This window comes from Desmodus rotundus, chromosome X (assembly GCF_022682495.2).
Source record: "Desmodus rotundus isolate HL8 chromosome X, HLdesRot8A.1, whole genome shotgun sequence".
NCBI lineage: Eukaryota > Metazoa > Chordata > Mammalia > Chiroptera > Phyllostomidae > Desmodus > Desmodus rotundus.
The window spans coordinates 30,812,221-30,873,168 of NC_071400.1; the positions used below are offsets into that span (position 1 = coordinate 30,812,221).

General features: G+C 39.9%; 1 protein-coding gene and 1 pseudogene across 1 annotated transcript; one reads left to right on the forward strand and one right to left on the reverse strand.

Moving 5' to 3' along the window:
* The first annotated feature begins 16,478 nt into the window (after positions 1-16,478).
* Positions 16,479-16,673, forward strand: LOC112310582 (translation machinery-associated protein 7-like). Its single transcript, XM_045200656.2, has one exon. The coding sequence runs from the start codon at positions 16,479-16,481 to the stop codon at positions 16,671-16,673; it is 195 nt and encodes a 64-aa protein (XP_045056591.2).
* Positions 16,674-29,792: 13,119 nt separating this feature from the next.
* On the reverse strand, positions 29,793-55,898 carry LOC112310810 (ubiquitin-ribosomal protein eL40 fusion protein-like; annotated as a pseudogene).
* Positions 55,899-60,948: the final 5,050 nt, after the last annotated feature.

The window sequence follows — 60,948 nt, forward strand, 5'->3', positions numbered from 1 at the left end:
AGTCTCATTCCTGTCTTCTTTTCAGAATAAGATATATGACTTTATTGCTACATACTTTCCTTTCTAATTATGATTTGTAAAGGTTATTAGTGGGCATTCCTGGGGCATGTAGCCAACTAGATATTAAGGGTTATGGATCCAGAGCCATACAATGGTAAGGAAAGCTAGACCCAAAGTAAACAATGATCAGAGGTGGAGTCAACACTCACTTGCATTGTGAATGTTGGCATTTCTCCTAGGTTCTGTCCTTGGTCCTCTTTTTTTTTTATTAAGAGTAACTCTGTGGTTAGGGTTGGTCTGTGTGGCAAATACAAGACTAACTCTGAATTGTAAGACTGCAACTGTAGTTCTTAAGATTTTCTGCCTATCTCAGAGGATAATGAGTTCCTTCTCCAGTTCAATACCAATTTTTTCACCTCCCCATCTCCTAACAATTCTTTGCTTTTCCTTTATACTCTACCACATTTGTAACCACAACCAAATTTGTTTTGTTTTAATAAAAACAAACAAAAATCTTTTTACCCAGGGTTCTCCTCAGCTATTCCATTGTTAGCCAAACTTCTTGAAATAATGGTCTATACTTGATGTTCTACTTCCTTCCATTTAACTTCACCCCAATGCCAAACTCAATGGACACTCTTTTATCTTTATTTTCAGTAATCTTGCTGGCAGCATTTAACACTGTTCAACCACTTACCTGTTTGGGACTCTTTCTTCTCTGGCTTTTCTTCTTCTGATTCTCCTACTCCTCTATTCCTCAAGGAGTTTGTTTCGTAGTTGCTGTATTTTGGGTTAATGCCCAGCTCGTATCACCTTTATTGCAATACTTTCCAACCTATAATCTCCCAGGAAGGAAAGGCAAAGCCCCAGGACACAGCCAATAGGAAGACTTAGAATGGATATGTAAATGGAGGTAGATGCCAGACCTCAGGGAGTACATTGTCTCTCCCAGGGATATAGTAACACAGAGAAAGTGGACTGTAGGGGATCAGGGTGAGAGGTCACATGGACTCAGACTGAAGTTACAGTTTTGGCCAAACATGACAGTGGATGAGTGACTAGAAGACAGTGCTAAGCAGAGAAGGGGGTGGGGGAAACAAAACCAACTCTTACAAAGAAGCAAGGAAGAGATCTTGAGCCAGGGAGAGATGTGGAGTAGCAGGAGGGAGAGAGGGGAAGAGTTGTGACAGGAATAAGAGGGACAGAGGGGAGTGATGAGAGAGCACAGGAGAGGACACCTAGACAACTTTCTAGTTCCTGTGAGGTGCTGCTGTGCTTACTGCAATAAAGTTCTGCATGGTTCCCTTCTATCCTTGTAATAACCTTCTCTTTTTAATAGATTAGTGTTTCTTTTTAAAAAAGATTTTATTTATTTATTTTCTAGAGAGAGGGGAAGGGAGAGAGGAGAGAAACATGGATTGGTTGCCTCTTATACCAGGGACCGAACTCACAACCCAGGCATGTTCCCTGACCAGGAATTGAACTAGCGACCTTTCACTTTGTGGAATGATGCCCAACCAACTGAGCCACACCGATTAGGGCAGATTATTGTTTCTTTAAAGGTAACCTGTATGGAGGAGAACCAAGATGGCGGCATAGGTAGACACACTGCGCCTCCTCGCACAACCAGAACTGACAGAGAATTGAACGGCAAGGGGGTCCGACACCAAGGAAATAACAAATAAACATTCATCCAGACCGGTAGGAGGGGCGGAGACAGGCAGCCAGGGCCGAGAGGACTCGCGTTGCCATGGCAGGACCGAGACTGGCGGAGTGTGGGACGAACGGGGCAGGCAGTCTGACCACTGGCAGACCCTGCAACCCCACAATCGTGCAGATAAACCGAGAGGGCCGGACTCAGAGTGGCGGAGAATGGGGCAGGCAGAGCGGCGGGTAGCACCCCGCGGCCCCACACTCATGCACAGATAAACCGGACAAATGGCGGGGAGCAAAGCAGACCACACAACCCAGGGCTCCAGCGCGGGGAAATAAACCCTCAAACCTCTGATCAAAAACACCCATGGGGGTTGAGGCGGCAGCAGGAGAGACTCCCAGCCTCACAGGAGAGGTCGTTGGAGAGACCCACAGGGGCCTGGGGTGTGCGCAGGCCCACCCACTCGGGAACTAGCACCAGAGGGGCCCTGTTTGATTGTGGGTAGCAGAGGGAGTGACTGAAATCCGGTGGAGAGTGGAGCGAGCGCCATTGCTCCCTCTCGGCCCCTCCCCCACATACAGCATCACAGCACAGGGACCAGCGTTACCCCACCCTGGGGAACACCTAAGGCTCCGCCCCTTAAAGTAACAGACGCGCCAAGACAAAAAAAAAAAAAAAAAAGGCCCAAATGACAGAACACTTCAAAGCTCCAGAAAAAATACAACTAAGCGAGGAAGAGATAGCCAACCTATCAGATGCACAGTTCAAAAACACTGGTTACCAAGACGCTCACAGAATTGGTTGAATCTGTTTGAAAACCAGATGAAAAAATGAAGCCTATGCTAAGAGAAACAAAGGAAAATGTACAGGGAACCAATAGTGATGTGAAGGAAACTGGGACTCAAATCAATGGTGTGGACCAGAAGGAAGAAAGAAACATCCAACCAGAAAAAATGAAGAAATAAAAATTCAGAAAAATGAGGAGAGGCTTAGGAACCTCCAGGACATCTTGAAACGTTCCAACATCCGAATTATAGGGGTGCCAGAAGGAGAAGAAGAAGAACAAAAAATTGAAAACTTATTTGAACAAATAATGAAGGAGAACTTCCCTCATCTGGCAAAGGAAGTAGACTTCCAGGAAGTCCAGGAAGCTCAGAGAGTCCCAAGGAAGCTGGACACAAGGAGGAACACACCAAGGCACATCATAATTACATTACCTAAGATTACACAGAAGGAGAGAATCTTAGAAGCAGCGAGAGAAAAGGAGACAGTTACCTACAAAGGACTTCCCATAAGACTGTCAGCTGATTTCTCAAAAGAGACCTTACAGGCAAGAAGGGGCTGGCAAGAAGTATTCCAAGTCATGAAAGGCAAGGACCTACATCCAAGATTACTGTATGCAGCAAAGCCATCATTTAGAATGGAAGGGAAGATAAAGTGCTTCTCAGATAAGGTCAAGTTAAAGAAGTTCATCATCACCAAGCCCTTATTATATGAAATGTTAAAGGGACTTACCTAAGAAAAAGAAGATAAAAAATAGGAACAGTAAAAATGACAGCGAACTCACAGTTATTAATGACCACACCTAAAACAAAAACAAGAGCAAACTAGGCAAACAACTAGAACAGGAACAGAACCATAGAGATGGAGATCACATGGAGGGTTGTCAATAGGGGAGTGGGAGGGGGAGAGGGGGGAAAGGTACAGAGAATAAGTAGCATAGATGATAGGTGGAAAATAGACAGGGGGGAGGGTAAAAATAGTGTAGGAAATGTAGAAGCCAAAGAACTTGTAAGTATGACCCATGGACATGAACTATAGGGGGGGAATGTGGGAGGGAGGGGGTGGGCAGGATGGAGTGGAGTGAGGAGGGGGGGAATGGGACAACTGTAATAGCATAATCCATAAATATATTTTAAAAAAATAAAGGTAACCTGTATGCTAAATCACTTCTTCTATCAACTCATCAAACTCTACCTGAGTGATCTCATCCACTTTTTTCTTAGTTTAACATGTTTTTATTTCTATCAATGTTATGCACGTATATAGTTGTTTTAAAAGACTACCAAAGGCTTTAATGATAAGCAGAAGTCCCTATACCCACTTGTTTCCTTCTTCCCGGAAGTAATCACTCTTTGAAGTGTTCCTTATGGTGTTTACCTCAGTCATTTAAAAGAATGTGATAATCCTGCTATTCATTTTATTATTGTGGCAATATACATAGCACAAATTTACCATTTCAACCATTTTCAAGTGTACTGTTCGGTGGCATTAAGCACATCCACGTATCACCACTATACAACTATGTCACCACTATACATTTCCTGAATTTTTTCATTATCTCAAACTGAAATTCTATGCCTATTAATCAATAACTTTCCATTCCCTTCCCCTCCAGCCCTGGGGACTGTTCCAGTTGCTATGAATTTGACTATTATAGGTAAGTAATATAAATGGAATAATACAATATTTGTTCTTTGATGTCTGCCTTATTTCACTTAGCACAATGTCTTCAAGTGTTGTGTATATTATAACATATATGAGAATTTGATTCCTTTTTAAGGCTGAATAATATTACATGGATATATAATATAACATATATACACACTATATTTTATTTATCATTCATTCATTGATAGACATTTGAGGTTTTTCCACCATTTGGCTATTATTAACATGCTGCTATGAACCCTACATTCACTTCTTTTAGGTATATACCTAGAAATGGAATTTCTGGATCATATGGTAACTCTATGTTGCTTTTTTGAGAAACCACCATGCTGTTCTCTATGTTCTAATATGTTTTGACAAACACTTTTTAAACATCATCTATTGACTTTATATTATGGCAGCTAAGGATTCATCCTCTCTTAAAGTATTCTGTAGCCCCTGTGTACTGATGATTTCCTATTTATGTTTCCAGTCCTGACTTCCCCTTGAGCTACAGGTTTGTATTATCCAAATGCTTGCTGGACATCTCCATGTAGATGTTAAGCTCAGCATATCCAAATATATTTGCCCTTGACCCCCCACCCCACATTTTCTCTTCCTCTGGTTATTATACTGTTCCCTATGTCAGTTCCCAATGTCTACTCAGTCACTCAAACAAGAAACCTGGAAGTTATAAGAAACTGCTTTGGGACCTTACCATTCAATTGATCACCAAGAGTTGTTGATTTTACCACTTAAATACTTCTTGACTCCATACTCTTTTTTTCTTTCTCACTGTCACTGCCCTAGTTCAGGTCTTCATCATGTACTGATCAGACCACTTGCAGCAGCAGCCTCCGGTCTTATCTCCCTGCCTCCATATTTGCCCTCCTTTAATCCTATTGCAAACTGAGCTAAGCCAGTTTAGCCTCTTACATCATCAGGTATTTTTTCAATGACTATCAGTAGCTTCCCATGACTAGAGATAACTGCAGGTTGTAGTTTTCATACCCTACAATCCCCCTAACAGGTGGTATGTTCCAATGAAAACAGGACTTCAGTCCAATTCTGCCAAGCATACACATAGTAGCAGTTTTACATAGTCATGTAACCTGTCCTCATAAGATCTATTAAGCCCCATGCAGGAAGTTTCACTTGTAACACATTTAGCAGTTCTCCAGTAGTAGCATTTTAGCCAAACTTATGGTCAGATCAAGCAACAGAATTATCCATTAAATATCAACATGCAAGACTCACTGTACTTCTAGACCTAGAATGCCACTCTGGGATCCCCAGTTTTTTAAGCCCCATTAATGCAAGGGCACATAAAAGTGCTGATCCATAAATCTACAGCACCGTTTATTTCACCAATGAAAGTTTATTTCTAACATCCCTTATATATATATTTTATTTTCAAAAACAAGATTATTAATGACACATATTTAAAGAAAAACTCTCACCCCCTGGAAACAACTAAAAAAAAACCCTAAAAAAGTCTACCTGCTACCTCCCTGTGCCCCCTTCCTCCCATTCCCTCCGAATCAAAGGGAAAAAGACAAAGGAAAAAAAAAAACCAAAATTAAAAACCAAAGATCACACTCAAAATCCCCTAAAAAGAGGTAGTGCATCTCCCCAGGAGGAAGGGGAATTTATACTGGAGCTGGGAGTGGAACAGAGGTCTTCTGCACAAACCTGCAAAGAAGCTCAAAGTAAAAACAAACAAAACAAACGAAAGAAAGAAAGAAAGAAAGAAAGAAAGAAAGAAAGAAAGAAAGAAAGAAAGAGAAAAAGAAAGAAAGAAAGAAAGAAAGAAAAAGAAAGAAAGAAAGAAAGAAAGAAAGAAAGAAAGAAAGAAAGAAAGAAAGAAAGAAAGAAAGAAAAGAAAGAAAGAAAAGAAAGAAAGAAAAAGAAACACAAAAGGAAACAAAATAGATCACCAAGCAATCTGGAGGGCCAGGGAGCCAGAAAACAGGACAGAAACAGGCAAGAGGGGACTGAGAAAGTTAGGGAGAAGATAGAGGGAAGATAAACAGGACACTGTGATGTCCTTGGGTAAAAAAAAAAAAACTTCCTACCATCCATGCCCATCTACCCTTGAGCAGCCCCAAGGGGGTGAAGTTGGACAAGAAAATGGGGAGTAGTTTCTGAAATACTATTAATAAAATGTAGATACCACTGGAACACAGACCATCTTTGGCCTTGTAAGTCTGGATAATAAATATCAGCTTGTTCAAGGACTCAAAGAAATGGGTGCTGAGTACAGAAAGGAAAAAGGATGTTGTTTTTGTTTTTTTTTTTTAACAAATAAAGAAACCAAAGCTCAAAGAACTTAAATCACTCCCCATTTATTGAGCAGGGATTCTGCCAAAGCTAAATGTAAACCACCTCACTGCTTTGCTTCAAGAATCTGGAAACCAATTTGTATGTCCTTAGAAGGCCATTCAAAATTGCCTGTATTATTGATGAAAATTTCAGGGATAATGGAAATTATATTGAGGGCATTATTTTGGAGGCTGGCAGTTGAACTAATCTCTAAGTGAGTTGATAGCCCTTTAAACTACCAGTAGGTACTGCCTGTAATCCTTTTCACTTCTAATGATGCAAAATTATAATAAAAGTAAATTTATTGTATGTAGTTTTATACAACCTTATACATTTTAATTCCAGTATACATGAACTATATGTCATTCCTTTTGAGCCTAACTTGGAAGAGGGAACTGGGAGTTGATGACACTGAAAAGGGAGATAATGTCCCTTTAAAGTAGTAAATATTCCTGTAGTAATGCCTCAGGAGAGAGTAAACAACTGAAAGGAAAGTGAGCATGGTGAAGATCTGCACTCCGGTGGGATCAGTTTGGATCAATGAGGAGAAAGGGAATTCATGTTTGTATAAGAGGGCATGTCATTGGATGCGGGGGTGGGGGAGGGAAAGCCTAGTGACTGTGTTGCAGCCCTCCAATACTTGTACTTGGTCATCAAAGTCACTTGAACCCTCTTCCTGGTCTCTTTGTCAGTTATTGCCCATCTCAGCTACCAGAGAAATTTGACCAAGAAGAAGAGAAAGATAAAGAACCATCCAAATTGCTCTCTAAGATATGTTTTCTCATCTTTCAAAACATATCGCCCCTTAGGAAGTAGACTTGTGAAATTCCTAAACACCTTCCAATATCCACATCATAGGGATGCCAGGAGGAGAAGAGGAAAAGCAAGAAATTGAAAACTTATTTGAACAAATAATGAAGAACTTCCCTGATCTGGCAAAGGAAACAGATTTCCAGTAGTCCAGGAAGCTCAGAGAGACCCAAAGAAGTTGAACCTAAGGAAGCATACACCAAGGCACATCATAATTACATTTCCCAAGATTAAAGAGAAGGAGAGAATCTTAAAAGCAGCAAGAGAAAAGGACACAGTTACCTACAAAGGAGTTCCCATAAGACTATCAGCTGATTTCTCAAAAGAAACCTTGCAGGCAAGAAGGGGCTGGCAAGAAGTATTCAAAGTCATGAAGGGCAAGGACCTCCATCCAAGATTAGTCTACCCAGCAAAGCTACCATTTAGAATGGAAGGGCAGATAAAGTGCTTCCCAGATAAGGTCAAGTTAAAGGAGTTCATCATCACCAAGCCCTTACTATATGAAGTGTTAAAGGGACTTATCTAAGAAAAAGAAGATAATCAAAACTATGAACAGTAAAATGACAACCAACTCACAACTATCAACAACTGAACCTAAAAAAACCCCAAAAACAAAAACAAACTAAGCAAACAACTGGAACAGGAACAGAATCACAGAAATGGAGATTACATGGAAGGTTATCATAAGGGAAGGGGAGGGGGGATAATAGAGGCAAAGGTACAGGGAGTAAGAAGCATAAATGGTACGTACAAAATAGACAGGGGGAGGATAAGAATAGTATAGGAAATGGAGAAGCCAAAGAACTTATATGAACGACCCATGGACATGAATTAAGGTGGGGGGGGACAGAATACTGGTGGGAGGAGTGGTGCAGGGCAGAGGGGAATAAGGGGGGGGAATGGGACATCTGTAATAGCATAATCAATAAAACATATTTTTTTAAAAAGAGTATTTTAATATGTATAAAAGAAAGGGTGTGTAACTCTTCTCAAATCGCTATTCTTACCAAAACTTCAAAGCTTCACTGAGTGGAAATTAGACTGGGGTCAGTGTACCCTGCCCACCTTCTTTCACACTGCCAGATAGGGACAATTTACCGGTGTGGACCTTAAGTTCCTCACTCCTATTCTGAAGTTTAAAAATATTTTATGCACAACCCATGGACATGGACAAAAATTTGGGAACTGGCTTGGGGAGGGTAGAGGGTGAAGCTAGGAGGAGATGGGGAAAGGGAGAAAGAGAAGGAATTATAACAGCATAAACAAAAATAAAAATTTTTAAAAACATATATAAATATTTTAAGAATGGGATTGTGAATAAAGATCAAGCTGTCCTTTCTACAAAAAGATGGTGCAACAAATCCATGAGTAAACCATATCCTTTCAGTTCTTTTCCAGATTATTCTGTATCATCTATACCCTTTCACCCTCTTGTGACCAAACAGCTTTCAGGTGGCCAGAGATAGTGGTAAAGCAGTAGCCAAGAAATCAACTTCTCCACTTATATCAGACCTGGGATTATTGTGACAGGTGTGCACAGGTAACCAGGTTCTTGGTGATGCGAACAAAGAATTGAACAAATCACACAAACAGAGTTGCACAAAGCAAGCAAGCTTTATTAAGGACAGTACACTCACCCTGGCTGGTGTGACTCAGTGGATTGAGCGCTGGCCTGTGAGCCAAAAGTCGCTGGTTTGATTCCCAGTCAGGGTACATGCCTGGGTTGTGGGCCAGTTCTCCGGTTGGAGGTATGCAAGAGGCAATCAATTGTTTCTCTTGCATATTGATGTTTCTCTCCCTCTCTTTCTCCCTCCCTTCCCCTCTTTAAAAAAAAAGGACAGTACATTCCACAGAATATGGGAGCAGGCTGATTCCCTGAACAGAGAATGGCCCCCTGTTGTATGAGGGTTTGTTTGTTTGTTTTGTAAGGATTTTTACTTCCCTATTCGTAATCTACTTTCTTGCATTAGGAGTCATACAATTTTCTGCTACTGTCATGTGATTACCCATAGTTCTCCCTGATTGCCCACCCGAGGTGGGTGGAAACCACAATGCTAATTTACTACAATCAGATCATAATGATACTAAGGTGGACTATAGGTTGTTCAGGATCAAAGTGCACAACCCTGGCTATGGTTTTAAGTATTACTACGCTATTACAAGACTATTTTCAGTATTCAGCATGTTGGTTAGTGTCAATGTCAGCTACTTACTTTGATGTCAGCCTCCCAGGACTTCCTCAATTTTATTTTATCTACTGTCCCAAAGTCTCTTGCCTCAGTCCACCTACTTGTGAGGAGTGAAGTAACTATTTCAGGAACTCAGGCTGTCTGGCCTAGGATGCCTGGCTTAGCATCTTTAGCATATTTTCCATTTGCTGCAGATGCCTTTGAAACTTCCTCATTTCTATCTACCTGCCTCACTAGGAACCTCAAATGCCTGGAACCTCACACTAAAGTAGTTTATCCAACTACTTTTACTAAATTGACCATGTCACCTGGTCCACCACCAAGCCATGTGTAGACATAGGATGAGTCCCAAAACTTCAGTACTGAATACTTGCCCTTAAGCAAAGGCTCCAGTTTCAAGAACTAATCAAGTTGTCAGTTTCTGCTTCAATTTGTGGAACTGCATCAGTCCCCTTAAACAGGGTATAGGGGACAACACAGTGACTTTCTGTTTCTTGTATCAGGGCAGGTAGAGGAAGGCCCAAAGTTTGGAAGATGGAGATTGTTCAGCTGCCAGCTTTTTCAGCAGATGGTATCACTGCCATGAGATAATTAGCATGAAGTCCCACAGGGGGGCTGAGTAAAGAGAATGAGCAACTGAAATGGAAAATTATGTGAACAAGAATGTAGGGGAGGTTGATGCCCCATTTGAAAATGTTTGTGCCTCAACATGAAAGGCTCCCAACTGCCCCAGCTTTAAAGGTGCATTTCTTTGCCATTTGCATTTAGGTCTCAAATGCCTTACTAGCTTCCTAGGTGTGTTTTGTTTCTGCTCTTTCTCAAAAATCACCTCCTTTGAGACTATTACTTTGCAAAGGTTTGGAATGTGTTAGTGCTCAGTTCTCTCACTTCCTGGACCATCCTTAACACACCTGCTTGGAGCACAGGTGCCATGGCCAGAGTCCCTCAGGAATGACACTGTGCCTACCCTCAGCACTTCAGCTGTCAATTTGTTGCTTCGCTTATTTAACCAAGTGCTGCTGTCATTACGCATTTTAAATCTGTTAAGAACCAAGGTGATAAATTGTGCTTTTGATTATTCTTTTGTTGTTTTAAACATCCCTTCAATGCACTCAGAGTCACTTATATATGAATAAAATAACCAGCTATCTGTTTTATGAACCATTAGATTGAATGTGTCAACTCAAGCATAATCTACTAATTTAGTAATTGTTGGACATTGGCTAATTGACAAAAATTAGTTGTATTACTGGATATACTCAGTCTTGCTTTCCTTAATTGTATGTGTGTGTTGGGGGAAAGCTGTGAAATAACATTGGTGAAAAAGACCAAGGTTATGATTAACCCTAGACAGAAGGGGAGCTCACTTCCTGGATGCAGACTGCTAGGACAGTGCTATTGCCCTCAGTTTCAGGATGAATCTGGCCACCTGAAACTGAATTCCTTCCCTTATAGAAACTGGTTCAATTCACCCACCACCTGAAGTCTTCAATACTTGGCAGTTTCATTCCTTTTACAGATAGCACTTCAAGAGCACTGCCTATTCTGGAAGGACTAGAGTGGGGACAGATTGAGATATCCTATTTTGATTTTGTATTGCAGGCCTCTGATATGAAGATTTTTATAGCAAATGCTTACTTTTTCATAAAAGTGATTTTCATTTAGATATGGTTACTGAGAATTTCCAGGTGAACAATACCTCTTTGGATTATTAGAAGCCCCCCAAGGTGCTACAAACTCAGGTTTGGGAAGTCATTGTTCTTTGTAACTATTCAGTCTGATAGCCAGATGGCGAATTAGTGTCAAGCCTGAATGAGCCAGATTCCTTAGTTCAAACTTCTGGCAAAATGTTGAAGGCCCCAATTGTTTGTCTTTATCTTTTTTTAATTAAATTTTTTATTTTGAGATAATTGTAGAATCACATGCAACTGTAAAAAATAATACAGGGGAATATCATGTACCCTTTACCCAGTTTCCTTGAGTGGTAACATCTTGTACAACTGTAGTATAAAATCATAACCAATATATTGATGTTGTTACAAGCCCTTGATCTTGTCCAGATTTCTCAAGCTTTATTTGTAATCATTTGTTTATATGTGTCTGTTTATTTAGTTACATGCAATTTTATCACATGTATAGGTTCATGCACACACTGACACAATGCTGAACTGTACTATCACCACAAGGATCCTTCCTGCTACACTTTGAAGCTACATTCACCTTCCATCTGCCCCATTCCATTACCCTTGGCATCCACTAACTTGTTGCCCATCTCTATATTTTTTGTCATTTCAACAGTAATATATAATCATATAGTATGCAACACATTAAGACTGACTTTTTCTCACTGAATAAAATTCCAAAGAGACTCATTCAAGTTATTGCATGAACTGATATCCATTTTTTTTATTCCTGAGGAGAGTTCCATGGCATGGATGTCCCGATATGTTGAAGAACACATGTATGAGTGATCAGTTTCTTCACATCCTTACCAGCATTTAGTGTTGTCACTATTTTTTTTATTTTAGCTATTCTGATAAGTGTGTGGTCATATTTCAGTATGATTTTGATTTGCATTTTCCTGATGGCTAATGATGCTGAACATCTTTTCATGTGTTATTTGTCATGTGTATATTCTCCTTAGTGAAATGTCTATATCTTTTGCACATTTTCTAATTGGAATGTTTGAGTTTTGAGAGTTCTTTATATATTCTAGACACAAATAATTTGTCATTTATGTGGTTTGCAAATATTTTGTCCAGTCTGTAGCTTATCTTATTTAAAGGTGTTAAATATTTTATTTATTTATTTTAGAGAGAGGGGAAGGGAGGGAGAAAGAGAGGGTGAGAAACATCAATGTATGGTTGCCTCTTGTGTGCCCCCTACCTGGGACCTGGCCTGCAACCTAGGCAGATGCCCTGACTGGGAATCGAACCAGCAACCCTTCCATTCACAAGCAGGTGCTCAATCCACTGAGCCACACCAGCCAGGGCCATTATTATCTTAATAAGATCTTTAACACAATAAAACTGTGTAATTTAAAAAATCTAATTAATATATTTTTCCTTTTATGGATCATGCTTATGGTGTCAAGCCTAAGAACTCTTTGATGAGCCCTAGATCATGAAGATTTTCTCCTGCTTTTTTTCTACAAGTTTTATAGTTTTACACCTTAAGTCTATGACCCATTTTGAGTTAATTTTTGTACAGGTGTAATGTTGGGGTGGAAGTTCACTTATTTTGCCTATGGATGTCAATTGTTCCTGCACTATTTGTTGAAAAGGCTATCCTTCTTCCATTGAATTACTTTTACACCCTTGTCAAAAATTAGTTGAACAGATTTGTGTGGGTTTATGCCTGGGTTTCTCTATTCCATTCCATTTATCTATGTTGTCTACCCACTCCCACTATCACCTACTGTCCTGATCACTGGAGCTATATAGTGAGCCTTTACATTGGGAAGAATGCTCACCCCCAGTTTATTCTTTATAGAAATCATTTTAGCTACTCTGGGTCCTCTGCCTTTCCATATAAATTTTATAATATGCCTAGCTATGTCTACAGAAATCCCTGCTGGGATTTGGATAGGCATTTTATTAAGCTATAGATCAATTGAGGAGAATTGACATCTTTACTATGTTGAGTCTTCCAATCCATGAACACAGTCTGTCAAATTATTAATGTCTTCTCTGAGTTCTTTCATCAGTGTTTCATAATTTTCAGCATACAGATCTTGCCTATGTTTTGTTAAGTTTATCCCTAAATATTTCATTTTCCTTGGAGCAATTATAAATGGTATTATTTTTTATTTAGATTTCCAGTTTTTGTATAAAATTTAATTATTTTTTGTGTGTTGATCTTGTATCATGACCTTGCTGAATTCAATTATTACTGCTAGAATTGCTTTTTGAGATTCCTTGTGATTGTTTTATGTAGACAATCAAGTGCTGTGGAAATATAATTTTACTTGGTGTTTTCAAATCTGTATGTTTTATTTATTTATTTTTCTTGCCTTGTACTTATTAGAACTTCCAGTACAATGTTGAATATAAGTGACAAGAGCAGACACATTTGCTTTGTTCCAGTCTTAAGAAGGAAAGCATTAAGTATAATGTTAGCTCTAGGTTTTCTATATATGTTCTTTATGAGAGTTGTTATCATAACTAAATGAATTTTTGTCAATATTTTTCTTGTGTTAACTAATATAGTCATATGATTTTTTTCTTCAGTTTGTTGATATACATTGATTGATTTAAAATATTGAATCAGTCTTGTATGCCTTGAATAAATCTCACTTGGTTCAGGGTATATAATTCTTTTATACATTGTTGAATTCATTTTGCTAATAGCTTACAAAATATTTTTTTTGTATCTAAGTTGATGAGAGATACTGGTCTGTAGTTTCTCTCTTTTTTTGTACTGCCTTTGTCTGGTTTTGGTATCTTTCTGGGATTTGTATAATATGAATATTGGATTTTTTGTTATTTCCCACAGGTCTCTGAAGCTCTTTTTTCAGTCTTTTTTCTCTGTTTTTCAGATTGAGTTAATTCTATTGATTTATCCTCAAGTTCACTGATTCTGTTCTCTATTATATTCACTATACTATTGAGCCTATTCAGTAAGTTTTTTAAATTTTTTCTGTTATTGTATTTTTCAGTTCTATAATTTGTTTGGTTCTTTTTTTATAACCTGTATTTCTTTGCTCAGATTTTCTTTTTTTCCCTCATTTGTTTAAAGAAACTCTGTAAATGCTTATTGAAGCATTTTTGTGATGGCTGCATTAAAATCCTTGTCAGTAATTCTAACAACTGATTCATCTCAGTGTTATGTCAGTTGATTGTCTTTTCTCATTTGAGTTGTGATTTTCTGGTTCTTGATATGTTGGGTGATTTTTTTTATTATATTCTGGACATTTTGGCTACTATGTTAGGAGACTATTGAAGTCTTTTATTTTAGCAGGCAGTCACTGTGTTTCCGTTTAGCACACAGGTCCTGGCCTACTTCTGTAGACGGTGATTGCAATGACAATTTACTTTTCAGAGCCTCTGTGGTGCTATTTTGGTCTGCTTGGTTAGTATGCTGCTGATGCCCCACAGCTCTGCTCGTGCTGCCTGAGGGAGTAGAAGGTGTTTCACCAGGCTGGGTTGCCTGATGCGTCTAGGTAAAGGAAGTGAGTCTCTAGTCTGTGAAAACAATGACTCTTCCCTGGCTTTGCTTCCTTGGTAGAACCCCCCATTGCCAGTGATGTATGCTCTCTGGTATCACTCATGGGGCGAAGGGGGTCCTCATGACCATGGGGATGAAGGCTTCCTAAACCAGATTAATTGTGCCCCTTGATGGGTTTCCCCTTGATGGTGCTCTGGTTGCACAGTATCTTTTGGTGGGGTAGCAGAGTCTCTGGCCTTGAAAAAGAGAGCATTTCTTATGACTGCTTATTGTCAGTGGGTCTCCCTGCTAGATTCTCTTTGCTGGAGTCTCCACACTCACCTGGTGTTGTCAGCAGGACTGCCATTTAATCAGGAGGAAGAAGGAACCTCCCCAAGCCATCTCATTGCTAGGCTGGGATTAGACTATGCCTTCTTTTGTTGGGTGGGGATTCATAAATCACCCTGCTAGTATGGTATTCCTCCAGTCCAGAGGTTCCTAACCATTTTGTCTTCCTCTTTATACCTTCAGAATTTTCCTTTGGTTGATTCTTGGATTATTTATTGGATTTATAGTTATACTTAGGTGAAAGGAGCAGGGAGAAATGAGTCTATGCCATCTTGTACAGTCAAGTAAAAGATCAATTTTGTATTGGTTTCTGCTGCTGCTTCTCCTAGGAATAACACAGGCTTTCCTGTCACCCTTTCCTGGACAAAAAAAAAAAAAAAAAAAAAAAGCTCTGGAAGTGTTGCTTTGGGTAATACATCGAGTCCCAGTTTCTTTTGTTTTTGATTGAGGGTATGAATGTTTTTGTTTGTTTATTTTTGAGAAGAAAGGCTGGCAGACATCAGCCCTGGAATAGCAACTGTGTCACAGTGGGACAAACACTCTGATAGGACACTGAGTTAGCTGTGGATTTGTCTTGCCTTTAAGATGCTCTCTTGTGCCATTGTACTCGTAGGATCATATTTTAAGGAATCAGAACAACCAAAATTTTGTATTTGTAGACACAATGAAGGCAGAAAAATGATTTTAAAATATTCTCTTTTTGTATAAAACCTTGGGAGACAGTGTGTGGCATACATACTCTGAGCAGCAATCCTCATGGAAAACAAGACTGCCTGTTCTGGTAGGTTGAATCATGACCCTTCAAGGATGTCCATGTTCTAATTCCTGGGATCTGTGAATATGTCACCTTACATGATACAAGGGACTTTGCAGGTATGATTAAATTAAAGATACGAGATAGGGAGATTATCCTGGATTATCTAGGTAGGGCTAATGTAATTACCGAGTCCATATAAGAAAGAAACAGGAGATTCGGAGTCAGAGAAGACAATACAACTGTGGAAGCAAAGCTCAAAGATTGAGAGAGTTTTGAAGACACTAAGTCCTGGCTTCGAAGATGGAAGAATGAGCTATGAGCTATGAGAATGAAATGCAGGTGGCCTCTAGAAACTAGGAAATGGCTGATTTTAGACTTCTCCAGAACTATAAGGTAATAAATGTGTGTTGGTTTAAGCTATGAAGTTTATAGTAATTTGTTGTAGCAGCAACAAAAAATCTAATACTCTGAGAGAGGGCAAGGGACATGATCAGGGATGGGAGGTCAGGGAGCTCTGCTGAGCATGGCTGCTGCACAAGGACATGCTAAAAACATGAGACTCCAGTCTGGAAAGGTGAAACCTGAGAGGAAACTGGCTCAATGTCTAGACAACTGCTGTCCAATAGAACTTTCTGTGATGATGGAAATATTCTATATCTGCACTTTCCAACATGGTAGTCACTAGCCACATGTGACAACTTGAACTTAGTAGCACTTGTGATTAGTGTTACTAAGAAACTAAATTTTTAATTTGATTTATTCAATTTATATTTAAATTTTAAAGGCCACAAGTAGAGGGTCTGGGAGAGGGGCAGCAGGCATCATGTCCAGCTGCAAACGTGGCAAGAGGAAGCCCCTGAAGCATCCCAAGAAGCAGGCCAAGGAGATAGACAAGGAAGATAAGGCAATTAAACAGAAGCAAAAAGAAGAGCAGAAGAAACTTAAGGCACTAAAAGTGAATGCCACAGGGAAGGGCCCCCTGGCCACAGGTGGAATTAAGAAATCTGGCAAAAAGTGAGCTGTTCCTTGTTACTGAGGCAGTGGTAATCCTTAATTCCATTCCTGTTTTAACATCTGGATCCACTGTCATAACATATCTTGCCACCTATAGCTAGAAGGAACTGTTGTCTTGGAGCCTGTTGTACATATAACAATAAACTTTTGTAAAAAAATAATAATAGTCATGCAGTACCTCATCTCTTTAGTTCTTCTCACTCTGCCATTTCAACCTTAACTATGTGGTCAGAGTAAACCCAGCCCAGAATCCTGTCAAAGTGTGTTCTTCAGTCTTTGTTCTATCCCAAATTCTGTGTCACTTGAAATTAAACCAACTGATTTTGGGGGGGAAAGCCACATGTAGCTAGTGGCTACTGTGTTATAGCAGGTCTCTACATTGAAAAATATGTGGATAAGGTGAATGCAAACTTATTTGTTAAATTCTTCAATGCTAGAAAACTAACTTGTCAAAAATAGTTTATATCAAATTAAAGAATCACCAACACTTCTCTGGAGATCAGATTTCTCATAACTTCTGCCATAATATAATCACAAAATCAGTAAAATTGCTACCAAAACACACATCAACTTCACAAGAGATGCATGGCATCAATTCTTGGTCAAACAGCTGGACATTAGAAGAAACTGCATAGAATACACTGATCTCAGACTCTGACACCCAAAAATGTAAAGCTACAAACTGAAGGAGAGAAGTTCAAAACCACAGAAATCTTGGATGCATTTAATAGACACAGACATATTCACACATGACTCAGAGGTCCATAGCAAAAGCATGTGGTCATAATGGCCAGTTTGAGTCACAAAACAAGGTTATGTTACATTCTGAATCATCTGTTTAAGAAGGCAAAGCAGTGAATGATGAAATTTCAAAATAGAAAAAAGAATCAACAGAGGAAATAGGTAAAAGCAAAACAAAACTATCTTTGTCCTCTCATGCAAAACCCCTGCTTTCAAGGCTCCAGTAGTTTTGCTATCCCATCCACTCCAGCTCCTTGGCATTATCACTTACACAGGATTGATATGCACCAGGGTTGGTAACTCACTTCAAGTACTCCTCGCCATTACCATCAACACCATTCTTCAGCCTTACTTGCCACACAATTTCCAAGTCTGGATCAATGCCATCATTCACCACTGCAGTTTCTATTTCTAGGCTACTGAGCCCTGGGGAGGAAATAACACAATTGTACAGACAGGATCATCTTGAAAAGCATGGCCTCTGTGGAATATTCCCTAGCAGTTAAATATGCAAGACATCTACATGTGTCAATATAGAAAAATATTCAAGTACCATTAAATTAAAAAGCAAGTGATATCACACCCCCTAGAATGGCTGTAATAAAAAAAGATAGGTACTAACACGTGTTACTGAAGATCTGGAGAAAATGGAACCCTCATAAGCTGCTGGAGGGAATGTAAAATGGTGTAGCAACTTTGGAAAATAGTCTGACAGTTCCTTAAAATGGCAAACAGAGTTACATATGACCCAGCAATTCCACTCTTAGGTATATACTCAAAAGACATAAAAATATATGTCTATACAAAAACTTATAATTAAGCATTCATAAAAATATTATTCATAACAATCAAAAAAATGGAAACAACTCAATGTCTACCAACTGATGAATGGATAAACAACATATGGTCTACACACACAAGGGACTACTTACTATTGAGCAATAATAAAAAGAAAAAAGTACTGATACATGCTACAACATGAATGAACGCTGAAAACCTTGTGCTAAGTTAAATAAACCAATCACAAAAGACCACATATGATATGCTTCCATTTATATGAAATATCCAGAATAGTTACATCTGTAGAGACAGAATGTAGATTAGTGGTCGCTTAGGGTTGAAGGTGGTAAATGAGGGATAAAGGGGTGAAATCTAAAGGGTACAGTTTCTTTCTTGAGGTGACAAAAATGTTCTAAAAATTTATTATGGTGGTTGCACATATGTGTAAATATGCTAAAAACCATTGAATTGTATACTGTAAATGTGTGAATTGTATGGTATGCAAATTATAGCTCAATAAAGCTGTTATTTTGTAAAGCAAGTGATAGAATAATGCATGTACTATGAGCTCATTTTATATAAAAACCACAACTATATATGCATGTAATATAAACATTTGTGAATGTATGTAAATACATAGAAGACGATTTGGAAGAATACCCACCCATCTGTTAGTATTGCTTACTTCTGGAAAGGGAAATGGGATTGCCTTCTGTAACATCACACTTTCCTGTTTCTCCTCCTACCACTCTGTTGTTTGTTCAAGTTGGTGTTTTAGGCATTCCTTCCTCTGCTTATCCCTTTAAAATTTCATTTTACTCTCTAGGCTTTCCCTGAAGTAATTCTAAGTTTACACATTTCCTATGACTTCAACAACCTCCATCCAGATCCGGACTAATTCATTCAATAAATATTCATTAATCTCCTATGCTAGATATTGTGCTAGATGCTAGAGAATCAACAGGAATGAGGCCAATAAAGTTGCCAAAATATGGCTGGGAGCATAGAAAACATGGAGAGCAGGATGGGATGAGATCAGAGATTCAGGCAAGGGCTATATCTTATTAGGCCAAAGTAAAGAGCTTAGATGTTATACAAAGTGCAATTGGAAGCCCTTGGAGGGTTTTGAAACAGGGAGAGTGATACGTGATTTACACATTTAAAAGTTGGCTGTGGCTGTTGTGTGGAGAAAGGCCTATGGAAGCAGGGAAAGTACGGAGGAGGCTACTGCATTGATCTGGGAGAGAGACAACAGCAGTGTGGATTATGGTGGATGCCAAGGACCTGGAGAGAAAAAGAGAGATAACGACAGATAGGGCCAATGGGATTTGCTGACAGATGAGGGATACGAGATGAGGGAGAGGGAGGAATCAAAGACCACCCCCAGGCTTTTGGCTTAAGCAACTAGCTGGATGGTGGGTGCCATTCACTGAGACCAGGGAGGATCAGTTCATGGTGGGGATTGTTTCAAGGACTAAGTTTTGAACATGTAAAATTTGAGATGTGAATTAGTCACCCAACTGGACATCCTAAGTGAATGGATGATTATAGAGGTTTAAACCTTACTGAGGTGGTCAGGGCTAGAGAAGAAAATTTGGAGACTGAAATTTATCAGCATAAAGACAGTATTTAAAGCCCTGGGTATTATAACTTTAGAAGGAAGTAGAGAATGAAAAGAGGGCCTGTTACGTTTTTATCTCCAGGCTTAACCACTTTCTCCCATGTTTCTGAACCACATATTAAACTGCCTTACATCAAGCCCACACCATGTCCCATAACGACTCCGTAGACTTTCTCTCCAAAATTGGTTCTCCTTCTGTATGGTCTATCACTTATTCATCAGTTGACTAGATCTCTTCTGAACATTTCCAGTACTGTTCCCTACCTTTCTGTCCCTATGGTAGTTATTTTAGTAACTCATGCCTAGATTACTACAGTAGCCCTCTCACTGGTGTCCCTTCCTTCAGTCTTCTTCCCCACTGCTGCCAATGGGGTCCTTCTAAAATGACTTGATCATGGCAGTCCCCTACTTAAAACCCTTGGATGGGTTCCCATTGTTCAAGATAAAGTATGAATTCTTAAACCTAATTTAAAAGGCCTTTCAGAATATGTTTTCTGCTGACCTTTCCAAACTTATCTTCTACCTACTCCCTCTTCCTTACATACCAATCCTAGACATACCAATTTATCAATTGCTTTTAGTTCTGTAGACTTATCCTTGTTCAACATATACCTGCAATGCTCCCCACCACAACTTGTTCTACAGCTCTATGAAAAACTTGTAGATTGCCTGCTAACCAAGCCAACTTGATCTCTTCTTTCTTAATGTCCCCTCAGTATCCTGTGCATGCTTCTATCTTTATTGTCTGTAACACCTTATTGTATTTATATGTTCATGTATCTTTCTCTCTCTACTAGTGTATAACCTTAATGAGGTCAGAGATGGTAATTACATATCTTTGTTTTTCTAGCACCTAATATAGTGGCTAGCATATATTGGCACATCAGCCAATATTTATCAAGTGTTTATCAGTGCCATGTAATTCTGCAAATTTTTTTACATATATTGACTCATTTAATCTTTACAACAACCCTATGAGGTAAGTATTACTGTTATGCCCAATTGAAAAACAAAGAAATAGAGACAGAGAGGTTAAGTAACTTACCCAAGGTCACACAGCTAATAAGTGTATACAAGCCCAGGCAGTCTATCTCCAGAGTCTGTGCTTGTAATCACTAGTCTCTCAGTAAAGATTCAGTAAATGCCTGTCCCATGAATGGAAAATCGGGAATGCATGACATGGGACTTTTTCACGTTATTATCCTGACCTTGACTACTTCATCTTTTCTTTCATTTTAAAATCTCATTTCAGTCTCAGCTCAGACACAATAAAGTTGCAAAATCAAATAACATATCCTTTGCTATGGAGCTCAAAGGAGTCAATAACGACAAATGTCATTATCCTCACACCTCTAGGTACTAGCAAGGTAGGTTGATATATTGGTGCTCAGTGACTAGGGCCAAAGCACAAGAAAATAAGATAGGACTAATCATAACATCTTAACACCAAAACATCATAATAGCAGCCATTCACTGAGAGCTCCAGAGATGCCAGGCACTTTAAAGAGTTTTGCATGGATGATCGCATTTAATCTTTCCAACAGCCCTCTGTGATGTAAGCACTGTTATAATATTCATCTTACGGATGGGAGATGGGCTCAAAGAGGGTAGGTAACATATACAAGGTTGCAAACCAGGATTTATGCCAGAGCTGCCAGCTGCAGAGTCTGCTTCAAACCACCGTTGTAGACCACCTCCACTCACCAGTGTCAACTGTGACTCTAGAGCTGCACTGCCTCCAAGGGATACACACTAGCCACATGTGGCTCGGTACATTTAAGTTAATTAAAGTTAAATAGAAATTTAAACACTGGCCTCAGTCACACTAGCCACATCTGAAGTGCTCAAAAGCCACATGTGGCTAACAACTACCATATTAGAGAACACAGATAAAGAATATCTGCCTCATCACAGAAAGTTTTATAGGACAGTGCTGCACTACAGTGTGCTCTCTAACACAGGGTAAGCTCCACAAGTGCTGTACCCCTCTCCACTCTGCCAGTCTGGCTCTTCTCACTTTAGAGTCTTGGGGAAACTTTTGAGGCATATATCAAGGTAATAATATTCATTATTGTCCCTTCCATCATTCACCTCCTCAGCAATGTCATCCTTTCTATCCAATGTCTGCAATTCATCATCATGCCCCATCCCAGTCACCCCCTACACTCTCCAGTACTGGGAATGTAGAGGTCTTGTCCATTACTCTTTTTCATTCTGCCTCCAACCTAGATGACTGGGTAGGGGAAAGACACTTCACAGCCACAAGTATGAGAGTTCCCCCAGGCCCTGGCTGGTGTGACTCAGTGGATTGAATGCTGGCCTACAAACTCAAAGGCTACTGGTTCGATTCCAAGTCAGAGCACAGGCCTAGGTTGTGAGCCAGGTCTCTGGCTAGGGGTATGCAAAAGGCAACCAAGAAGCAACCAATCCATGTGTTTTCCTCCCTCTCTTTCTCTCCCTCCTCTTCTCTCTAAAAGTAAATAAATAAAATCTAAAAGAAAGTTCTCCCAGAAGTAGAGAGCCCTGACTATTATCTGCAGCTGCACTCTCTCTCACTACCTGCTTGCTGCCTGCTCTTCTGTCCAGAGAGAGGGCCCACCCTGACCGTGGCCCAGCTGGCCTCACAGCATCTGAGGTGCGACTTCTTATGGCCACTTTGACTCCAATATGATTGTGGAGCTGGTGAAAACGACCTGGAACCTTTTTTAAATCCCATGTTATTCAATATAAATGAAATTTGATAGGATGCTGGAAGGCAAGTTAGTTCTAATCTGCTCTGCACACAGGGACAAGTGTGGGAGAAGGAAGACAAAACACCCAGGGACAGGAGAGCTAAATAAGATACACTGAATTACTCTTAGTCATGGAGACCAGACATGGCAGGGTATTAACACCAGGAGATAATCCAAAAGGCACTCTGGAATACATTTATATGACCCATGTATACCCTACCTTTGAGCCCTAGCAGATCTATCCCTGTAATTGTCTTTTCTCCAATTGACATTAAAAATGAGTGTGTTTTCCAAGCTCATTCTAGCTGATGGTTCAAGCAAGTGGGCAACAGCATGAAGACTAGGAAGGTATGGACAGCCTAAAATGATTGATTAGCCACAGAAAATCTCAATGTAGATATTTGAGAGTCACCTGTACACACTATCTAAAGAGGAATTTTGCTGTCAAGGCAATTGAAGACTTGAGTCACCTAAGACTCTTCTTGGAGGCCCACACCACAGGTGTATTAAGTCAAATCAGTGGTCTCAAGCTAGATATCTTTCAGTGCCTAATGCTGCCAGTCATATGGTGTAAGGTGGCTAAAATCAGACACACCCTGATTGATTTCCAAAAAATTCTCACGCAGAAGCAAATTCAGTCCAGCTCATGCCACTTAATAATGAGCACATATTAGGGGAAGGAAAGCTGGGAGGGCTCTGCCCTCAATCATGTGATGTGTATGGCATTCTATCTCAAAAACAGGGCTACAAAAGGGGGGCAGTAAGCAATACTCAGGGCTCTGGTTCAGTCAGGCGTGAAGTGGTTATAGCAGAGTGATAATGGATCAAGGAAAGGACTAGGGGCCAAAAGACAGAATCAATGTTCCTGAAAGCAAGAGTCCTCACTGGAGACATTTATTGGTTTCTGTCGTTCCTCTGAAGGGGAGAAAGTAGGTCAATACACTCAAAGAACTGTGACCAGCAACAGTGGGTCTGAGAGGGAGTCATTCACTGAGCCTTGCCAAGATGAAGCAGTATAAGACACGCCTTTCATTTTAGGGCATTTGGCTGAGGTCACTTGGCTTTGGGAAAAACTCAGGCTGTTGATCCCTTGGTGTGTATTCCCTGCAGGCCCTAGGAGCTGGGTGCAGGGGAGGCTTGCATTTCAAAACCACATCTGAATGGTTGGCTGGCATGAGCTGGCAAGCACAGGAATGTTTATGAGCAAACTGTGCCTACTTTGGCTTTCACACAACGTGGACAAGGCTCAGGGCAGCTTGGCTAAATATAGATAGCACAAGGAGGCCTAGGAAGCAGAAGAGCTAAGTTTCACTCCCAGGTCTCTGAGTTAACCTTGAGGCAAACTCCCTGAGAGTCTTTCTATCATATACTGATCTGTTCTTAGGAAGGTGGGAGTATTGAATGAGTTCTCCCAGGCCTAGAGAAGGGTTCACACTGAATCTGCTGCATTTCCTTTCCTCATCTCCCTTCAAAAGATCCAAGTTTTGGGAAAAGACTGGTTGTGAAAGTAGAATAGCTGATAAACTTATGGAAATAGTACAAAGCTATGATGACCTGCTGAGAGCCATGAATCCTCCTAGACTAACCAAAGCTGCTGCCCAACAAGAGCCAAAAGGAGGCTACCTGACCCTGGTATGAAAGAAAAAGTGGCATAGAAGCATACAAGAGGTGCCAAATCAGAGCTCTTGCTGCATAATGTGTGGCTATGAGGCAAGCAGTGCGAAATGCAGGAATTTTAGCAGGCAATTTTAATAGGAAATTCAGAAAGCAGGCAGTTCCTGACCTTTGTCACTGCCTATATACCATTCCCTTCCTCAGAAAGATTCTACCTGTACAGAATCAAAGAACCCAAACCGAGGCAGCTGCTTTTCCAGTCCATAGTTGAATGGCAGTGTTCTTAGGAAAAACCTGGTCTGGTCATGGAGCAAGGGAAGCCAAGCCCAAGGAAACTTGTTAGTATTTCCTGCCTCAAGACCCATGGCTCTACCATCATTCCTGGGCAATTCCACCTGAAGTGAGAGTATCTTTGTGTGGCAGGAGGAGCTACTACATTTTTCTGATTATAAAAATAAAAGTAGTTATTTCATATAGTTAAGAGCATAAAGAAAAATATAAAGTATAAGATAAAATCACAATAATCCCCTCACCTAAAATTTTCTACTTTTAACAAACAGCCTGTATATAAATTTCTAGTACTCAGGCCTAGATTCAATCCCTGGCTCTTCTGCTTACTTACAGTGTGACCTTAGACAAGTTACTTAACCTTTCTGAGCCTCAGTTTTCTTATCTGCAAAATGAGAATAACCCTGGCTCAAAATAAGGTTGATTTCATTCTATAAATTTATATTTTGCAGTATAGGCAACAATTATGATTCTATTTGCACAAAACCAAATATTGTAAAAAAGGTAATCCTAATTTCCATATGAGCTGTTGAAAATTGTATTTTTAAAAACCACTACAGTGTCCTTTAATTTGGAGACTTATTTATGTAATTTTCAAGAATACATGTGACTGTGATATTAATGAATAATTTATTTGTATAATAAGCATGGTGAAAAATAACAATAGAAGGAATAAAACAAAAGGGAGAAAGAAACAAAAAGAATAAAAGAAAAAACTAACCATAATATTCACCTTAAAGTGTTGCTGCAAGGGTGAAAGAATTCATGTAAAGAGGTTTAGCAGTTCCTGGCAAACAATAAGTGATCAATAAGTGTCGGCTGTTAGCATCTTTATTCTATGTGCCTATATTCAAAATTATCCATATTGATGGCTGCATAATATTTCATCATGTGATTATACTATTTCCCAGTGTTAAACATGTATGTTGTTCCCAAGATTTCACTATCACAAAACTGTTTGTGTACATACATATATCTCTCTTCTTGTACATCTCTAATCATTTCCTTAACATAAATTTCCTAGAATTGAGTTTACTGGGGAAAAGGATATGATTAGTTTTTAGGCCCTTATTATGGATTGCAAAATGGCTTTCTAGAAAAGTTGTACTCATTTATATTTCTAACAGCAGAACACATAAATATCCATCTCTTCGTACTTTCACCAACACCAAGTAATAACATTTCAAGTGTTTGCCAGTTTGATAAGGGGAAATGGTGTCTTGTTTTTGTTTGTATGACTTTGGTCTTAAGGGACAATAAACATTTTAAGCTAACTTTCTGTTAATCTTACACAGGACCCCACGTGTTCCCACAGACAAAATCCACAACAAAGTCTTCAGGGATCCTGAAATTAAAACATTGAGAGGACGTCTGCAGAAAATAATTCACATTTGAGTCATTGATATATTTATTCTTAATCATTTTAATAGAAAAGTACATATCAGGTATTATAAAGTAAATACTTTTTAATTACCATCTAGGTCAAGAAATAGGACTTTGCCAACTACTTCAGAAGCCTGACACATGTCCCATCCCAATTCTAAAATTAACCGTCATGCTGACTTTTATGGTAATCTCTTTCTTTTCTTTATAGCTTTATCACCCAAGTTTCAGACTTAAACACTATAGTTTAGTTTTGTCTCTTTAAAATATTTTGTCTTTTTCCTTAGTAACTGATATACTTGCAATAAAAAGACTACACTGGATTACAACAGTGTATAATTTAAAGACGTAAATGCTCAAAATGCTCATTTTTTAAAATGGTGCTATATAAACACATGAAACATACAATTTTCCCCAGGTATGTGAATAAATAACTCTGCCTCAAACTTAGCACATCACTTTGATATGGTTATATGTGTTGGTTCGGTTTTCATGTAATTCCTCCAATATCAGTATCATTTTAACATTTCCAAGCTTAAATGTCAATTACAAGTCAGGATTCTGATTTTCAATCTTTTTCTCAGTCTACTGGATAGGTCAGAGTTCTTAGTTGCAAACTTTAGAATCCACTCTGACTAGTTTAAGCAGAAAGGAAATTTATTAGACAATATTACACAGTCCACAGGATCCCTTGATACTCATAATGGTAGGCTTTGAAGAAGCCAGAAACATGGTGCAACCATACAGTGTGGGGGTTTCTCTTGCAAAAACACCACTGCCACTACCCTGGAGAAGACATCAACACCCCATTATCCTTGCCTTCCATTTGTAATTTCCAGACTGCTGGGATCTCCCTTGGAACAGCCCCTAGAAGTCCATCAAAGAGACTCCTGGGCTGGATAGATGCAAGCTACTTTATGTGGCCCCTCTGCTGCTTGCTGGTTTCTCCTACCCAGAACACTGACATGTCCTACATTGGATATTGGATACTGGAAGGCACAGGTCTTTCTGTATATTTGGGAGAGTTTTCTATTGAACTCTTCAGTAGAATGTAAACTTTAAGGGCAAAGACAAGTTTATCACTTTTAAGTAATCAAATACTGATTATGTATTCATTATCTACTACATCCATTAACAAGTATTTTTTGAATGCTAACTCTGAATTTGGTAAAGTATTAGATACTGGGATATCACTGTGGATGAGATAAAAAAGGGTCTTCCCTCATGAGCATACATTCTAGTCACTGTTGAGTGAAAACAAATATATACTGTATTTTTTGGACTATAAGATGCACCCCGCCAATTTGGGAGGAAAATGGGGGTGCGTCTTATAGTCCGAATGTAGATTACCTGGGTCGCTGGGGGGCAGAGAGAGGTGGCAGCCGTGGAGTGGGTTTTTTTTTTTTTCCCTATTTTCCTCCTCTAAAACCTAGGTACGTCTTATGGTCCGGTGTGTCTTATAATCCAAAAAATATGATAAATACATAACCATGAGTTTAGATGAGGGGAGGGGCAAGGCTAACTTAGGATGGTCAGAGAAGTTTTCCACAGGGTACTGACAGTGGAAGTAAAACATAAAGGGTAAGAAGGACCCAAGCATTTTGAAGATTTAGGGGAAGAACAGTCTTGGAAGAAGGAATATCATGTCAGGAGGAAACAGACCCACTCACTTGTTCTGAGGCCAGACCATGATCAGAGAGCAGGGGAGTAAAATGTTTGATTTTTAATCCAAGCATGCTGAGAAGCCATTGAAAGTTGTGAATAGCAAGGAGTGACATAATCTGGTATACATTTTGAAGGATCACTCTGGGTGATGAGTGGAGAAGAGGTCATAGGGAACACAAATAGAAAACATATAGAAGGCATGCCTTGGCTGGCATAGCTCAGTGGATTGAGTGCCAGCCTGAGAATCAAAGGGTCACTGGTTCGATTCCCAGTCAGGGCACATGCCTGGGTTGTGGACCAGGTCCCCTGTGGCAGGGGGGTGAGAGGCAACCACACTTTGATGTTTCTCTCCCTCATTCTCCCTCCCTTCCCCTCTCTCTAAAAATAAATAAATAAAATCTTTAAAGAAAAAGAAACATTTAGAAGGCAAGAATCTAGGTGAAAGATGATGGTTTAGATTAGGGTGGATGAGAGAATGAGAGGTGGTTGCATTTCATGTATGTCTCAGAATCAGTATCAGTAGGAATTACTGATTGGCTGTGGGAGGTGACAGGAGGAGGAGAATCAATGAAAATACCCAGAATTGGGGGCTTGAGCAATAGAGGGAATGATGCTGACAGTTACAGAGATGGAGAAAAGCAGGGTAAGGGGGTACAGAATTCAAGTTCAGATTTTGATGTGTTAGAGTGCTGATATCTATGGGGCTGGACATAGTAAGTAGAAAAGAGGTCAAATACTGTATTATTCTATACTAAGCAGTCTGAGAGGATACATGAAGTATGTAAAACACAGTTTGGAAGAAAGAGTTAACACACAAGGTCTAGTTAATCAGTCCTTTCATGTCTCCAGAGGGGCCTGGAATCATAATCATGCATCTCTAATACCATCTTTTCATATTCCCAGGGCAGCTTTCAAAAGAAATAGATTCATAACCACTTCACCAAAAGAGAGGTTCAGGTGAAGGGAGATATAGATACCAAGGAAAAGAGAATACACTCTCAAAATGGATTAAAACATCTGATGAATAGAAAAGAAAATGGAAGGTTTAGATCTTAGACTTTAGAGATCATCTAAGGCAACCATCGTGCCCTTCCCCTCTGGCGATGAATAAAAGTTTGTATAAGAGCATGCAGGCCCTGGCTGGTGTGGCTCAGTGGGTTGAGCACCAGCCTGCGAACTTGGGGTGGGGTGGGTTGCCGGTTTGATTCCCAGTGATGGCACATACCTGGGTTGCAGCCTGGTCCCAGGTGGAGGGGGAGGAATGGGAGGCAACCACACGTTGATGTTTCTCTCCCTCTCTTTGATGTTTCTTTCCCTCTCTTTCTCTCTCCCTTCCCCTCTCTCTAAAAATTAGTAAATGAAATCTTTTTTTAAAAAGTCACACAGCATTCCACAGCTGATCTAGGACCAGAACCCAGTTTTCCTGACTCCCATTCCAGTGCTCTACCACATTTTAGTGCCCTATTTAGTAGTTATACTGCCGTAAGATTCATCCCCAAAGAAGGTAGACACGGTAAATTTCCCAATTAGAAACCATTCCCCAGTGAAGCACATTAAGGGCCAGAATAGGGAAAGGAGGCAAAAGGCACAGCCAAGGCATTACAATTACACGGGCTAAAAGAGGCATGTTTCTGAGTGTTTTATGGGCTCTGAAGCCTCATTCCTTCTTTGCTTTGAGCCGAGCCAATCACACTGCGTCATGGAGTGGACGGTCAGGAGGAGTGAACAAAACAGACCTTTCTGCTGGCAGAGGTACGTGGCCAGACTATTAATGGACCAGCAAAAGAAGGGTGGTAATTGCAGATGCATATGACAGCAGCAGAAAGCCCTAGCCCAACCAAAATCACCTCCCACCCAAGGCCTGCCAGTTCACAGCAGCCAGTCAGAAAGCTCATGGTCATGAGAACAGGATAGGCTGCCAGAGTGGAATCTGCACACCAGCCTCTATGCTTTTCCCAGACCTCTGACTCAGAGGTGGTGATGAATAGGTTGGGCTGGTTCATCAGCACAGTGAACCCTGGCATCAAGCTGGCAGTGACTTCTCTGGGGATTGAAATCACTTCATGTTTGGGACCCAAACCCCTAAGCTGCAAGCCCACACAGTTTAGGTTCCCAGGGAGGATCTGAGGCAGCTCCTGGGCCAATCAAAAAAATGTGAGAAAAAGCCTATGGGCTGTTGAGGGAGCCTCAGATGAAGTCTGAAATGTGACAACTCCAGGAGGACCAAATCAGAGAATGAATGAATTCAGCATTCAAATAACATTCTTACTCAATGCCTAAATCATTCTCACAAAATGAGTGTTAGTTTCGGCCCCTCTCAGGGCTTCAAATCCTTACTATAAAAAGGTATTACTGAAGGCATGTTTGAACCAGTGTTTTCTATGGAAAAGAAACATTTTCTAATGATATATTTACTTTTTAAAATTATTTTATTGTTGTTTAAGTACAGTTGTCTGCCTTTGCCCCCCAACTCTTTCCCTTACACCAGCCATCCCCACAACCTTCCCACCACCCCTTGGTTTTGTCCATGCGTCCTTTATAAGTTATTCCTCAAAACCATTCTCCCATTTCTTTTTTTCCAAAATGCTATTCCTTTTTTTTTTTCACATTTTTATTGTTGTTCAAGTACAGTTGTCTCCATTTCCCCCCCAACTCTTTCCCTTACACCAGCCATCCCCACTTCCCACCCTTGATCCTGCCTCCCTTTGGTTTTGTCCGTGTGTCCATTATACATGTTGCTGAAAACCCTTCCCCATTTCCTCCACATTACCCCCTCCCACCTCCCCTCTGGTTACTGTCAATAAACATCTTGGCTTGTCTACAGTCCCCAGTCATTCATTCAAAATTTATAGTTGTAATTAAAATCAATAATTATTTGACTTAAAAAAACATTAATAGCATTAACATAATAAACAATGTTATTTAATTTTATATTAAAATCAAAAAAGGTATATTGTCATTAGAGGAAATACCTCACAATTCTGGTTTAGGTGAGGTATGGCAGAATCAGAAAAAAATGGATTTGTACAAATACGGGAATCTTATCCCTTAAACACCACATTTTTAAATAGTATTTTGATGACATGAAATATACATGTATATATTACATGCTTCTCAGATTTCTTAACCCACTTGAATGTTTTCCAGTTAACTCAGGATAATCAGAATCAACATCCTTAATTGTGTCATGCTATTTTGTTTTTCTGTCTCTTTTCAGGATGTCAGGCCTTCAACAGGCACTTCCCCTGTCAGTTTGTCTGAGGTTCTCCCCCCTACTCCCCACTCCAATATCCCTTCCTGTTGCTTCTAATCTGTATGGCTAGGAAAGCAGATTACAAAACTGTTTAGAGCTAGGTCATAAACAAGGCATTAGCAAAGGCCTGGGAAATAAAGTTTGTGGCTTTAGTGCTATATCTGTGTGTTTGAGGGAGTTTGCAGCTATTTTTTCCTTCCAGGTTTGGGGCAAATTTCCAGGGAACAGAAGGTGCCAGAAATCTGACCTGGGGTTAAGTGTTGTGCTACTGAGTATCTGCTTGGGATCAGGCCAGGTCTCAAAATCTCCTGTGTCCACACCAACTCCCTAGCTCAGACTGTTTTGAGTGACAGAAAATTGGGAAGAATAAATAACAATAAACATGAGGCCCTGCCAGGTTGTTCTTTCAGAAAGTGAAGTGCTGAAAAAGCGGGGGTAACACTGGCTTGGGAAATGTGCTCTAACCTCCAACAGAAGAGCACCTCTGCATTGTCCCCAGAACTGCGAGGCACTGAGGAAATTAGAAAAGTGACTTATTGTGCTTAGGCAGATCCTTAGGTAAACCCAGTGACACATTATTGCGCAAATCAAATTTTAAGTACACAATACCTTACCATTAACTATAGGCAGTATGTCATGCAGCAGATCTCTGGAATTTACTCATTTTCTTTATATAACTGTAACTTTACACCCATTGAACAACCAGCCACCATATTCCCATCCCCTATACCCTGGTGACCACCATCCTATTATCTACTTTTATATCTTTGACTATTTTAGGTGCCTCATGTAAGAGGAATCATGCAGAATTTCTCCTTCTGTGGCTGACTTATTTCACTTACAATAACGTCTTCTACGTCCACCCATGTGTCCAAATTCACCAACTTATATATATTCATTATTTGAAGTTTTTTGTATACCAATTAAACCTCAGTGAAGCTGGGGGGGAAATGATAAATAAGTCATGGGCTCTACTTTCAAGCAAAAAAGTGCACTGATCAGAAGCAAGCTAGATAAGATAAATTTTGAAGATTCTTAACTGTAGCAATATTTGAGATGTTTGAGGTCTTTCTTAAAAATCTTGGGAGGAAAACAACACATGGAATATACAATGTAAGAGCACTAGTCACATGTGTTTCAAACTTTTAAAATTTAGAAACCACTTTCATAGTCATTGCTTAATTTGATAAGCCACAGAGAAAGCCATTCTCACTCCCATCCTTAGCCATCACTTCTTACTTTAAGAAGCAACACTTGAAAATTTCTTTGGTCTATAGCATTATTGACAGCTAAATACCCACTGTGTTCACATCCTCTCTAGACAGGGACTACCACTGGGAGAGCTGAGCCAGGCCCCACAAACCGAGCTATGCACAGGATATAAAATAGGGATTGTGTAAATGCTGGGGTCCCTGCCTTCTGGGGACCTGTAGCCTCAGAGTTCTGCCTCTATGAGACCATTAACCTCCACACAATGCAGAGGGGTCTTCTCAGCCCACCTCAGTGTCATTTTTAGCCCAGGATGGGGGTCCTAATGCAGAATCCACAAGCCATCATTTCATTACTTTGGTGTGGACATTAAAGAACCAGCAGGATGATGATAATGAAACAGTTATTTATCATCATTGAACCTTAATTTGACCATTCTTAAAATAGGAGAAGTAAAATCTGCCCCTACCTAGTTTCCACATATTTGGTTATGATAAACAAAGTACTACATGGAGTATTAGTTTTTAATGTGAATTACTTTGAAGTCCTTGGAAAGATCACAAAAGTCTGAGAGATTCTAACTGACTAAAAGTAAAATATCTTCTACCAACTTAAAATTTTTACTAGAAATTATACAACACCTCCATCCAGAGATATGAAAAAGAGCAAAAAGCTTAGGATTTGCTATTGGGGGGAGGGAGAAAACTTAGTGAGAAAAGTGACAATTAGGAGCAGGGATATGGAATAGGAAGAGCAAAACATGAAAATGTCAAATGGAAGAATCTAAATTTTGTTACTGGGAAAGAAAGGGAAAATGTAAACAGCAATCATCAAATGATGTGTTCTGAACTAGAATTAAAAGATTGTGTAAAGAAGTTTTTAAAAGCACTTAATCTGGAATAACTGAGAAACAATTAAGGACACATTATATGCATGGATCTAGACATAATTATGCGAGGTGAAATATGTTGGACAGAGAAAAAGACAAATGCCATATAATTTCACTCTAAAAAAGCAAAACAAATGAAAAACAAAATAGAAACAAACTCATAGATACAGAGCAAATTGATGGTTGCCAGAGCAGAGGGGGCGGAGGGGTGGGTAGAAAGGGGAAGGGGATTAATAAGTACAAACTTCCAATTATAAAATAAGTCATGAAGATGTAATGTACAGCGTAGAGAATAATAACTATGTGCAGTGACAGATGGTTACTAGACTTACGGTGATCACTTCATAAGTTATATAAATATTCTATCACTATGTTGTACACCTGAAACTAATATAATATTATAGTATGTCAACTATAATTAAAAATAAATTTTACAAAAACCCAAAAGATAAAGGAAAAAACTTCATTATAAAGGACATAATACTTATATGTGTGAAATAAAGTTAGATATTAAACTCCAACCAAAGTGAATGCTGTATCTGGGTCTTAGAAATATCTTAACCATAATGAGTTTTGCAGTGATTCTATGAGGGGATGTGGTTTGTATTTAAGAAATGACTGTGGGTGAGTCTCATCTAGAATCAAGATAACAAGACCCACACGGAGTATAGCAATGAAGCCAAAGGAGGAAAAGCGAATATTAACCATCATGACCCTCTTTCAGATGCAGCCCTTCCTAACCCCTATCTCCTTACATTTATTTCTGCCCCTCCCATTATTCTAAGCCAACCAGCTAATCAGCCAACCCACCACTCTATGAATAAGTTACATCTGGTTTAGGGTCTACCCTTCAGAAAGGTATGTGTGTCAGAGGCAGGAAGGGTGAGCTGAAATTCTGGCAGATTTGCACTCCTCGGGTTGATCTACACTGACTCTAACCACTGCTTTCCTATCAGAGACACTAAAGGAATTTAAAAGTAAATTATTTCTTTACTTTGCTCATGCCTCAGACTCAAAGGGAAAACAACAATGGCAGAAGCAATTTGTTGCAAGTACCAAGCAACCAAACTCACAAAGTACCACAAAATTTACAAACCCACACACACATAACTACATACATATACACTAGCATACTCTAGTGTTTATGATTCAGTTGAACACTATGAGTCAGGTCGGAAGCACCCAATCACTTCTTACCTCAGGTCTTTTCTGGCAATTTGGCCTTCACTTCTAGTAAGAATCTAGAAATGGTTCCACAGGTTACCCTCTTCCTGGGAGACGGACCACCTTAACTCTTGAGAATTCGGCCTTGGTAGGGGAGTAAGTTCCCTTTCTAAGCAATACTCAGCGACACTAGGGAATTCTGCTCACTTAGTCTTATCAGAGGGTTCACCATTTGTTGAACCAGCCCTGAGGCATTAGGACCACTACAGACATGCACAGCCTGCCCCTACCTTTTGAGATCAACCTCTTAAAGAATGACTCTCTCACCCTGGCTAGTGTGGCTCAGTGGATTGAGTGCTGGCCTGAGGGTCACCGGTTCGATTCTCAGTCAGGGCACATACCTGTGTTGTGGGCCAGGTCCCCAGTAGGGGCGCAAGTGAGATGTAGTGATACAGTGATCTTTTTCTCCATCTCTTTCTCTCTCCCTTCCCCTCTCTGTAAAAATAAATAATATCTTTAAAAAAAAAAAGAACAACTCTCTCACTTTCTTATCACACCCCACACAGCTCCAGTCAGACCTAGAACCTGAGACTATAGTGGCGAAGGTGTTTGAACTGGAGAAAATTTTATGTTCATATGAGTGTGACTCTTAGGCCGGGAGCAGAAGGGAGAATATGTATTTCACACGAATAATAAGGAAGAAAAAGGAAAAGGACTGCAAAAAAGTGAGTATTGCCTGTTCTATCTCCTCTCCTTAGATAAAACAAGCACTTATCTGTCAGACTAAAGAGGTAGTTTGACGTTCACACTCCAGCCTGTTACAGAATTAGAAAATCAGCATCACTCATGTATTTCCTAGAGTGGGGTGGGAAGTTAACAGTCAGTTGGTAACCAAGGAATGTAGCAAAGACTGTTAACAGCCACCACACATACCAGGTATGTCCCTACATATCCCAGTCTCCCTTGCAGTGAGGTTATGGCTAACATTAGTTCTTGCCACTGAAATGTATGCAGAAGTGATGTGTGTCACTTCTAAGTTGAGGCAATTAAGGCATGTGGGCTTTCTGCTGTCATTTTCTCTGTCATGGTGCTGTTGTGTTCAAGTTGTGTTCAAGATGGCATTGGTACAAAATAGAAGAGGGACAACCAACTTGCATCAAAGCTTATGTGAGCAACAAGGAAACCTCTGTTGTTTATTTTTTTACTACATCAGAGTCTAGCTTATCCTGACTAACATAGGAGCCAAAGCAGTGGTCCATCCATAATGCCACAGACTTTAATGCAAGAAATTAACCTGGTCACACTCACACAGTCCATGAGAATGATAAGATTTCACATTTCCCAAGACTTTCTTCAACAAAAAGTTGTCTCTGAAGGAGGATGGTTGATCCCAAAACAGCAACTTCAGATGTAAAGGCTAATTCTCCCAACACACATGTCTTCATTCAATAATTCATTCAATAGCTCATAAAATCTCTTTCTAGGCACCTATCACTTCCTGCTACTTCCCTAATATTTTACTAATATTGTTAACTAACAAAAATGCTGGCTTATAGCCTCTATAAAACCAAACAAGAGAAAAATAAAAAAGGAGACACAACTAAGTTTCTCTCTAACACGACTACCTCAATTTCTTTTTTTTCCCCCACTCAGTGAAAGAGAAACTTTATTAAGGGCCCAGGTCACACAGGTCAGGCAGAAGGCCACCCTGTGGGCCCAAGAAGGTGGAGGAGCGACCTTATTTAACCTTCTTCTTGGGGCACAGGTTGTTGGTGTGGCTGCACTCCTTCTTGCGACAGTTGACAGCACAGGAAGCAGGCATAACACTTGCAGTAGATCACCTTGTCTCAGGTGTGCTTCTGGGTGAGCTGGTAGAGGGAGGCCTGCATGATGCTCCGCCGCAGACGAAGCACAAACTGCAGGGTGGACTCTTTCTGAATGTTGTAGTCTGAAAGAGTGTAGCCATCCTCCAGCTGTTTGCCCCCCCAAACCAGACACTACTGGTCAGGCAGGATGACCTCCTTGTCTTGGATTTTAGCTTTGGCATTCTCATTGCTGTCACTGGGCTCAACCTCGAGGGTGATGGTCTTGCCAGTCAGGGTCTTCACAAAGATCTGCATCTCTGTGTCTGCTGGGGAGGCTGCTCCGCTGCCTTGTTGAAAAGAAAGAGGAGATCATCTCAATTTCTTGAGGGCCCTGGCTCAAACTACTTTTAAAGTTTAGAGTAAGAAGAGGAACTTCACTCATTCACTGTCTCTAAAATGCCTGGATCTGTCTCAGTGAGCCAGCAAAACCAGCACGACACTTTAAAGCCTGAACCACAAGGGCTAGGGACAATTTCTTCGTGGTACTCTTCACAAAGGAGAGAAGACCTCTTGGCCATTTCTCACCATAACCAGCTAAAACCCTACCTTTCAGAGCATCTGAAGTGATTAAAATGACAGGGACCCCACATATGACTTGTTATTGCAAATGACCAAAATATACCTTTTGAAACATTTCTTTCAAAAGTACACTTTATCAGTGTAAGTTGGAGAAATTATACACACACAAATTTTTCTTGGGTTAGCATTTGATGGAAATTTTGATGTATTCACCCCCTAATAAAAAGGCCTGTCTGGTGGTTAGAGGCTATATTAAAGACATGGCCTGGGCCTTGTATACAAGCGTATCCTTTATTTTGCAGCTGGAATCTAGTTCTGTTGGAAGGAGATGGCCAGAGAAGCCCTTACACTCTGACCCAGAAAGTCTCTTCTGAACATTGCCCAATGTTCCTGTTATACAACATGCAAAATAAATAATCAACCTTAAAAGTCAGGCAGCCAAAGCTCTACTCAAATAATAAGCCCTTTAACAAGCTGCTTATCACCTGCCAAAATCAGCTCCAGAGGAACACCAGGAACTTTAAATTCTATTGTTCTCATTAACTACTTGGGGGAGACAGACAAGCTTCAATGCCTTTATTGGTTTTCTAAGAGACAAAAGACATAAAGGTTTCATTTGCCCACACCCTGCCCTTGATCTCAATAATTTAAATATAGCTCCAGTCCCACCATGTCTAAGAGGTCTCTATTAAAAGTGTGAGCTATAAAGGAGTCCTGGCCTTTTCTTAGAAAACATGCCACTCTCTACTTTCCCTGGATCTGATTGTTGGGGGAAAGAAGGTAAGAACATAAATGCCAACTTTTTCAGAAAATTTAGTGGGAGGGACACAGAGGGCAGGACAGAGGCAACTGAAATAGTGTTTTGCCTGTAAGGGCTCTCTGGCTTAACTACAAAGGAGAAGAAGAGTTTTGCTCGAGGAAAACTCCTCCTAAGTATCCCAAACCATGTTTGGTGCACTTAGGTAAGCCTGACAATACTTTGTTATTGGCCCAAAATGGCTTGTCTGGGTTTCAGATACAGGATGGGGCCTCTTGTTAAAGAAATTTGATGGGAGAAACCTGTTATTAAACTCATTTCTGATGAACCATGAAAGGGATTCTGATATCTATTTGACATTATTTTCCCAGGACCCTCAACCCACAGATGCAAAGCTTAGGATTTACCTCCTCTGTAAAACCTTTCTACCCTCCTTTTTCCCCTCACTGATCCCTCCTGTAAAATTGGTCCCTTCCTCCACTAGAATCTATATTTACTGAGTGGTTCACACTTGTTTTTTTCACTCCCTTATGGGTTTTCTTAGAACAGGAACTAATCATTATTCATCTCTGCATCCTTATTGTCTAGCACAGTCCCTGGAACACTGTAGGTGTTCATTAAATCATTTCATTAACAATAAGATTAATAACCATTATAGTTAACATTTGAATGTTAAGTAACTCTGTGTTCAACTGCCTATTTTTTAAACTCATTTTCCACATGAGGAAGCTGAGGCAGTAGAAGGTTAATAAGCTAATAAATGGCAAAGCAATGATACAAACTAGGTGATCAGGCTCTAGCACCTTCTTTCTTAAGCATTACATGGAGTGGTACACAGGAATAAACGAGCTGATAAAAGGGCTATATGCATATAAAACCATTAAACACAAACTTAAATTGATTTGATTTCCATGCCTGGTTTTATCACACAAAAATGTTTTAAACACCTAGTACTCTGTGCTAAGCCCAGTGCTAATTAGAGGTACAAAGATAAAGGTACAGTCTTATTCCTCAAGGAGAAGAGAGACAAGTAGCAAAAGCTTATCAAGTATTTACTATGTGTTAGGCACTGTTCTAAATAATTGACATGTATTAACTTCCTTAATCTTTACAAAACCCTTATGAGAGTGGTGGTACCATTATTATTGTTGTTGTTATTGAATCAAGATGAGACAGATGAGAAATAGGCCCAAGGAGGTTAAGCAACTTGCCACCATTTCAACCCAAGCAGCCTAGCTCCAGAGTCCATGCTATTATTCACCATACTTTACTGCCTCTCCCATTTACAAACATATGCAACTTTAACATAATATATGCTAGAAAAGAGAAAAAGTGCTATGGAAATGCAGAGAAGGAAATGATTCATTTTTCCTGAGAGGAGGATCAAAAACAGTTCTGCAAAACAGGTAACACTTGAACTGGGCCTCAAAGACATAAAGAAAGAAATTCAAATACACACAGTACATGGAGACCAGTAAAACTCATATGCATTTTCGAAGCCATCACTACTAAAACACAGAGCTAAGAAGCAAGCCCAGCTCTACACTGTTTTCTGCTGCTGAGGCCACTTCTTACCAAGGAACAGAAAATAATTAGTGCAACTGTGGCCTGAATTTTTACATTAGTTTTCCCACTTGGTTCAAATTCTACCTGGGGTTTAGTCATCCTTTCAGTATCTGCAGAAATTGTTTTTCATCACCCTGCTATACAATAGATAATGTTTCTAGAAGGGGACGCCAGGCTCTTTAGTGTAACTGAGGCCAAATCTTCCAAGGTTGGCAAAGGAGGTTGGAATTGCTGCCATGTGGGGAAGGGGGACAGCTGGATCTCATGGCCCAAATTTTTTCCACCCATACAGGTGCTCTCCGTTTGCTAATTACAGAGGTTTTAAGTCTAGTTCTATTAAAGGCTGTCCATGGGTTTCCTTAGAGTTTGTTCCAGTCAAACCTGCTGTAAACTTAGCTTCCTCAAAATACAGCATCTCTGAGAATTACTGGCTATTATTCCCAGAAACACATGAGAATAAGGACAAGTGATCTCAGCAATTAGTGCAAACTTCTGGGGCAAATTGGTGATCATTTCTCACATTCTACCATAAATACCTTCGTTTGCCCCCACACACCATTCTAGTGACTGCCTCATTTCCCTGCTCTTGTTTACAGTAAAACTTCAAAAGATTTGTCTAGCCCTCACTGGCATGGCTCAGTTGATTGGGCATTGTCCCGCAAAGTAAAAGGTTACCATTTTCAATTCCCAGCCAGGTCACATGCCTGGGTTGTGCGTTTGGTTCCAGGTCAGGGCGCTTACGAGAGGCAACCGATCAATGCTTCTCTCTCACATCAATGTTTCTCTTCCTCTTTTTCTCCTCCCTTCCCCTCTCTCTAAGAATAAATAAATGAATGAATAAATAATCTTTTTTAAAAAAGATTTGTCTATATTCCTTGTCTACAATTTTTCACCTCCTTTTCTTTCTTCTGCCCACTCTGATGAAGGTTCTGTCCACTGAAACAGCTTATATCCAGGCCACTAGTAACAGCTATGTTGCTCAAGGCTATAGAGAATTCTTGCTTGGCCAACGAGAAGTACATTTCACAATTGATCATTCCCCTCTTCTTTGAAGCACCTCCTTCACTTGGCTTCCAGGATACTATTTTCTTCCGGGTTCCCTTCTACCTTATTGGTCACATCTTGTCAGATTAATTTGCTAGTTCTTCATTGTTTTCCTAACCTCTCAATGTGGGAGTGCCTCAGAGCTGGATCCTTCTCCCCTTCTCTTCCCTAACTGCTCTCACTTCCTTGGTGATGTCATCCATCTCTCAGCTTTAAAAACTACCTAGATGGCCCTGACTCAAAAATATTTATTTCCAGCCCCTACCATTCTTATGAATGCCAGGCTCATCCCACAGTTTACTCATCATCTCCATTTAGATATCTAATTGTCATCTCAAATTCAACATATCCAAAACTGAACTGCTGATAATACTGTCAAACCCGTTCTTCTCAGTCTTTCTTTACCATTAAAGTCAGTGGCAACTCCATCCTTGCAGCTGCTCAGGATGAAAACTTGGTCATCATCTTGAACAAAAAAGCTGTGTTACACAACTCCAGAGGGCACCAGCCACATTTTATCCAGTGCTATCGGTGTTATACAACAAGGTGACCTTGTTCTTTATTCCTCTTTCTCTCACATCCCACATCTAATCTTTTAGCAAATCCAGTTGATTCTACATTCAAAATATATCCAAAAGTCCAACAACTTCTCCTAAATTCCACTGTTGCCGGTCAGACCCAGGCTTGTCCCCATATAGTTTAGTATCCATAAAACAACGAGAGTGATCATTTTAAAATGTCAGATCACATCACACCTCAAGTCAAATTTCCCCCATGCTTCCCATCTCTTTTAGACTAAAAGTCAAAGTTTGTACAATGGCTTACAGACCCTGCATTATTTTTTCCCTTTGGCATTTATTCCTAGTCAATATACTATGTGTTTTATCTATTTATATCACTTATTGTCTGTAGCCCACATGTGAAATAAGCTCCATAAGGTCAGGAACTTGGTTGATTTTCTTCACAGATGAAGCCTCAGCATCCACAACAATAGTTGACACAAAGGACACACTCAATATATATTTGTAGATGGAAGAAATGAAATAGATTGGGAAGAGGAAATCTTTACACATGGGCCAGAATCAAACCAACACACAACATAACAAGTAAAATGGCATTTGAGCCAGCTACTTCTGGGACCAAGTTAGGTACCAGGAGATGTTCATTTCCTACTTCCTATTGTTTGTTTTTCCATTGCATTAATATTTTACCCGATGAAGTCTCCTTTGCCTCTTAGAGAAAAAGAAATTGACCTATATATAGTAAGGAGCTCCCCCTGGTGGAAGAACTCCATCAAAGCAATACAAAAGAAAATCAGAACAGACCTTAAATTACAATGCAGATCACAAAGAAAGGGACTCAAATATTTCACAGGAAAAATCCTCAAAAGAAACAAGGGAAACTCAAGATTGAATTCAAAGTACATGTTGGACTTTATCAATATATTTTACTGTTGCTCATTTGCATCTGATGATGACAAAAAATAATTCATTTAAAGTGGAACAATGTACCTTCCCTAAAGTAATTTAAAATTTGGTAGAGGATATAAGTCATGAATACAAATAAGTACAAAGCAATGAATATGACTGTGAAAGAGTAAATGAGGGCAAAATAATAGGAATAAACTAAGAGCTATGATTTACCAGGAAAGAGAAGGATTACCTGGGGCTGAGTAAATCCAAGGAAGACAACTTGGATGGTCTTCAGCTGAGACTTAAAAAATAGACAAAAATTTTAATAAGAGAGCATTCTAGGTAAGGACCTAAATGTAGAAAAGGGCACATGATGTGGAAACCCAAGCTGGCCAAATGAGCTCTGTAAAGGTCACAACTTAGCTGACAACAGAATTCAAACCCCTCCTTGAAAGGAGCAGAGAGGGGCCTTCAAGAAAAAAGTCCTTGGAAGAGATAAACACAGGAGGGAACCAAAGAGAGCCCCTTTTTTGTTTTCCCTTGTATGAGAGGAACACTACTAAAAACTATGGGGAGGAGTAAAATACAAACTCCATGATAAATAGTGTAGCCTGCATTCTAAATGATTCTGAATCCACAACATCTAACAAAAATACTTACAAGCATGCAAGATCTATTCCGTTCTAAATTGTATCTAAAGGTAATCCCCAGAGAACCTCCTTTTCAAATGATATCATTCTCTTCTGCATTTTCTCCTATGCAATATCCTTTTCATGAAGACATCAAAATGCATCCTGAATCCACCCACCCCTCTCAATTTCCACTGCCATCCCTCTAGTCGGAGCCACCACCATCTCTCCCCTGTATAGTGCAACAGCCACCTGACTGGCCTGCCCACTTACACGGTAGCCCCTCTATACGCCACACTGCACACAGCAGTCAGATCACCCAGGAATATTTTGAGGGGAGGTAAATAACTCAAGTTTCATTTTCAACTTTTCATTTTTAAATAATTACACACTTACCAAAAACATTGCAAAAATAGTTCAAAGAAATCTCTATACATCCTTTATCCAGATTTTCCAAACATTAATATCATACATACCTACAGCACAATATTATTAATAAAAATTAACATTCATGTAATACTATAATCAATAGACTGTATTCAAATTTATCCAATTGCCCCCATCAATGTGATTTTTCTGGTGCAGTTTCACACATGTCTCCCTCAGCGACCTTAATTGGGAACAGCTCCTCAGTCTTTTTCTTTTTTGGGGGGGGTGTCTTTCAGTACCATGACACTTTTGAAAAACAATGACCTGTTTCAGAATAAGTTCCAACATGGAGGCCTAGGTAAACAAGGCACACGTCCTCTCACAACCACATTAAAATTATAACTAAATTATAGAACAACCATCACTCAGAAATGGCAGAAATCAAGCTGAATGAAAGTCCTACAACTACAGAATTAAAGAAGATGCCACACCCATCAAGACAGATAGGAAGGGCAGAGACACACAGATGAAGAACAGGCTGGTCCCATACCCACAGTGAATAAGATTTTATGGACAGATACTTTGAAACTATATAAATATACTGCTTTTCACATACTTTTGTCCACTAATATTAGTATCCATTGATGATTTTTGCCTGAAAAAGTTATTACTGTAATGCTGTCCAAATGATAACTTTCTATGTCCATTATTCTTCCTATATTTATTAATTAAAATTATACTGTAAACAAGGACTTTCCTCCTTCATTCATTTATTTTTTTATTTAATCTCATCTATTATGTTTCTTTTCATAGGAGTGAAATAAGTGAAAATAAACACATTATTTCTCTAAATACTTTGAATAAGTCATCATCAGTGGAAGAACCAAATCAAACAGGCATAACAAAGCATTAAGTGTTTAGACAGTTTCACATGATTATTTGAAATGGAAATGTAACATTTGCATGCAATGCAAATGCTTGTATAATTACAGAGGTTACTATATCTACTTCCATCAACTTAAATTCTTTTCTCTAGTGATGAAATGTAATTATAGCCCTTGATTTGCCAGGTGGTGAGGGACAAATACCATATGATCTCACCTTTAACTGGAACATAATCAACAGAAGAAAAAAGCAAACAAAATATAACCAGACATTGAAGTTAAGAACAATCTAACAATGGACAGGGGGGAGTGGGGAGGGGACAGTGAGGAGAGGGGATTACAGGAACTACTATAAAGGACACATGGACAAAACCAAGGGGGAGGGTGGAGAGGGGGGAGGGAGGTGGGTTCAACTGGGGTGGGGTGGAGGGATGGGGAGAAAAGGCATACAACTGTAATTGAATGATAATAAAAATTAAACTCTTCATTCCATTTAATTTCTTTTTAAAAATTTTTATTGTTATTCAATTACAGTTGTATGCCTTTTCTCCCCATCCCTCCACCCCACCCCAGCTGAACCCACCTCCCTCCCCCACCTCCACCCTCCCCCTTGGTTTTGTCTATGTGTCCTTTATACTAGTTCCTGTAATCCCCTCTACCCACTGTCCCCGCCCCCACCCCCCACCCCCGCCCTGGCTATTGTTAGATTGTTCTTAACTTCAATGTCTCTGGTTATATTTTGTTTGCTTTTTCCTTCTATTGCTTATGTTCCAGTTAAAGGTGAGATCATATGGTATTTGTCCCTCACTTCCTGGCTTATTTCACTTAGCATAATGCTCTCCAGTTTCATCCATGCTGTTGCAAAGGGTATAAGCTCCTTCTTTCTCTCTGCTGCGTAGAATTCCATTGTGTAAATATACCATAGTTTTGGGATCCACTCGTTTGCTGATGGGCACTTCGGTTGCTTCCAGTACTTGGCTATTGTAAATTGTGCTGCTATGAACATTGGGGTGCATAGGTTCTTTTGGATGGGTGTTTCAGGGTTCTTAGGGTATAATCCCAGCAGTGGAATTGCTGGGTCAAAGGGCAGTTCCATTTTTAGTTTTCTGAGGAAATTCCATACTGTTTTCCACAGTGGCCTCACCAGTCTGCATTCCCACCAACAGTGCACTAGGGTTCCCTTTTCTCCGCATCCTCTTCAACATTTGTTTGTGGATTTGTTTATGTTGGCCACTCTAACCGGTGTGAGATGGCACCTCATTGTGGTTTTAATTTGCATCTCTCTGATGGCTAGTGATGCTGAGCATCTTTTCATCTGTCTCTGGGCCCTCTGTATGTCTTCCTTGGAGAAGTGTCTGTTCAAGTCCTTTGACCATTTTTTAATTGGGTTGTTTGTCTTCCTGGAGTGGAGTCATGTAAGTTCTTTATATATTTTGGAGATCAGGCCCTTGTCTGAGGTATAACTGGCAAATATGTTTTCCCATACTGTTGGTTCTCTTTGTATTTTAATGCTGTTTTATTTAGCCATGCAGAAGCTTTTTATTTTGATGAGGTCCCATTTGTTTATTCTTTCCTTTATGTCCCTTGCTTTAGGGGATGTGTCTTTGAGGATGTTGCTGCGTGGAATGTCTGAGATTCTTCATTCATTTATTGTTTTCAGTTTACTTCTTTATGTTCATATGGACTCATGAATTCTTTTTTATTATTAAAGATTTTATTTGTTTATTTATTTATTTATTTTTAGAGAGGGGAGAAGAGAGGCAGAAAGAGAGGGAGAGAAACATGGATGAGACAGAGAAACATCAATCAGTTGTTTCTCGTATGCATCCCAACTGGGGACTGAACCCAAAACCCAGGCATGTGCCCCGACCCAGGATCTACCTGGCGACCTTTTACTTTGCAGGACAACAGCCAACCAACTGAGGGCTGGACTTGTGAATTCTATTTTATTCTATGAATTACAATTCATTACTGTCATTATTTTATTGCTTAAATTGTCCCGGATGTTGCCATTGGGAATCCCTTCAAATTGACTCCTGAATCTTTTTGCCATGTCCTCATAATTCCATAAGCACTTTTACTTTCTGGCAAAAGAAAACATTCTAACCTCATCTTATACTCTTGCTGCTCCAGCCCCAGAAGCAGCCATTTCTCCAAGAGTCCTGGCTCCTTTTATTTGGGAAATGGTTATTTTCAAAGCCAAGAACTGAGTGCTAAGGGTCATTGCTTCCAGGCTTCCTGAGAAGAATGAGCTAGGAAATATATGTATACACACACACAACTATATATCTTTCTCTGTGTGAGTGTATGGGGTTGTGGTATGTTTGTGTGTAGAACACATTCAGAGTGATACCTCTGATTATCACTGATGCAGAATCAGACTGGCAGACCAGCGGCCTTTCACTTTGCAGGACAATGCCTAACCAACTGAGTCACAACAGTCAGGGCTAGTATATGAAATATTAACATCATTCTAAAAGTCAGAACTATATGCAAAATGTAAACTAAGAAAAAATGTCACTTTCCCATCCTTTCTATCCCATTCCCATTCTCCCAACCTTTCTACCCTGTTCCTATCCACCCCTGTAAACTACTTAATCTTATTAGTTTTGGGTTTATCTTTCCACACAGGGAATATTGACTCCTGTAACAGATCGCCACAAACTTAGTAGTTTAAAACACCACAGATGTACATTATAATTCTGAAGGTCAGAATTTCACAATGCATAGCACAGGCTGAAGTCAAGGTGTCAGCAGGGCTGCATTCTTTCTGGGGGCTTTAAGGATAAACATGTTCCCTTGCCTTTTTTTTCAGCCTCTAAAGGCTGCCGACATTCCTTGGCTTATGGCCCCTTCTCCCATTTTCTAGCCAGCAGCATAGTATCTTCAAATCTCTATGACTCCAGCTTCCAACATCGCATGTCCTTCCTCTGACTCTGGCCCTTCTGTCTTCCTCTTATAAGGCGGACACTTGTAAATATATCGGACCCTCCAGGATTATCTCTTGTCATAATCTGTAATGACATATTCAAAGTCCTTTTTGTCATATAAAGTAACATATTTCACAGGTTCTGGGGATTAGTAGTACATGGATACCTTGGGGGTGGTATTCTGTCTACCACACAGATTGTTTTTTTAAGTTTTTAGAAACACAGGAGAGATCATGTCACTTTTCTAAAACTCATTAAATGGCTTTCCTCTACTCTTAAAATAAGCCCAACTTCTTCATCCTTCTAGCCTCTTTGCCTCCTTCCATTTTTGAACATGCTAAATCCTTTGTGGCTTCAAGGCCCTTGTATTCATTATTCCCTCTGTCTCAAATATTCTTTCCCCAGCTCCCCTCATGATTGACTCATTCTTCCAATCTCATTTCAAATGTCACCTCTTTGCAGAAGCTATCCCTGATCACCACATATGTAACAGCCTGTCTCAATTACTCTAATTTAGTCTATTTATTTTCTTTACCATTGATCAATCTGTAATATATTTTTATGTATCACTTCACTTGTCTATTGACCCTTTTTCTCACTAGAATGTAATCACCATGATGGTGAAAACTGTATTTATTCTGCTGTATCCCTATATCTAGCATAGTACCATTAATTATTTGGTACAGTGGGCATTCAATAAGTTCTGACAGAATAAATGAATGTTGCTCCAGTTGGGGTGAGCAATGTAAGATGGGTGTTGCTGGTATAAACAGGGTAAACAAAACAGCCCCTGATTACTTTAGGTACTGCTGATGCAGTCTTTCTCAATTTCAAATATAATCCAATTTCCTATATGTCATTCATTCATTCACTCAACAAGTGTTCACTGAATAGCTAATACACATGCATTTAATTCTCGCAACAACCCTACAAGGTAGTTAGTTACTATTATTATTATCCCCATTTTACTAACAAGAAAACTGAAGTTCAGAGAAGTATTTGCTAAGTATTATGCTAGGTTCAGGGGTTATCCCATGGAACAAGCAAACATGGTCATGGCCCACTGCCCTCTGTAGTGGATAGCCAGAGAATGAAAAATCCAGGCTTACAGAGTAGTTTGCTAAGTGTTATGATAGAGGGCTAGGAAAGGTGCTATGGGCGCCCAGGCACAGGACAGTGAAATCAACTGGAATGAGAGGAGGCTTCTGAGATACGCAGACACTTAAACTAATTTTGAAGCATATGTAGATCTTAGCTAGGTTAATGGAATACCAATTAGCTAGTTATTGATAGGACTCACAGGCTATCATTTACCTTAAAGATGTTCCTGTTTTTTTTATTGGTTTTCACCTCAGATTTGTAGGATAGGAAATGCAATTTTGTAAGTAACCTGGAGTCATTTATTTTTTCTTTTTAATATATTTTATCAATTATGCTATTACAGTTGTCTCATTTTTTTATTCCCTTTATTCCCCTCCACCCTGTACCCTCCCTCTCCCACCATCATTCCCCCACTTTAGTTCATGTCCATGGGTCATACATATAAGTTCTTTGGCTTCTCCATTTCCCATACTATTCTTAACCACCCCCTATTTTGTACCTACATTTTATGCTTATTATTCCCTGTACCTTTTCCCCATTTTCCCCACTCCCCTTCCCCACTGAGAACCCTCCATGTGATTTCTATTTCTGAGAATCTGTTCTTATTCTAGTTGTTTGTTTAGTTCATTTTTGTTTTTGTTTTTGTTATTTTTTAGGTTCGGTTGTTGACTGTTGTGAGTTTGTTGTCATTTTACTGTTCATAGTTGTGATCTTCTTTTTCTTAGATAAGTCCCTTTAACATTTCATATGATAAGGGTTTGGTGATGAACTCCTTTAATTTGACCTTGTCTGGGAAGCACTTTATCTGTCCTTCCATTCTAAATGACAGCTTTGCTAGGTAGAGTAATCTTGGATGCAGGTCCTTGCCTTTCACAACTTCAAATAGTTCTTTCCAGCCCCTTCTTGCCTGCAAGTTTTCTTTTGATAGATCAGCCTAGTCTTATGGGAACTCCTTTGTAGGTAACTGTGTCCTTTTCTCTTGCTGCTTTTAAGATTCTCTCCTTCTCTTTAATCTTGGGTAGTGTAATTATGATGTGCCTTGGTGTGTGCTTCCTTGGGTCCAAGTTCTTTGGGACTCTCTGAGCTTCCTGGACTTCCTGGAAGTCTATTTCCTTTGCCAGATTAGGAAGTTCTCCATTATGTTTTCAAATAAGTTTTCAATTTCCTGCTCTTCCTCTTCTCCTTCTGGCATCCCTATGATGTGGATGTTAGAACATTTAAATTTGTCCCAGAGGTTCCTAAGCCTCTCGTCATTTTTTTGAATTCTTGTTTTTCATTCTGTTCTGGTTGAATGTTTATTTCTTCCTTCTGCTCCAAGTCATTGATCTGAGTCCCAGCTTCCTTCCCTTCACTGTTGATTCCCTGTACATTTTCCTTTATTTCACTTTTCACAACTTTCACTTTTTCCTCTATTTTGCGACCATACTGCATCATTTCTGTGAACATCCTGATTACCAGTGTTTTGAACTCTGCATATGATAGGTTGGCTATCTCCTCATTGCTTAGTTGTATTTTTTCTGGAGCTTTGATCTGTTCTTTCATTTGGGCAATATTTTTGTTGTTGTTGTTTCAGCATGCCTGTTTTGTTATAAGGAGCAGAGTCTCAGATATTTGCCAGAATAGGGCAACCTACGTTGCTGTGTTGTGGCGCTGTATGTGGGAAGGAGTCCGAGAGGGAACAATGCCACTTGCTCAGCTCTTGGTTTTCAGTCACTTCATCTGCTACCCACAAGCAAATTGGGCCCTTCTGATGCTCATTCCAGGTGGGCGGTTTTGTGTACATTCTAGGACCCTGTGGGTGTCTCCAAAGAACTCTGCTGTGAGGCTGTGAGTTTCTCCTGACACCTCAACTCACACAGGCTTTTTCAGTCAGAGGTTTGAGGCTTTATTTCTCTGCACTAGAACCCTGGGTTGCACAGTCTCTCTCGCTCCCTGGTTGTTCCTCCCAGTTTATTCACATGCAAATGTGGGACTGCCTAGTCTGCCCAGTCCTCTAGCCTCTGCCTTGCTGCCAGTCCTCTCGGCCTGGCTGCCCATCTTCGCCCCTCCTACCAGTCTGGATGAATGTTTCTTCTCTAACTCCTTGGTTGTTGGACTTCCATACAGTTCAATTTTCTGTCAGTTCTGGTTGTTTTTTAATTTAAAATTTGTTGTTGTCCTTCTTTTGGTTGTTCAAGGAGGCAAAGTGTATCTACTACACCTCCATCTTGGCCGGAAGTCATTGTAACCTAGAGTCATTTGAAATTGGGAATACTGACACATGCTAATAGGGCTCAAGAGAGAATAAAGTTTATAAATCAGAACATACATTTCTTAATTTAACTGTAAAGTGGGCATTCTCTCCCTATGGCATGCCTACTGAGACAGTTTTCTGGTAAGCCTAGAACAGGGATCCACAAACTATTTCTTTAAGGGCTGACAGTAAATATTTTTGGTTTTCTGGTCTCTGCCACAACTACTCAACTGCATTATTCCAGGGCAAATGAGGCCCCCCTACAAAATCCCATCCCATTATAAAGCCTTGGATATGAGAAAGCTCTCCTTACTAGTAAAACTGCCAGCAGCATCAGTTTACATTGTGCAGCTATTTCACAGAGACCACCTTGATACTTTTTGTTAATTAAAGGGGAAAAAGAGAATTCTCCAATCTTACACATATTCCCCCAGGAAACAGATTTGGTAATATTAAAACTTACATGAGGCATTAGCATGTAAGCTCCATGAAGAGAGATTTTTTTAAATTAGAATCTTTTATTTTTTCAAAAGCAGTATATGTTCAATGTAGAAAATTATAAAACAAAAACAGGTAAATAGAAATATTATATTCCCACCATCCAGAAATTACCACTGTTAAGAGCTTAGTATATATTCTTCCAGATCTTTTTCTAAGTATTTAAGATATACATATATGTGCATTTTCTACCAAAATGAGATAATAATGTACATAATTTTTTTTTCAGTTAATGACCTCCACCATTCCATGTTAATAAGTTTTCATCTCTTCTAAAAACCATACATATTCAGCCCTGGCTTTCTGTGGCCCAGTGGATTGAGCACCAACCTGTGAACCAGAGGGTCGCTGGTATGATTCCCAGTCAGGGCACATGCCTGAGTTGTTGGCCAGGTCCCCAGCTGGGGGTGTGCAAGAGGCAACCGGTTGATGTTTCTCTTGCACATCGATGTTTCTCTCTCTCTTTTCTCCCTCCTTTCCCCCTCTCTCTAAAAATAAATAAATAAATAAAATATTTTTTAAAAACCATCTGTATTCATATTTCCCTACTTTCCCCCCAAAATGTCCTATAAAGCCAATTCATTCAAGTCAGGATCCAATCTCAGAGCATACATTGCATCTTAAAGTCTGTTTTCATTTAGAAAAGTAATCTTTTTCAGGACAGGAATTTTGTTTTCTGCTGATCCCCAATGCCTTTAACAGTTCTTGCTACATAGTAGTAGCTCAATAAATATTTGCACTAATTAATCAAAAACTTAGGGGATGGAGGTGGGTTCACCATAAAGTTTACCTCATCCACCCATTACCCTTTATCTCCATTTTATAAATAATAAAAATCAAGGCCAGAGGAATGAAATGACTTCACAATGTCACACAGAACTATGTGGATATGCTTTCCATTCCTTTTGTTTATTCTATTAAACCAGGAGTTGGCAAACTCTTTCTGTGAAGGTCAGATAGTAAATATTCTAGGCTTTCTGGAACGAATAGAAAAATCAAAGATATTATATAGGTACAACAGAAAAAAAAATTTTCCCATAAATTTTTATTGATGAAATCCAAATATAATAATAATCAGCTATAAGGTTTTATAATACAGGTCCACTAATGAAAAAAGTGGGAAAAAAGAATAACATTTGGTTTAATTGCAATTGAAAATTAGTGTTCCCATAATCAATAGAAGAAAAAAGCAAACAAAATATAACCAGAGACATTGAAGTTAAGAACAATCTAACAATAGCTGGGGGGGGGGGGTAGTGGGAAGAGGGGATTACAGGAACTACTATAAAGGACACATGGACAAAACCAAGGGGGAGGGTGGAGGTGGGAGAGGGAGGTGGGTTCAGCTGGGGTGGGGTGGAGGGATGGGGAGAAAAGGCATACAACTGTAATTGAATAACAATAAAAATTAAAAAAAAAAAGAAAGTTAGTGTTCCCGAGAACCAAGATGGCGGCATAGGTAGACACACTGCGCCTCCTCGCACAACCAGAACTGACAGAGAATCGAACGGCAAGGGGGTCCGACACCAATGAAATAAAAAATAAACATTCATCCAAACCGGTAGGAGGGGCAGAGACGGGCACCGGGGTGGAGAGGACTCGCGTGGCTGTGGCGGGACCGAGACTGGCGGAGTGTGGGACGAACGGGGCAGGCAGTCTGAGCACTAGCAGACCCCGTGGCCCCACATTCGCACATAGATAAACCAGACGAACGGCGGGGATCGAAGCAGACCGCGCAACCCAGGGCTCCAGCTCGGGGAAATAAAGCCTCAAACCTCTGATTGAAAACGCCTGTGGGCGTTGGGGCAGCAGCAGGAGAGACTCCCAGCCTCACAGGAGAGGTCGTTGGAGAGACCCACAGGGGCCTAGAGCGTGCGCAACCCCACCCACTCAGGAACCAGCACCAGAGGGGCCCAGTTTGATTGTGGGTATCGGAGTGAAGGATTGAAATCTGGAGGAGAGTGAAGCCGGCACCATTGCTCCCTGTTGGCCCCTCCCCCACGTACAGCATCACAGCGCAGCCACCAGCGTTACCCGGCCCCGGTGAACACCTAAGGCTCCGCCCCTTAAAGTAACAGACGCGCCAAGACAAAAAAAAAAAAAAAGGCTCAAATGACAGAACACTTCAAAGCCCCAGAAAAAATACAACTAAGCGAGGAAGACATAGCCAACCTATAGGATGCACAGTTCAAAACACTGGTTATCAAGATGCTCACAGAATTGGTTGAATCTGTTCGAGAAGTGGATGAAAAAATGAAGCCTATGCTAAGAGAAACAAAGGAAAATGTACAGGGAACCAATAGTGATGCGAAGGAAACTGGGACTCAAATCAATGGTGTGGACCAGAAGGAAGAAAGAAACATCCAACCAGAAAAGAATGAAGAAACAAGAACTCGGAAAAATGAGGAGAGGCTTAGGAACCTCCAGGACATCTTGAAACGTTCCAACATCCGAATTATAGGGGTGCCAGGAGAAGAGGAAGAACCAAAAATTGAAAACTTATTTGAACAAATAATGAAGGAGAACTTCCCTCATCTGGCAAAGGAAATAGACTTCCAGGAAGTCCAGGAAGCTCAGAGAGCCCCAAGGAAGCTGGACCCAAGGAGGAACACACCAAGGCACATCATAATTACATTACCCAAGATTAAATGCAAGGACCTACATCCAAGATTACTGTATCCAGCAAAGCTATCATTTAGAATGGAAGGGAAGATAAAGTGCTTCTCAGATAAGGTCAAATAAAGGAGTTCATCATCACCAAGCCCTCATTATATGAAATGTTAAAGGGACTTACCTAAGAAAAAGAAGATAAAAAATAGGAACAGTAAAAATGACAGCAAACTCGCAGTTATTAATGACCACACCTAAAACAAAAACAAGAGCAAACTAGGCAAACAACTAGAACAAGAACAGAACCATAGAGATAGAGATCACATGGAGGGTTGTCAATAGGGGAGTGGGAGGGGGAGAGGGGGGGAAAGGTACAGAGAATAAGTAGCATAGATGATAGGTGGAAAATAGACAGGGGGAGGGTAAAAATAGTGTAGGAAATGTAGAAGCAAAGAACTTATAAGTATGACCCATGGACATGAACTATAGGGGGGGAATGTGGGAGGGAGGGGGTGGGCAGGATGGAGTGGAGTGGGGGGAGGAAATGGGACAACTGTAATAGCATAATCAATAAATATATTTTTAAAAAAAGAAAGTTAGTGTTCCCTATTTTCAAACTGACTGCAAATGTTCATCTAAATAAACAGTCTTAGCTCTGGCTGGTGTGGCTCAGTGGATTGAGCACTGTGAACCAAAGGGTTGCTGTTTAGATTCCCAGACAGGGCACATGCCCGGGTTGTGGGCCAGGTCCTCAGTTAAGGGGTGCTCCAGAGGCAACCACACATTGATGTTTCTCCCCCTCTCTTTCTCCCTCCCTTCCCTTCTCTAAAAATAAATAAAATATTTAAAAATAAAAAATAAACAGTCTTAGCTCACAAGTCATAGTTTGTCAACCTCTGCCCTATACTATGTTGCTTTTGTGTGATTTGGCTTTTTCTTTGAAAGTTTGAGTGAAAATACCATTTTTCTTCATTGACAGTTACAATTGGGTTCTGGCTTATTGAAGGTATATGGTACTAAATTACTAATGAGGAAAAGAATTCCTTAGCCAGTCCTTTAAAGTGTGTATCTTGTCTTACTTCAGTTACTCTAGTATCTAAATGTTGGTAATGCCTGTCTTCTTTCACTTACATTGCAAGACGGTAAATTGCACTGTGGCTGTGGTTTTCATAATTAACCATGTGTTAATATTTAATGGGGTTGACCAATTTAGAAATCAGTGCAAGTGGGGATGGTGATTGTTTGTTCTATGTCAGGGCTGATCGTTTTTCCTTTTTCACATAAATTCATGCTATGGTATTTAAGGACGCAATGGTAAATATCCAAAGAGTTAAAAGAACAGATAGTGATTGCTTTGGATGGAGCAGGAATGGGGAGGAAAGTTGGGGACTCCTTTATTACTTTTTAAAATAGCACACCTTGTAGAACTCTATGATGTTTTAAAACTATATACATGTATAATTTTGATTAAAAATATATGAAAGAAAAACAAGGGCCCCATTGAAGCCCCTTCTAGAAAAGGCTTCTTTAATACTTCCCTCCTCTTCCCCTCAATATTGGTTAAGTGTCCCTCTTCTCTGCTCCCCACATCAACTGTGCTCAACTCCATCACAGCACTTAACGTGCTGTACTATAATCATCTGTTTGTTCTCTCTGAAGGAACCCTGAGCTCCTTGTAAGGAGGAACCATGTATTCATTTCAGTTCCTAGATTCAAATATTTAAAAAGGTATTCATTAAAGTGAAGTGAAACTACCTAAAGCAAATACTGCTCAGTCTAGGAAAATTAACACCACAATGAGATACCAGACAAAATAAGTGTTGCTGGGGATGAGGAGAAATTAGAACCTTCATACATTTACTGATGGGAATATTAAATTACACAGCCACTTTGGAAAACAGTCTGGAGGTTCCTTAAAAAGTTAAACATATAGTTACCATATGACCCAGAAATCCCACTCTGATAGCAGAGAACAAGTGAACATGCTTCTTGCCCTCTCTAGTGGAAAGAGAGAGATTGAATCCAAATTCACAGGACAATGTGCACAGTGTTACAAAAGGTTTGCTAAGGGTGCCAGGGGAGCACCCACACAGGTTAGTGAAATGAAGAAAACTGAAAACATATGTCCAACCAATGTTCACAATAGGATTACTCACAATAACCAAAAAGTGGAAACAACTCAAATGTCCAAGTGATAAATGGATAAACAAGCATGCTATATCCACACCAGGGAGTATTATTCAACCATAAAAAGGAATGAAGTACTGATAGATGGTACAACTTTGATGGACCTGGAAAACACCATGCTAACAAAAAGAAGCCAGTCACAAAACACCACGTATTGAATGATTCCATTCATATCAACTATACAGATAGGTTGTTAGTGCTAGAAATAGGAGGAAAGATTAAATGTAAACAAGCTTAGGGAATTTGGGGGAGGGTGATGAAAATGTTCTAAAACTGGATTGTGGTGAGGGCTGTACAACTGTGAATTCACTAAAAACAACTGTAAACTTAAGATGAGTGAATTTTATGGTATGCAAAGTATAAGGTTGTAAAAATTCCTCAATCTATTACATTATTTAGTTTCTCAACTCTCCCCTCCCTCACCCCAGTTGGACTAGCCCATTACAAGACCTGGTAAGAATTTGGGTGAAGTTTCTGAAGCATTTTGCCAGTTGGGGCTTGGGGTTGTGTTGACAGAAATCAAGGTCAGCATCTCTCTGTGAAACTGTAAGATGTCTCGAGGTGTTCAATGTGTTTCAGGTTGGGTGATCCTGGTGTATAATATAGATAACCTGGAGCTTGTCTGACAGTTTAGTTGTGAGTATGCTTAGGGTCCCTATTCCAAGTAATAAACTAGTCAGGTAACAAATTCGCTTCTTGAAACTCTAGAGCCCTATTTATAATCAGGTGAACAGTTCTATCACAGCATGTCTGTGAAAATGTTGGGGGTGGGGCAACTTGGTCAGTACTTACTGAGCAAAGATGTCCCGCCAGAACAAAGGTACAAACTCCGCCCCCTAGGCCCGCTCCCGAGTGGCACCCCAGGGGAAAGCACACCTTTCCAGGGGTGCTGGGGAGGTGCAACAGGATGTACCGGCGCCCCTTAGAGCTAAGCGAAAGGCCGGCACCAAACCCCTCCCTTTTTGCGTTGAGGGAAGGGCACAAACTGCCACAGACTTAGGGTGAGATGTCTCCTCCCAGGGCCACCTGCTTCCCTGAAACTCACGCAGCTGCTATTAGAGTCGCCAAGACGATACTGATAAGTGTGCCCGGACTTCAGTCAGGATCGCCACAACAGCCCCACTGTTTGGTCCGCGCGCAGCAAAAGGAGAACGCGGTGGAGTTAAGAAAGCAGTCTGAGCCAGCCCCTAACCGCCCGGGACTCCAGCTGGCAGTGTCCCCACCACCCAGCGCTCCACTCCCTTGTAACGTGCCCCCACGCCGTCGACTGGCGATTGTATCCTAGCTCCCCCTGGTAACCGGAAGCTAGCAAAGTCAGCACCTTGGGCACTAGCCAGCCAGAGCATGCGCAGACCGAGCAGGGTGCGGGGCGGGCCGGTGGGGGGGCGGAGACAACCGGCTTCTAGCTCTGGTCAAGGCTTCTATAGCGGAGATGTCCGTGCTGCTGGGACCCAGGTGGCCTCCAAGGCAGAGGGGAGCGGACCCACACTCAAACTGGAGTAGGTGAAAGGCTCAGTCTTCTTCCCTTTCCTCCCTTCTCCCCAAAAGGAAAAGGACCCCAAAAGGGCAGAATGGCTAAATTATCATGAACCTAGAGTCCAACTCCCTTCTGCAAAAAATGGAACAGAATAAGCCAGCTTTGTTGAGGGTGGTTTTTCTCGAAGTTCCGGAAAAGAATGTAATTGTAGCCACATGAATGTCAGCTAATTATTACCTCCCTGAGCCTCAGTTTCCTCCTGGTAAAATAGGAATAATAATAGTGCCTAATTCACACTAGGTGTTTGTGAGGATTAAATAAAATTATCCACCTACGATGCTGGCTTCATAAAAAGACTCTGGGAGTCTTCCCTCTTGGATTTTTTGGAATGGTCTGTGAACGATAGGGGTTAGCTCTTCCTTAAATGTTTTGTAAAATTCTCCTGTGAAACCGTCTGGTCCAGGGCTTTTGTATGCCAGGAGTTTTTTTGATTACTGCTTTGATTTCACTAGCTGTTATTGGTTTGTTCAAGCTTTCTGTTTCTTCTTCATTCATTTTGGGAAAGTTATATTTTTCAAGAAATGTGTCCATTGCTGGGATTATACCCTAAGAACCTTGAAAGGTAAATTCAAAAGAACCTATGCACCCCAATGTTCACGGCAGCACAATTTACAATAGCCAAGTGTTGGAAGCAACCTAAGTGCCCATCTATAAATGAGTGGATAAAAAAACTGTCGTACATTTACACGATGGAATACTCCGCAGCAGAAAGAAAGAAGGAGCTCCTACCCTTCCCAACAGCATGTCTGGAGTGCATTATGCTAAGTGAAATAAGCCAGGCAGTGAAAGACAAATACCGTATGATCTCATCTATAAGTGGAACCTAATCAACAAAACAAACAAGCAAGCAAAATAAAACCACAGACATTGAAACAAAGAATAGACTAATGGTAACCAGAGGGGGAGGGGGAAAGGCATAAGGGGGAAAAAAGGAGAAAGGTCGTCAAGAAACATGTATAAAGGCCCCATGGACTCATTTTTTTTTTTCTTTTTGAGAGTGGGAGGTGGGGGTGAGGATGGGGGAAAATGGAGACAACTGTCCATGAAAAACAATTTTAAAAAATGAGAAAAAATAAGGCACCTAAAGAGTTGAGCAGACTGGAGAAAGCTAGTGATTTAATTTGTTTTTCAGGGCTTGGCACAGTCCTAAGAATAGGTGTCATCTTTTCCTTGGGATTCACGGAACCTAAAGGATTTTCACACCACAAAATAAACACATACCTGAGATTAATTAGTCATTAAAATGTTATGTATATGAGAATCAAAACAGTCTCCTCACACTCAGCCCAGACACAGACACATAACCACCCCTTACTATCTACATAAACATTACTAGTCCACTGTCATTACTGGCATTTTCCACGACTCCCTGTCCAGGTAAATAGTTTCTTCATTACAGTTTGTGTCCTAAAATTTGAATCCCTCTCCTCAAAATCCTCGCCTTGCTGCTCCCACAAAGCTAGACTGTTGGTATCATGATCTTTACCCAATCCTAATGAAGTCCTCACATTGAAAGACCCTATGACTTAAATCAAATTTTCATTTATCAGTAAATTCTGATCTTTCTTTTCCTCTCTGAAACACTGCCACAACTTTGAGAAGTGGAGTTCTCCCTTACTGAGGTAAAGAAGAAATTCACTTTGTCATATCAACAGATTGGTATGTTAATGATATTCAGGAAGTCAGCATTTCACAGTTTTTAAGGCCTTACAGAGATCCAGGGGAGGCTCAAACCCCACCACCACAGCTCAAGACCTTAAACTTGAAGACTGTGCTCTTCAGAGGCCTCTTGAGACTCTTACTTGAGGCTCTCTGACAGCAATGGTGAGGTACAAAGGTTCCAGATTGGTTGAAGCTGATTCCTTTCCTTGGGCTCCCATTTGCTAAGGATACTAGTCCTATGGCCCACATATCACCCACTATGAGAAACCATTCCTGACCCCCTGGATTATAGGGCCCTCTGTGTTCCAACTATCCCCTTTCTCAGCCCTGCCATGGCTGTTTCCATACTTGTTTTATTCCCAACACACTACTGCACATAATTGCAAGCCTAGTGTGGCAAAGGGTCCATACACTGTAATTAAGAGGTCAACCTGTGATGTGGCTAGAGCCTGGGTGATTTTATGGAGATGTCTTCCTCTCCACCTCAGCTGTCACACCCCTCATCCTCTAGCTAACCCTGAGGTCACTCTTTTCATTCAAATCTTCTAATAGTGCACTAAAAGGCATTTTTATCATTTTCTTTTCCTAGGTGTTTCAGATTTTATTTTTTAAAATTTTTATTTATCTATTTTTAGAGAGGTGGAGAGAAGCATCAATGTGTGAGAGATATATCAGTCGGTTGCCTCTCACACACCCCCAACCAGGGACCCAGCCCACAACCCAGGCATGTGCCCTAGACTGGAAATCGAACCTGCAACCTTTCAGTTCACAGGCTGGCACTCAATCCACTGAGCTACACCAGCCAGAGCATCATTCAGATTTTATATTAATGTCCCTCATTATTTTATTTTCAGGTATGTTTCCACCAATTCTTTTGCTTTTTCTATGAAAATAATCATAGATATTACAATTAATGATCAGTATTTGTCAGCCTGTAACAACACAGTGTTTATTTCTTATAGTGCTTTTGCAGAGTATGTTTTTATATTTGCTCAGACTTCACCCCCACCCCTTAAATCTCTTTTTGCCAAACAACCTGTACTTTCTGTTTTTGAAATTATTGCATTTATTAATAGAAAAAGAACAAAAATTTTATAGCCATGCCATATATAAAACTCTATGGAAAGTGTAACCTCAATAAAGTAAATTATACATATATCTACACTCACATACAGAATTAGAAAAAAAGATTTAAAAGAAATATGCCAAAATGTTCAGTGTTTACCTATGATTTATTTTTCTCTCTGTGTATTTTTATGGCTCTAAAATTACTTTATGAATAAAATAGTGGATTTTGGAATACAGAGAAGGAAGAAGTTTACATGTCATTCCTTGAGTTTCAGACATCAATGATACTAAACAGATTCTATTTTCAGTTATGTTTTCCTGGGTTAAATTAGATCTTGGTCCCTCCAGGACATTAAAAATCAACTTCCATCATGTTCCTTCTGATAATATTTAAGGTATTTTATTTACAAATTTTCAAACAGCTTTAATGTGTGTTTGACAAATAGGAAACTATCAAATATTCATATCTGCCTATTACTCCTTTTCCCAATAACTGATCTTCTATTATAATACAGTTTTTTTATCAGTAATGTCAATACTTTAATTTGAAATATATGATGGAAAGTTCACAGACTTTGGTGCCAGACTTAACATCTGTTTACTGGCTACATAACCTTAGTTCTGTTGCTGTCCCTTACTGAGACTCACTTATGTCCTCTAAAATTAAGTTAATGATATTATGTTATTGATATGTTCAATACGCAGCAATTGAAAATATTCCTTATGATTACTCTCCGTTCTTTAGTAGACCGAAAAAAGTGAACAGTATCCAGAACATTCATACTTTACAGGGCAGTTTTTTATAATAAGTACAAATGCGCGTGGAATGACTGGGAGTTTGAAATACCTAAACCTAAGGTTTGATGTTGTGACATGGGTAAAAGTACAAAGAAACCCATCTGTCACTTTCTGCCATGCTAGGAGTGAATAGTCCAAATAATAAGTGACAACCCAGAAGAGTAAGAAGCAAGCAGTTGACCTAGAATGTCTCCCAGGTTTCTGATCTCATCAATTAGATGGATGGCAGTTCTGCAATGTGAACTGTTTTCTCATTGATTATCTCCTCTCCAGCAGCACTTGTTCCAGGAAAGCAGCAATAATAAAGGCTGCCATTCACTGATTGCCTACTGTATGCCAGGCACTTCATTCATTTCAGCCACAAACACTTATTCAGAGCCAGCTTATATTCTAGACAGTGTTCTAGAAGCTTGGGATCCACTAGGGAAATAAGCAGACTAAAATATTTGCCTCTGTTGAATTTGTCTTCCAGTGGGGAAAGACACAAATAAACAATTAGTACAATAAATCAATAAAATATGTAGTATAATAGAGAAACATTTGATGGAAAAAAAGAGCAGGGAAGGAAGAATGAGAGTGCTAGTGGCTAGGTATGCAGTTTTATTTATTTTTTTTAAATTTCAATTTGCTAAATTTATTTTTCACAAACTGACTTTTTCTATCATCGTCCACTTTCTTTTTTATTTTATTTTTTATTTTTTATTTTTTATAGATAGATAGATAGATTGATTGATTGATTATGCTATTACAGTTGTGTCAATTTTCACCCCTTGCCCTTTTCTCCCTGGTAACCCTTTTCCACCAGCATTTCCCCTACCTTAGTTCATGTCCATGGGTCATGCATATAAGTTCTTTGACTTCTCTGGTTCCCATACTATTCTTACCCTCCCCCTGTCTATTTGTACCTACCAATTATGCTTCTTATTCCCTGTACCTTTTCCCCTGTTCCCCCCCTTTTCCCCCTCCCCACTGATAACCCTCCATGTGCTTCATGTGTCTGATTCTGTTCCTGTTCTAGTAGTTTGCTTAGTTTGCTTTTGGTTTTGGTTTTTAGATTCATTTGTAGATAGTTGTGAGTTTGTTGTCATTTTAATGTTCACAGTTTTAATCTTTTTATTTTTCTTAAATAAGTCCCTGTAATATTTCATATAATAAAAGCTTGGTGATGATGAACTTCTTTAGCTTTACCTCATCTGGGAAGCACTTTATCTGCCCTTCCATTCTAAATGAAAGCTTTGCTGGATAGAGTAATCTAGGTTATAGGTCCTTGC

What these genes read in the sequence shown, in the direction of transcription:
- LOC112310582 (XM_045200656.2), top strand. Translation starts at nt 16,479, where the DNA reads ATGTCCAGCTGCAAACGTGGCAAGAGGAAGCCCCTGAAGCATCCCAAG.